Raw genomic sequence first — 60948 nt, forward strand, 5'->3', positions numbered from 1 at the left:
TGTTCTAGTGCATCAGCTCGGGGCATTGCACCACACACCACACAGCGAGAGAGGTCAGCGTTACAAGAGGTACTTCTAATTGCAAGTCATGCCACTCTTCAACCTTCATCTGGGGCTCAGGTGGAGAGCAACAGCTTCCACCCATCTGACCTTCTGAAAGCCAAACTGAGAGTGGAACTAAGTCAGAAAGTAACAGAAAGTGGAAAAACGTATCTATTGATAGGAAGGCTTCTTACTACTAGGTTTTATGTCTGTAGTTAAATGTGCTGAGAGGAAGGACCAATTACTCATTGGTAATAATGCATTGACCCACTGAGACAACGCTCCACAGACAGCAGAGAAGGTCTGGTGGTGGTGATACTCCTTGTGTTGACTACATTGGGTTTGGATTAGGATCTAAATTCACACAAAATTGCCATCAAATAAATATCATTAAAACTTTTGAGCTTAACCCTTGGATTCTACAGACTTTTTTATAATAGAGTTGTTTCTGAAAGATCAACGAACAAAATAATAGATATGTTGTTTAGTAACCCATGTTTTACACGTTTGTAAAAAGTTTGTAAGATTACAAACTTTTGGATAACTTTTCAAAAAAAGAAAAAAGAGGATGCCTGTCAACTTAAATGAGTAAACTGGAATTTCTGTCATAAAAGCTAACTGAAAGCAGTTCTGTGGAAAGCCATAGAGGAAAAATTTTAAATATATATATATACATATATATATGACTGGTCTGATCAGATAAGTGTCAGTGTGGTTGGAAAATGGGAAATCAATCACTCCTCTTGGCTGTCTGTACACATTTCTCCCTGAGCTGAATTGCCCAAAGCTATTTCTCAGAATTGCAGTCTCAAGTCTCTGCAACCACCACGTTCCCTTTCACATAATAATTATTAGTTGCTTTTTTACTAGAGAATTCTGAGTATTCTGCTTCAGTAAGAAGTGAATGCAATGATACGTATTACTTTGAAAGTACAAAAAAAAAAAAAAAGGCACATTCTTCCCAGTAAATACTTTCCAAGTGCTTTAGGTAACCGGCTCTTCAAATGTTTTTACTGAAGTAGCTTCATATATCTGGAGCGAGCTGCACGTGATATTCTCCCCACAATATAAATCTCACCACTCCCAGGGAAATCTCCTACCAGTCATTGTTCTCAGTAAAGGAGACATCTTCAGAAACCTTTACACAATATTTAAGTTTTGTCTGAGCTATTTCCTGGGAATTAAATGTACATAAAATGTACATAAAAACAAAATAATAAGCATCTGGACAAAAGTGTCGAGGCAGGAATATCCTACAGTGGTGGGGTAACACTAAAAGAGCTCCTACACAGCCCTCTTATCACCACCAACATATTTAGCTTGTAAATATTTTCACTGGGAAATGGTACTAAAATGAAAAGAAGCAAGAGCTGGATACCACAGTGTCATTTCTCAGTTTGAAGTTTCAGAAGGGCTTTCTCAGGGCACATCAGGGCACCTCTGCTCTCCCTGTGCCTCAGGAGCCGCTCTCAGTGAATTCAAAGAGGGCATAAAAGTGGGTCCAGTCCCCTGTCCCCCATGCCCTGTCCCACCACCATTCCTGAGGAGCTTGGAGCCTCCATCTACTGCCCTGGGGAGCACACGTGTCACCACCCTGCACATGGAGACCAGCCACCCTCTTGATCCTTTTTTTGATAAAAGAGGGGAAGAGTGAAACCTCAAGGACCACCCATGTCATGGGGTGTCTCCAGCAGCCAATTTCACAGGGTTGCAAAGCTCGGTTCTGGCCTCACACTGTGAAAATCAGAGCCAGGAACAGCCTGGATACTGGTTATAGAACTAGGCAAATCTTGAGGCAAATAGCATGCTTTTTATTTTTATGTATTATTTTATAAAAAAACTCTTTCAATGATTAGCAACAGATTTTGTGTTAAAGTCAGTGTCTTCAAGCTCCCACTACAGTGCTGGAAGAATCAGGATTGTCTATACGGAGTTGTTTAAAGCGTTGGAAATAGTCTTTCACTAGTTTGTGATATTTATTGCTTTACATTGTCCACCTCATGTTAATTTTTTATTTTGGACATTTGATACCTACTACTAGGTATGCAGTTGGTGTAACTCAATGTAAAGAGTCCAGTCAGTCTTTTTCTTCCAATCAACAACAATAAAGATTCTTTCAAGAGGAACCTCCTCAGCAGTGACTTCACCTACAGTAAATAGCCCTCCTGTAAAAAGTAACTGAAGTGAAGATAGTAACTTACAACTTAATTTTACTCCGGACTTTACAAACATTGCATCCTTCCTCGGGGCGCTCCTGTGAAGGAGCCACCGTGCACCAGCTGAGCCAGAAAGGTTAACTGCCAATGAGTCCAAACACTGCAAGACCAGTTTTTACATTCATTTCCCATTCATCATCCATGCCTTTGCTGTCAAACCAGTTGGGTCTTACATACATAATGAAAACTGCTCCGTTCACACACACACACACCCCCCAAAGCCATTCTGTTGTTCTCTGCGACATTGGTTCTTCTGTTAGCAAGCCAGAAGCGACAAGTTACATGTTGTAATTTAACGTTATTTGTCCAGAACATCAGGGCATCAACAACAGCTCAGATATATAGCTCCTGGAAGACATATTTGCACACACATACCCCCATATGAACATAAAATAAGTTCATGCATAAGCTCAAAATGGAAGCCCATTTTCTTGCTAACGCTGTCATCAAAAGGCAAGCAAACAGCCTTGAGATGAGGATTTGGAACTATCAAGGAGTAAAAACAAAAATTCAACCTCCCAAAATATAACAAAACCCTACTACAATCTGACATGCTTCGGCTGCAATGCTCTTGTGTTTAAGGTAGCAGCGAGAACCAGTAAGTGCAGCAGAGAGTCGAGTGCCCTTGGCCCACAACAAAAAGGCACAGGCAAGGCACGCTCAGGTGGAGGATGTCTGAGCTGCTGCTTGGTGAAGGGAAACAGGAAAAAACAGCAGAGTAGGAGCCTAGAGAAACCGAAGTCAAAACAGGAACTGGAACGTGACCCCGATAAGAGGAAATAAAGAAATGTTTCAGCCGCACCCGGGCAGGGAAAGAAGCTGGGAACCCTGCGCACAGGGGCTGCTGTTTGCTCCGTAATTCCTGCTGGTAGCAGGAAAACAGCCACATCAAAAAGCCACCTGATTCACCATCAATTTCTCCACCTATGTATTAAAAAGATCTTTCAGGATATAGATCTTCTTGAGTTAGCTAGTACAAGGAAGAGATGATACCACTGGCAGGGCCCCCTGTAGAGTATGGTCTGTTATGCCGTAGCACTTAACTCCTGGAGGAAAAGTGTTTTCAACAGGTCTGGAAGAAGAAGGTAAAAAGGCAATGTTGAGGGAAAAAAAAAAAAAAAAAAGAGGAAAAAAAAAAAAAGAAAAACAAACAACAAAACCAATAAGATAAAAACAAGAGAAAACTTGAACGCGAACAATAATGTGGTTGCAGCTGAGGTGTTGGAAGGTTCAGGAGGAAGGAGAAGAAGGATGAAAACAAGAACTGTGTATAGTTATGCCACTGATCATGATTACAGCCCTTGGAGCCTGAGACTAAAGACAAAGAATTCTCCTGCTGCCTCCAGACCTTCAGCCAGAGCACCAGCTGCTCCAGCACACACCTCTTGGGGTTCACCTCAGCCAAACCTCTGCCCACCACATGTATGACAGCCCAGAGAGGAAAGGGTCTGGCTTAGCAGGAGAGGCAGAAGTACAGTGATGTGCCAGCACAAGGACATGATTACAGAACAAATCATAGAATGTTTTAAGTTGTAAGGGACCTCAAAGATCACCTAGTTCCAACCCCCTGCCATGGGCAGGGACACCTCCCACCAGATCAGGTTGCTCAAAGCCCCATCCAGCCTGGCCTTGAGCACCTCCAGGGATGGGGCATCCACAGCTTCTCTGGGCAACCTGTGCCAGTGCCTCACCAGCCTCAGAGTAAAGAATTTCTTCTTTATATCTAATCTAAATCCACCCTTCTTTAGTTTAAAGCCATTACCCCTTGCCCTATCACTACACCCCCCAACAAAGAGTCCCCCCCCAGCTTTCCTGTAGGCCCCCTCTAGGTACTGGAAGGCCGCTATAAGGTTTCCCTGGAGCCTTCTCTTCTCCAGGCTGAACAACCCCAACTCCCTCAGCCTGTCTTTGTAGAAGAGGTGCTCCAGCTCCTTGGTCATCTCCTAGCCCTCCTTTGGACTTGTTCCCATACTTCCATGTCCTCCTTGTGCTGGGGGCCCCAGAGCTGAATGCAGCGCTCCAGGTGGGGTCTCGGGAGAGCAGAATAGGAAAATCGTCTCCCTTGACCTTCTGGTGATGGTTCCTTTTTTTTTGCAGGCTAGAATACAGTTGACTTTCTGGGCTGCAAGCACACATTGCTGGCTCATGTTAAGCTTCTCATCAAATATGGGGAGTATTCTATTACTGAGCAGAGAAGGGGAACAAGGGAGCAGAAAAGAAGGGGGATTGGGAAAAGTAGGACCTACTTCTAATATTCCTTATCCAGAAAAAGACTCTGGAAAATTTCCCTTTTCTTACTGCGAGACTTCAAAGCTGGGACTTCTTGAGGAGAAGCACACCTCTTCCTGCAAGTCAGCTAGAGGGTGAGAGGCTCCCCACCTTCTGCTCCCCAGTCATGACCCCTCCATTAGCTGCCTGTCCCCTGTCCCTCACAGTCCAAGGGACAGGTCACCAAAGAGCTGTTATTTAAAGTGTTCTGGCTGACCCTGTTCTCTCTGATGAACATAGCAATCCCAGGAGGAAGACATCCAACATCTCCCAGGCCATGGGGCAAGTTTACAATGGAAGAAGGATAGTTAGCAGGAAAGAATATGCTGGAGAAAATAACCTCCTCATCTGACACAGCTGCACATTTTTTCTAAATATAAATATGAATGTTAGCTTAATTATCCTGATTATTTAGCATAAGATTATTAGTTGTTTATTTCCCTTGTTCCACTCTGATTGGAATCCTAATTAAATTCAACTGTTGAGTAACCCGTTCCTATTGTTTCACCAGGCCTTTGGGCATGATGCTGCTCTCAGGATTATGGACCTGTAAGCATGCTGTCCTGTAAATTTACTATGTGTTAGCTATGGCACAACAACTGCTAATCTGAACAATTTTACTCCATGGCAAACACGATGTTGTTCAATTCTCAGTGGAAAGCAAGCAACCTATCTGGAATTAGGCTGTATTTCCCATTGGGTCAGAGAATTGTATTTGGGCTATTACTATTAAGCTATTATGCAAGTAGCCTGCTAATCCCTGGTGTGTTGATGTCTTCAGTTACACTGGTATAAATCAGAGCTTGTTCTCTTGGGGATGACAGGTGAAATCTATCTTTCAGTAGTGTAGTTTGATTTGAAAGGAAGCACTTGTATCTTGCTGCCTTAAAGAAAGCTGTTGTTATTGCCTTGGGCTGACGTATTCAGGCAGGCCTTGCTGTTGCTGTGGTGTGAATCAGGAACACCTTTTGTGCTGTCCCTTGTGTTTCCAATGACGTACACAAGTGGAAGTACATGTATGATCCACAAGGGGTCCTTGCCCTTGACTTTTGCACTCATGAAGGATAAAGTGACTTAAAACAAGAATATAAGCCAAATGAAGTGCTGTGACTATTACAAACTCTTATTTTTTCTGATTACAGTTGGACTGTAATTATTAAATTATTTCCAAATACATTTCTTCTCTTCCTTGATGCTACCCCTTGAGGCCGTGCTCTTTGTGCTCTCCCAGCCTCCTTGATGTTTTTTGCTTCTGGCACATTGACATGAACAGCTGTGCTACAACTAAATAACCAAGCTCCTGCACTTGGGATTCGGTCCAAATACTGTTCTACCTAGATTAATTCCTGCTTAAACCTTCCTGTGTGGACTGGTGCTTTGGCCTGCACTCTGGTATTTCAGTTGTGGCACTCAGTAAAGAAGTTTCACACTGGAGGGTAATTTGCTAAAGTACCTGTATAAAACCCAAGAAAACTGTAAGATCAGAACATAACACAGGGTATTTGGCATATGAAAACTCTCCATGTCAAATTTGGGTTGAATGGCCAAGGCTGAAATTCTCTCCCAGTTAGAGGAAGAAGTCTTAATTTTCACCTTGCAATAGGACTCTTTTCTGGGGAAGATTTTTGTCGGTGCAGTCCCCAGAGTCAACACTGGGCTGTCTCCTGGAAGACGACCAGCTCTGCATGGAGACCCTGACCCCTCTGTGGCGCAGCTCCTGGAGAGTGCAAAAGCAATGTGCAAGTTAGATTAGACACCTAGAAGAACTGTGTTAATGGGTGTCACCTCCACTAACAGGGAGCTATTAGGATGAGATTGGCTACATACTCCTGATTGCCTCTGAGGAGAATGAAGGTCAGCAGAAAAGCATAGGCTTGAGCTACTGACCCAATGCAATGGGAAAGCTGCTCTAAGGATCTGTGCTGGGACCACTTTTTGAACAAAAGGCTTGACATTGTAAAGTGTCCCTGAATAGCCTCTGGATATTTCATACTACCAATGAAATAGGTATGCTGAAGCAGTGAAATATTGGTTTGAGGGTGGAGTACTTAAGGGAATACTTGAATTGTCTGTCAGTGGGCCTGTCACTGCTGCTGACTTGTGGTGATAGGAAAACAAACTATATCTATATTTCTGTCCATAACGCAATGGCCTTTTGAACCAGTATCAGGAGACTATGATAAATAGGCATTGCCTTCCCTGGCTGCATGGTAGACTGAAGATGTTTTGATTTGAATACATATAAATTCCTCCTATTATGGAATTCTGTATAAATGCCTAAATTGCTTTGCAATCTAATGTGACAAGTAACAAATTAAACTTGTTGCTCAGGGCTCAAGAACTTGGAATAGATGCTCATATCCTCTTGAGACCAATTTCTTACAGCTGGAAGTGATTGAGGCGTGTTTACTTATTCCAGAAATTCTGATCGTGGTATGAACTGGTAAAGGCACAGGAAAGTCTGATGACCCGCATGGAACTGATAAAATGCACATGTTCTTTCTACGTGTTTAACTGACAACACATCACAGCACGCATAGATCCAGGCTGGCTCATAGCAGGGCCAGCTCAGAAAGGGTGTGTAGGGTATGATCTGGGGCAAGATCTACCTTTAAACTACAAATTATCTGGGAAAAGTAGAATTCTCGTCCCTGTGGTACTGCTGGCTTGGCAGTCTCTGAAGATTTATTGTGTTGTGTAGAGACACAAAAGTACTGTGAGCTTGCCACGACAGATACTTCTCTTGGCCATCTAGTTGGTAATATGGAAGTGGAAAAAACTGTGACAAAAAAGTGACTGTGAAAAAAAAGTGACAAACTAATATCCGGGTCTTCTGCATCCCATCTTTGCTTGGGTAAGAGGAAAAAGAATCCTATTTTTTAATCGAAGAAAGAAAGTATCAGGTAGAGAATTTTCTTCTTCCTTATGTTGCATCTTCCTTACAGATCCTGTGCCTTGCTGGGGGCAGTAGGAAAGCTCTTCTTCACTGTCATTTCACACTTAATACTGTTTGCTGCTTTGATAATTTTTTCTCAAATGACACTGCTATTTTTTTTTAAAGTGAATAACTTTATACTTTTTTTTTTTTTGAGAAATCGAGTGATTGCATGATTGAATCACTTGAGTGATTGCTACTGCTGGGTATCGCATGCAACAATTAGTAATTGAGGGAGAACGTATTCGTTGGACACAGCCTCATACAATTTTTGATCAGAAATATTGTTTCAACTTGCAGAAAAAAACTGCTCATTGAGACTTACGTTATTGCTTTTTTTTCTTTCCTGACATCAGGAACACAGACATATGTTAACACTGGGATCTTCTCCACAGATAATTTGTCTTCTGTTTTGTCACTTCTTTCAATTTTGTTGTCAGTAGGGCATTATGAATGCAAGGAATAATCTCTGAAGTTGATTACAGGATCCAGGTTTTAGCAAAGTAATAAACAGCAACTTGTAAACCTCTGTCGTTTCACAGCAGAGTTCTCTCCTTTATTATTTGTATTAATTAGAGTGTGTGTAAATCAAAGAGAAAGATAAATGTCAGACATTCAGTAATGTGAACACAGAGTAACCCTGGAAATCAGCACAGAGAGAACTTCAGACGTGCAGTAAGTTAGCAGAAATTGAAGTGGGTCTCCTTATTTCCTTCTCTTCTGTATTTTATCTTGATTCCACTATGAAGGGCCACTAAAATGAAGGACCACAGCACTTCCTTCCTATTTATTGCAAATAAATGTGCAAGGAAGCAGAAAGTTTAAAGTGGGAATGAGGAGAATGATAGAGAGAAAAGAGAGTAGGAATGGGGAAAAAGAGGAGAGGAAAAAAAAAATATGATTAGATTTGGGAATATGAGAGAGAAAATGAAAGCTTCTGCATGGCAATACTTGTTCCAGGATTACTTTAGGATTACTGTATATATGCTACTCTTGAAAACACATCCTCTGTTGTTCATTGCATTTCAGCAATAACAACTCAGCCATCATTATTACTTAATGTTGAAGTTATATATTCGTAATAATGAGTGGCCACTTGTTCTGTGGTGTGCTCAGGCAGCCGTTCCACATCGAAGCTGAGGGACAGTAACTACCAGTAGCTATTTAACCCACTGAAACCTGTTTTTTACTCAGTATACTTAAAGCTAGTGATTAACCTCAGCCTAGCCCTGCAGAAAAGCAATTGTTGCAAGGGGAGTTGTGATTTTATGAGGTCAAGATGGCTGGGGATGATAGAGGCCAGGGCACTTGAAGTCTGTGCTAATGAGCACACTTTGCATACAAATATGGCAAAATATAGTAACCTGCTAGTGGTTTGATATCTTGCCTCAGTGACTAACACATCTACTGAATCAAACAAGCCATGGGCTGGTTGCTGCTCTTCTTGGTGAGGAGGCAGGATCTCAATGGAGGGTTCTTCGCTGATCCTTCAGGAGCTGGGGTTGGCTCCTGTCTCTTACAGCCGGCACACTTTAATTCCCATTAGCTGCTATATGCACAGGACTGAAGTGATACAGGTGTTGGCAGGACATCTGGTCCTATTTTCCAGTTACCTCATCTCAGTTTCGTCTGAAAGCTTTTTGTATCAGCAGCAGTTTCATTTCAACAAGCAAGCAACGCAGCTAAAAATCCCACTTATCAGCAAAAGACTCTTCACTGCTGCGGCTATCAGCAAAAGAAGTGTTTAGAAGTTCCTGCAGTGCCTGGCTGAGTGATTAATAAATCTGTGCATTGAGCTGTGCCAAAGCCAGGGCTGTGCCGGTGCTGTGAGGCTTCAGCAATGCTTACAGCTGGGGTAGCAAGGTCAGTGTACAAGTTCCTGATTTCAAATTAACGGGAAACTTTTAATTACCCAAGGTGGATAACAGTAGAGATCAGATATCATACTTTTACTCTTTTTGTCATGAGTGCTCAACTCATTTACAGTTACTTTTACATTCTTGTCAACAGGAGAAAATGACGATGGTCAGCTATTTTTTGGATACGGTCATGTTTATTGGCAAATGGTGTTCTCATAAGCTCAAAGATCATACAGAGCCAATTTCCATTTTCATATTTCCAAACCTGCCCTTCAACTAGCATTCTGTCCAAAAAGTGGCCCTCTGTTTTTTATTCCTGACTTACAAATGTGACTTTTCCTGTCTGCGCGGCTTTCTGCTGAAATTCTGCCTGTTCTTGCTTCCTATAACACAGACGCACGCACAGACAATCCCTGAGCTAATTAATTCCCAGTGTTAGTGTTTACATTCAGTCTAGCCTTTGGCAGCTACTACCATTGTTTTAGGTCTGACTGAACAGCGGGATATTTAATTGTTTGCTCATTTAGTCTGAATAGAAAGCAGCCGGCATAACCATAAAACCCAGGGAGGATTGTATGTGACCAGCTTGAAAAACAAAGATAGATGTGCTGGATTGCACCCAACCTCCTGCAAAACAATGCTGCAGCAGCGTGTTTGGAGAAGGGACACTTCACTACTGGGAGGACCCGAGGAGTCCCTCATGCAAAGGACCACCCTGCGGTGCTCTGCACCACAGGGCCCAAGCAGTGGGAGGGCATAAACTGTCCCTAATTGTGTAATTAAAAAAAAAAAAAAAAAAGCCATGCCGTGCATTGCTGCTAGCAGTAAAACTGGGACATGAAATTTAAGGAAAGGGAAACCCTGAATCCTACACTTCCCTTGCCAGTTCTCTGCCTCCAATTGTCCATCCATATATTTGGGACCAGGTGACCTCCAGAGGTCCCTTCCAACCTCAACCATCCTGTGATATTTCTGAGGACTACCTTAAGGAGTTATTTAATGGCTTTGAGGTTCCTGAAAGGAAGACCATGCCATTTATAACAGACGTTTGTTTACTTCCAACGCTTGCAGGTTATACATCAATGGGACAGTTTCCGCCACCACAGTCCCTCTGCAAAGATACTGCGTATGTGTTTCCACTAAATAAATGGTCGGATGAAGGAATATAATTTGTATAATTATTTTATGTCTATAATTTATCCATTTTCATCACCCATTAACTCATAATTCATAATAGCAATTTATTCCTCAGTACTCATGCAGTATTTAACTCTTCGCAGCAAATAGCAGAGGCCTATTTCTGGCCAGCATTAGTAAAGGAATTAACAAAGTGCCTTGGTGTTTATCTGCTGTGCTTTGGTCTTGTAGCAGCAACTATGAGAGACACAACGGCCTGACATCCACCTTAGCATCTTCTGGGTCTTGAACACGGAGAAATTTCAGTCTTCCTGTTTTTGCAGTGATAGGATTTATTACAGCCCTGGAAGTCTGCAGGGCTTTTAATAACTGTAAGGCTGTCTGAGAGCCATGTAATCCTCCCTTACAGGTGGTGGAGTGAGGGCCTCCTACCGAGGCCTTCAGAGCACCTCAGCTTGGTGGCAGCTCTTGGTGGTGACTTGTCCTCTGAAGGACCACCAGTTAGAGAGGAGCTGCCACTGCCAAGTGCCATAAGCTCAAGGCACCGATGCCTTTCCTCCCATGCTTTCTGACCCCTATCTTTACATTTTATTACTAGGAATAGTATTCAATTGGTAGTGCTCCTTACTGCAACACCTATAGCAAACACCTGGCTGGCTCCCTCCATCCAGTGTCACTTCTGCTTTCTCTGGCACCTTCCCTGGGGCTGGGGACCGCGGAGAGCACAAGCCATGAGTGTGTCCCTGGGCAAAGTCCTTCAGGCCCCAAGGCACAGAGCCAACCCTGTCCGCTCTGCACCACCTGGGGACCAGCCCAGATGTTCAGCAGGCTCTCCCCAAGCCTTGGCAGCGTAGTTCGGTCGGGTGGTAGCCACCCGGCCTTGCTGGCGAGCCCGGGTTTGAGCCAATCCCGACCTGCTGCCTTGTTTTCCCCACCTGACAAGAAAGCTGGCTTGCACCGGGGTGCCTGCCGACTGGGACAGTTTGAAGCATTTTTGGTTTAAATGAGATCTTGAGATCCCAGCTACAAGGACCTAGCTTGAGGTTACCTCTTGAGCACCTGTTGCCAATACCTGTAAAGCCCGGTCCAAAAAAACATGTCAAATAAATAAACTTCTGTATCACTGCAGCATCTGAAATGGCATTTCTCTTCCTTGCCATTAATTGCCCATGAATCATCTTTATTTAAGTTTAAAGCAGTGAGTAACTCAATGACGCAACAGAAGCTACAGCTCAGAATTCATCTCTTCAAGCACCAAAAATAATGTGTGATACCTTTGATTGATCTATTGTCAAAACAACTGCAGTCTAGAGAAGCATTTTTTTTCCAAGGTTTTTATTTTATTTCCCAGGACTTCGGGAAAAGGATTTTTCTTCACCTGATTGAGAAAACAACAGGTGGCAGGACACTCGGGGCTCACACACTGGAAGAGGTATTCCTGAATAACTGTATTAGATGCAGAAACAGGAGTTGTAATTATTATTCCAGAACAATTATTTTTGAGTAGCTATTTTGGTTTGAGTCTCTGTGCTGCCACGCTGTTACAGAATTAGCTCTGAATATGGATCACAGCCAGTCCAAAAAAGCACTCCTATTCTGAAACAGGAGCATCCAGAGCGGACGTGTGCCCAGATAATGTTCTGCAATTGCTATTTCAGAGACTTCCCAAGTGCTGAGAAGCCCCGAGGGCAGGCAATCTGAGGTCTTCCAGCAGCTTCAGGGTGGCCAAGTTTTGTATTGTGGTGCTGTCAAGTCCAGGGATGAGAAGAGGAACCCCGAAAGTGTCTCAGCCCCCTGCCCGGTTCCCAGTGTGAATGGTGGGGAGGGCGAGCAGGAGCATCCCAGCCCTGCCAGAGGAAGAGTGGAAGGCGAAAGCTGCCTGAACCAGCACTGTCTGCACAAGAATCTTTTAATAATTTAGGTATTTCTTCTGAAAGACCAGCAAGGGGGGGATGTCCCAGACAGATCTGTGAGTCTGGAAAAAGAAGTCAGTTCTCAGAGAAAACGTTTTCCTTTTCCCATCCCCATTCTCTTTCCTCACCTGCCACAGAAATGTGAGGAAAACTTGAAATAAAACTTTCCTGAGAAATATTTTGCTTGGACTGAAGAGTGAGATAATTATTTGAGCATTAATTACAGCATAATAAATTTATACATGAAGTTATCAAACATTTGCATGTTTATTCTCCTGGATTCTTCTTAGAGAAATGCAATTTTTCATTCTATAGCAATGCAATCTATTTACATATATGATTATAACTTTTGTTTTTACTAAACAGCAATAGCCATGCCTTGTTTTAGGTGTTTCTATTGTTTTTCTACTGCAGACATATGTTAACAAGTACAGTATATACGTAAGTAATTTTACATACCTCATAGCCATAAATGCAATACAAACTGTATTTGTCACAATCCAGAATAAAAATATACTTATTTCCTAAAGATGAGTAGAAGTCTTTCGATCTATTAATGCAGTTATGCTCAACATACAATGTATCTATCATTTTTTGAAGAAATTAATAAAGTGAGGGTTTGCGTGTAGCTACTTCTATCCCTGCCCTTGACATAGGGGTTGGAACTGGATGGTCTTTAAGGTCCCTCCCAACCCAAACCATGCTGTGATACTTCAGATATTTCCCAGGAGCTCCAAGGACACCACCAGCATCCTATGGGGCTGACTGTGGATACCTGCAAACAAGGTAAGCAAGGTTAAACAAGGCTAAACAAGGTTAGAGGAATAATTCGGATAACAAGATACTAATACAGGTTGTTGTTCTGTTGTTCTTGGTCTGGATTAGTTCCTTGACGCTCTTCTCAGCACAGACATGCACAAGGTTTTGCCACCAGAGTTAAAAGGAGGTAATGGAGCCACAGGAGTCAGCATGGAGAGCAGCAACAAAGCATCAGCCAGGAATGCAGAATTAGGGAAAATCAGGGCTATCATGGAAATTCATGGTGTAGCTGCATCTTGAATATCAAATATTATTTTTGTTTCCACCTTAGAGAAACAGAACCTGGTACAGGAGATGATGCCTCTATTATAACAACATCTGCCCATGGCCATGATGATGTCACAGAAAACCAGAATGGAAGGCAAATCATGAGGAAACACCATGACTTTTATTTATAGCACAGACGCAAGAGTTAGGGATCATCCAATGAAATAATCTGTCAAAGTTTGGAAAATAAAAAATAAAAAAAAAAAGAAGAAAACACTTTTTCATGCACTGGAAAAGCAAAATGTTAGCATGCATTGCTACTGGATGTGAAAGTCAGGTGAGTAACTGCTTCAAGAAACTACTGGACAAATTTTTAGGAAGATATTTTGTCAAAGGTGGCTACTTTCCCTAAGCAGGAGAGTGATGAAAGCTAAAGAAAAGTGCGTCTGGAGAAACACTGCTCTGTACTGTAATCCCGTTTCCCTGAGGAACGGCTACCGGAGGCTGTCAGACAGCAGGAGGACAGACCTTTGGTCTGACTCACTGCAGCTGCTCTTATCTTTGTGACGAAAGCTGCTTCTTGTAGGCATCTGCACGATCTCTGGGAGAAATGCTTTTAACGGTTTTGTCGTATTCTGTAGTATAGGATCACTGAAGGGGAAATATATGCTTCAGAGTAATTTCAAACAATAATACCTTCTCATTTGAGGCACCCACAGAAAGCTGAAATATATTAGAACGGAACAGAACAGAACAGAATAGTTCAGTTGGAAGGGACCTACAAGACCACCTAGTCCAACTGCCTGACCTCTTCAAGGCTAACAAAAAGCTAAACATTTTTCTGATTTTGAAAGTGGCCCCAGGTGATTCTGTGGGACACCGTGTGCCCTGGTGTTGTTATTGCATGAATTACAACATTATGGGTAAAAAGGGAATCTCAGTGCCTATGGTAGGCCCATACAAGTCTCATTAAAAATTTCATACATTTCAAGTTTAACTAAAGAAGCATTTAATACAAAAAGCGTTAGGGTTCTTTTTCAAAGTCTATGCTCACATGCCCTCTCTCGTGCTGGATATACTGGCTAACAAAAAGATGTACACCCGCAAGCACCCAATGATCTCATATCTTTCTGCTTTCTCCTCCACGGTCCATTGCTCTTGCAAATATCCGTCTTTTCACAGGGATTTCACAGCACATCTCATGTGAAGCATAACCAACAGCTAATTTTGAAAAACACGAGATGATAACACAGTCATAGGGGTGGGGTTTCCCTTGCTCTAAATGCACCTACCAAAGCAATAGAGGGATAGTGCAGAGACAAAGCTGTACAGAAATAATAAGAACCTTGATAAAGCACTTTAAGTGTGCGTTTACATGCCAAAATTACTGCCTGTAACTGTGAAAAGAGCCAGCCACCGTGTTTCATGCAGTCTGCCTTGGAGATGATGGATATGGATGATTGCATGCATGTTTGCTTCTGAAACCTCTGTTTTCAGAAGAGTAGAAGGTATCTGCCTGGTCACGACAGCACGCTTTTTATATACGGTAGGGGAGCGAGAGAGAAAAGAGTCCTGTGAAGTGTCTGGGGTGGTTACTGCTTCCTTTCAGAGCTGGCTGAGGCCTCCAGTCGCTGGCGTTTGGAGTCCAGCTCAGACACCTTGGTTATTCAACTGCACGGAGATAACGCACTGTGATGAGATGGCCGCCCTCTTCCCGGTGGGCAGAGCCTGGCCTTGGGCGTGGGAGGAATTGTACCCTTGGCTTTGTCTGCTCAGAGCTCTCGTCTGGACTCCAACAGCTTGTGCCACTTGGTGGGTGCCCCTCTCCCCTGGGAGAGGTCCTCTGGGGACAGGGACAGGTTTGGTGCTGGAGGGAGGCTCCTTGAGCTCTGCTACAACAGGAATGCAAATACAGGTTGCTTTTTTTTTTTTTTTTGCTTTAAAATAAACAAACAAACAAACAAAATCTGTTCTTTCCTGTCTAGCACTAATGATCAACATGCTCTGAACATATCTTTTCATTTCTCCCTTCCTGCTGTAAAACCACACACACTTCTCTGCACACTCTTGTAGCTCTGGTTTTGATTTTCCCTGGAGGATATCCGGTGGACCTTTACCAAAACAAAACAAAACAAAACAAGAAAAACATTTTATCTTATTATATGTATATATATATTTTTTTCTTTTGTTCCTAGATGCAACCAAACCCTTTGTACTGAAATAGGATGCTCTTTCAGGCTTTAATGCAATTCAGATACAAAGTGCTTGCATACCTCCCCCGAAGCTTTTACTCAGTTCACGCCCTGAAGCAATGGCTACACCTGGTTGGTGTGTGTCACCAAACGTGTTCACTTTGGAATTTTTATCTCCCTTTTGCATGCCTTGAAATACACCAGAACGGCTCCTCTGTTTGGTACTGTGATGGGAAAGATGTCCTATTCCTGTGGGAACGCAGCTGAAATGCCAGCATGCTTAAAGCTGCTGTTGTTTCCCGGTTGCCTACAGAAGGCTAAACCTGAGCCTAGAAAAGGTTGTGCTATGGCAATGTCAGTCAGGAATACTATCTCTAAGAGTTAAATAATTATACCAACACATTATACTGACAAAAACATAGGTTTTTTTTTTTATTATTATTATTCTTTTCACTTTCTTGCAGCTATGGAAAATGATACAAGTTCTATCAACAAAACCCCAAAAAACAGGGCCAGGCTAAAACCAAGGGGATTTGATGTCACAGGGATACATTTTAGTGGTGTTCCTGTGATTTTGGTGATCCATTTGGCTTGGGTTACCTCTCGCTGTTGTATTTCAATCTACAACAAATGCGTATCATTTCCTCATCGAGCAGACAGGAAACGAGTGCCTGTGATGTCTTACAACCGCTGTTAATTCAGCGGTCTGTGAGCGGAGATGCAACCCGCTCATTTGGGTGGCATTATCTTCCTCAGCCACCAGCTGCCAGGCACTGAAAACATCTCACTGGCTCTTTTGTTCTCCGCAGAGCATTACGCCTCGAAAGGAAGGGCTGAATCCCAGACATTCGCGTGAGGCAGAAGGGTATTTCTACGTGTCGGCGTGTAAATCTTTGCGAACCTGCACGTAAGATTTGCTGCCAGGCAGCACGAGCGCCGCTGCCCAACCCAGCACAGATGAGTCCCCGAGCCATCGCTGTCCCTGCAGTGGTTAAATGGGCAGCGTGGGATTTCTTTAGAGCAGACAAATCTCCACCTCTCCGTAGTCACTGAGCTTCCCTGCTCAGCTGCGGGCAGCACGAGCACGGATCTCATTTAACCCCCCCTCCACGCACTGCGGCTGAGGGCACCTTGGGGGCGATTTGGCAGCCAAGTGAATGGGGGCACAAGCTGTGCTCCCCCTCCAGCATGGCTCCGCAGCCTCTGACAGCTCTTTGCTTCATGTTCAAGCACTTGTAACTGTGCAAAAGGGCATGAAGTGCCTAGAAGTATGCAGAAGGGAGGAAAAGGTTACTCCCACGCCGCACTTCTTTCCACGAGCTTCAATATTTACAGCGTGCTACGGCTGCTGACTCAGCCCCAACATTTTTACGCTGGCAGTCAGTAGTTCTGAAAGAGCATTGCCAACTGTAGATCCAAAAGAATGAGATTTAGGCTGTAATTCCATCAAACAGAAAAGAAACTGGTTTCCTCATGCTTTTGCTAGCATTTACAGAAAGCTGTCCCATAGATCTCCCAAAGTCTGGGGAAGGCTAACTGCTGCTAATAGAGGATTTATTTTTTTCTTCTATTGTTGTTGCTTTTTCAAATATCCAGAGGTTTCAGAGAGCATCTTCCAAACTGAATGTCTGAGGTTACTCGAATGCATAGTTAAATATCAGGCTGGTGCTCTGCGGTGCTGAGGGGGCTGCTGCATTCCCAGCATCCTTTGAAGACTGGGACATCTGGAATTGTTCAGCAGCTTTAAATTCCATCTTTAGGTGTCTGAACATAGATTCTAAATAAATATTTAAGTATCTAGATCTTAAGATATTTATTATGCTTTTTTTTTTCCCCCTTGAATATGCTAACACATTCCTCCCTTATGCTCATATTTATGGCAAAGCCCTGCAAGGTCTCCATCAAAACTCTTCCTATGTGAGAAATACAGAATGAGGCTGAAGTGTGGCACCATAATTATTTCATAGAATCATAGAATGACAGAATGGTTTGGGTTGGAAGGGACCTTTAAGGCCATGGGCAGGGACTCCTCCCACCAGAGCAGGTTGCCCAAAGCCCCATCCAACCTGGCCTTGAGCACCTCCAGGGATGGGGCATCCACAGCTTCTCTGGGCAGCCTGTGCCAGTGCCTCACCGCCCTCAGAGTAAAGAATTTCTTCCTTATATCTAATCTAAATCCACCCTCTTTTATTTTAAAGCCATTAATCACTGTCCTATCACTACACTCCCTGACAAAGAGTCCCTCCCCACAAAATGTCCATTATGTCAGGTCCATTATGACCTCAATAAAGCTCAGGGTAATAATAACAATATTTTATAGTTCTCCCATGCCTTTTACTCAGGAATCTTGAAAACAAACAAACAAACAAAACCAAAACCAAAGCAAAACCCTCCCAAAACATTAAACCAAGAAGAAACAGAGGTGAACCTAACCCACTGACGCTCAGAGGGCTCCTGCCAGGTAAGTGGTACACCATCTGGCAAGAGAACGAACCAACACTCGGCAAGAGGACAGAACAGAAACAAAATTTAACTGGGAGATAAATGGCTGCAGTAATAACAAGCAAGTAAACGTTTTCTCTTCTGTTTTTGTCATCCGAACTTTTCATTCTCTCGTGTGTGTTTATTTGATCTGCTTCCTTCTGTCTTCCCAGGACTAAGGCAAGGACTCTTTCAGACTGGGTTAGATTTAGGCTGTTCCCTTGCTCTGGCTTTGTCAGGTGGATTTGTGGAGACCAGAATGAGGTGCTTTATAATATCGAGGATTTCATCATGATGCTTTTCCCTGACTTTGATTTCCATTGAACAGTTTTTACAGCATTTTTTTTTTTTTTAACCAATCCAGTCCATGCCCAGACCCACATTCAAGTAAAAACTGGGCCACACAAAGCTCTAGGATTTACCAATCTGACATTTCTACTTTGCTCTGTTGCATTAAATTGAGATGTAACAAAATCTTCACCTCAGTGAGTTACGCTAGCCACTTTGTACATCACATTGTACATCACACACAGCAATTTTGGACTGAATATAAAATTGCCCTTTCCACTTCTTTCCTTTTTTGCAGCTTATGCCATAACCTTAATTACATTTGCATATATTTTTGTGTTAATATACCACATGTTAAATTATTATCATCCAACATCCAACATCAGCAATGCCAGCTCCATCAGAATGCACAAAGCTTTGCTGCAGCTTTCATTCACAACTTTAATAGCTTCAAGACACAACTTGTCCCTGAAGGACTCGCATGTTATGTTGCAGCAGCCTGGCAACGTCCCCACAGGCACTGGCAGTGCTAAGTCGCATGCTTTAGATTTCTATACAATAGCTTCAAATGAAATAGCTACTGACCACTGTAAAAGGCAAGAGAAATAAACCTTACTATAGGCTCATGGAACACCTCCAACCACACAAGATATTCATTAGCTGAAGAGCAAATGGTACAGAAGAGTTTGTTTTCTGCTTGAATTAAATAATTATAAAGGATTCTGCTATTTCTGATGGTGTAGCATATGCGCTCTACTCTCAGTCTTTTAGTTGAGACATAAGTGTAGTGTTATATTAGTGTTCTCTTTTCACATTTCAACTAACACAGAAGCATCACTGAGCACATAAAAATCAAAATATCAGCAAGAAAGTTTTGAATGCCAGTGTCTACCCCTGATGAAGAGCATCCTCGTTTTGTAAAAAATCACATTTTTTACAGTGCTGCAATTCATTCTTCCATGCCAAAGTTAAAAACACTTACTTCCATTTTATGGGAGACAAATATTACAGTGAGCCACAGTACAAAAGTATTTTCTTGCAATATTTCTGCGTTTTATAACATTACTTACTCATAGATGTCTTAATCATTCACAGATGGGAACGATAAGATAGCAGATAACAAGGGTGATAGATAATAATAAGCATGACAGATTTTGTACAGATTATCTTAAACTTAACAACATACAGATTTATAGCACAATAGCACACTAACAATCATTTTGACACATGCATAAAAAATGAATAAGAGTTCCATCAAATATAAAATGTGCCTTCTTTATTTTACTGTGGACAGGAGTTTTGTTCATTCTGAGACTGAAATTTCAGATAGTTGCAACAACAGCTCTCCTTCACTATTCTGTAGTCGCAGAATTGGACGAGGAAGTGAAACTGGAGTGTCTCATCCTGGTACTACACCTTGGCACTATGGATATTCTATCCCACTAGCCAATGCACGTGACTAAGGTGCTGTTTATCACTTTATCGATATCACTTTGCCACATTTAGTGGCAAAGCAACTGTTTTTTTGTTTGTTTGTTTTTCCCTAGTAAAACTGGTAAAAATGGACACTTACCCTGTAATAAAAATATTTTCCATTGCTGACTGAACAAATGCTGCTTCAAGAGCAATGCCTACATGCCAAGAAACTCATTGTGCCTGGAGTGATAAAATTCTACTGGAATAAAGAGGAACAACCCCATATAGACAACACATGAGATTTGGGACCATGAGAAGCCAATGTTCATTTAGACCGTACTGCCTTTCTAGAATAATCAGATAATTTCCATCTCTAGTAGGCATATCTAGCAATAAACCCGTTAGAAACGCCACTACCCAGCCAATACGGGTGGGTAAGGAGTGGTCACTAAGTCATCCTCCAGATGGGTTTGCAAAATTTAGACATGGTGCTTCTCATCTAAGAATTGTGGAACATTATTAACATCTCCTGCCTTCATAAAGCAAAATGAATCAATAAAACAAAACAAAACAAAACAAAAAATATACAACCAACCAACCAAAAAGCCCAACTATCTTTCGATCTTCGTCATCTATTCTCTGACTCATGTCGTCATGCACTACAACCCCTGCTTGGGACTGCACCGAAAGACAAAAGCTGGGCTTTGCTAATGCTATATTAATTTTTCTGAAGACCCGCAGGAGAAACACCAGTGACTTTTTTCATAGAAGGGGGTCAGCACTGGGATGGCTATTTTTATTGACTAGATCTATTGATTTATATGCTAGTGTAATTCAATTGTTTACTCAGGCATTTCCCCGTGGGCTTGCTTAATGGAGAAAATCTCTGCATATATGTATGACTAGCTGAGTTTCTTTGCACTTTTTTGTCATTAGGTATAGAGCTTTTGTTTTGTTTGCCTAGTTATTTTTATACTTATTGTCAAAGATAATGTCATGGTGAAGTTCTCAAAATTCAACAGTAAAATTATGCATCCAGATCTTTCCAGAACACAAGGCTCAATTAATTAAAGAAAAATATGCAACAATATATGTTCAGGTACATGCCCTCTATAAATTTCTCTTTCTTTCCTACAGTTGTGGTTAAGACAGAGGCTGCATTACCTCTGCTAGGCAGCAGAGGTTTATAAAAGAGTCACGGAAGGATGTCCTCATTTTGGTTGGCTCAGATCCTGCCTGCTGGGGATCTTTCTTCAGCAGCATGAGGATTACTGGCAGTGGGTTAAGATGGGGGCACTGATCGTTGAACAAAATGGGAATCAATGCACCACCATTGGGTCTCCACACTGAGTAACTCAATCCATGTCTGCACGTGCTGCAGCAGATTTGTTGGAGGAGTATTTTGGTAAACAATCTGAGCAAATCCCTTTTTTATTATTTATTAGCAATGGAGATTTTTTTTTTTACATGGTAAAACAATCTCTCCATTGCTATCTGTGTGGATAGTTCTCTCTATATCTCATCGCATTGTACCACAGTCATTGAAAGGATGCTTATGGAGAAAACACGAAGAGTGTTCTCTGTGTATCTGCTGTGAGGGACAAGGTCAGCTGCCATCTGTGTGTCTGTAGAAATGCAGGGAGCAGGTCCCCTTTGCATTTCTGCAGGAAAAATAATAATAATAATAATGGGAATGGAGAGAATTAGAGTTCCAGACCCTGCTTTCTGGAATATAGCTGCTCTTTGCATGAAACTGAGTAGCTGCAACAGTCACAAAGGAGTGTCCCTTAGGGATAATTCGTTCCAGCTTTAAGAAAACCTCCTGCTTCACCAGGCTCTTCTTTTCTGTCCTTCTGTCCTTCACCTGCCCTCTTTCCAGCTAGGCAATGGCTTGCTTCAGCAAGAGGGCAAGGCTAGGGCTGCTGCCACGCCCAGGATCCTAGCAGCAGAGACACCTCTTTTGTGGACCACCTTGTAAACAAGAGATGGTGTCACCCTTGCTGAGACCTTCAAAGACCTACTGTGGGCCAGAAAACCAAAGCTTTTTTTGAGGAAGCTTAGCAGAAATAAGATGTTTTCCTCTTTAGCGCCAGGCTGCAGTGGAGGCCGGACCTCCTCCCCTCAAATGGGTGCTGGTAAACCCAGGGGAAGCTGGATTCCTGCAGTACAGCAAACGTCCTGGCCCCGTGTTTGGGGAGTTTGGTGTTTAAAGCAGGCTTTAGTTGGACAACAGGTACTCAGCTTGCTATCTAGGTCAGTGGGATGTGCTCGGTTCCTGCTGAAATGGCCTCACAGCTGGGCTTTCAACAGCTTACACCAGAAGGATGTGGCGCAGTATTATACTGAAATGCCAAACCTCTATTCGAGAAGAAAACAAAAGAGGAGCGTTAAGATCCATCATGTATAGATTGGTTAATTTGGTGGCTTGATAGCTGAGCTATCCTACTCCATCTGAAACAGTTCCATATTTGCCTTTAAAGGCTGTGGCAGGACTGATCAAGTGCAGGCTCCTGTGCTGCTGAACTCATCCAGAAACCCTGCACAGGATGACTAAACCAGATGTTATTTGCTTTGAAATTCAAAGGAAACTTTACTTACTGGGTATTTCTTAAGAGCAAAATGCAGGATGACTGACTGTGCACACACACATAATGGTGTGTGCTTACCTTCAAGATCAACAGGCTAATTGCCAAATCTAGCATGAAGGTTTAAAAACATGTTTGCAGAAGCAGGATTATGAGATTACAGCACTGTGCAACAGCACCACAGACAATGGGGAATTATTTTCAATGGCATTTGTACATCTAAACATTTGTCCTCATAGGAAATGCAAGCTTACTGGTTTTGCTATTGATCTACACCTTTCTGAAGCACACGGATTTCTCTGTCCCAAGTAACTGATAGGCTTTTTGATTTTTCTGCTAACAATAAATGTAAGTTGATGACCAAATGAAAAACTGCTCTAGACAGTAAATTATCACGATTTTAAAAGCAAAAGGATGTATGCCAAGTACCTACTGAGACTACTAAAGACAGGAGAAAAGTACAGTGGGATTTCAAAGAAGCTGGTGATTTTAGACTATTACTGTAACATGAATATGTAGGTTCATCAGCAGTGGATGAAATAAAGGAATGGAAAATCTATGAAAAAAATAAATAACATTGTTTTAAATTTAATGAAAAGTATGCAAATTTAAGCTACAAAATTCTTATGAGAAATAAGTGTTGGTATGCAAATTTCCCCCATGGAAGATAAACTCTTCTAATTGAAGCCTTTGCTAAAATCTCTGAACTTTCCAAATCAAAATAAGCTTCTTAAGCATAAGCAAATTCTCAGCCAGCACAAATCTCTCCAGCTTTAGCCTAAACTGAATTCCTAGATTGGACTAAACCCCTTGTGGCTGAAGCAAGCTTTATATTCCCTTATTCCCAAACATAAGGGACGTAGTCTCTTTTACCTGACCTACATTAAGACACACATACAAACCACTGTAAGTGTTCAGAGAGTAACTAGCTCATCCGTACCTACCTCACAGTAGACCTTTCTTGTAAGTATGACTGAACATTTTATTATTGAACACCTGGGGAAAAATTATTTGGAACTAAAGTTTTAAGTGGCATAAAAAAAGTGAAAAATCTACATTATTGTAGATCTATGTCTTGCTGGAGATAAGAAACCTTTTCCCTAAGAAAGCTGTAAGGTATCAAACTTCCAGTTTCCTCGGTGATCTGCACTGGATTTAGATGCTAGTTGCATTGAGAACAGTGGTGGACAGAAAATGACTGTTGAAAACTTTATGGTTTTGGAAGCACTTTGCATGAGCTCTGGCTTTGGAATGATTAAATGATAAGAAAAACATTTTCAATGAAGGTGAAGTTAGAGACTGGCAAGTCTGCAAAGACTCAGCCTTGTCAAATATTAGCCAGATTTCCTAAGTGTAGATCATGAAAATGTCGTGATTTGAATATTCTGCTTCAGACTCAGAGCCTGACTGCTTTTTGTGTCTGCAGCACTATACATAAAACCCAAATCTGCCAGGACTGGACCAGAGTTTTCAGAGGGTTGGAGCCCCAGCTTGTGATCAAGTGAAAGGTGCCTCAGTGTTTGGACAGGCTTTTTTTTTTTTTTTTTTTTTTTTCCCAGTTGTGTTCCTCACCCCCCCATTGGAGAGTCTTTAGAACTGTTCAGGTGGAAATAACTTCAAAGAATCTGAATTTTAGCAAAACAGAATTTAGGGACCTGGCCCAACATCCGCTGAAATCTATATCCCTCACTTCAAGCATTCATTCAGAAAAATTTTAGGTAAGACTCTGCCAGAAGAAATGGGGCAAATGCTAGACTTCCTTTCATATTGTGTATCTGATAGTACTGCCACCATCAAGAGGGAACAGAGAAGAAAAAGCAATTCTCTTTTAACTAGTTCTTGAAGCAGCTGAAGCGAATCTTTCTCTTGTGAACTCTAACTGGATAACAAGATCTCATTTTTAATATTGATCTCAAAGGCATAAGGGACAATAAAACTCCATGGATGTATTACTAGCATTTTCATTAACATGATTAGGAAATTTCAAATTAAAAACAACTTGATCTATCCATAGAGAAAAGTCTTACCAAGTCTTACCAAGAGTTAATCTGCTGTTAGATTAAATTGATCTTCCTACGCTGTACATACACATGTAGGTTTTTTCTCTCCCTTTCATATAATGTTATTTTGAATTAAAATACATCTCTGCTAAAGTTGTTGAAAACTTTTATCAAAAAATTTCAGTGAGGCCACGATTTCAGTAAATTGGTTGAAGCACAGAAATAAAAAGAAACTCTGTCTTGCATCATTAGCCTGTGCATGGGAACATATTTTTTCATGCTAATTCATTAGAATGAGAAGAAAATTAATAGGAATGGCACTTTCTTTAGGCAAATTTAGGAAAATGCCACTGGCTCCTGCATACTTTATTAGAAAAGTAATTAATAATCAAAACTGAGTAATGACTTCTATGGAAATATTTATAGCGCTCTTCCTTACTCTGTCATTATCCAAGGCTACAGCAGAGTTTCCCACATTTGTGTGTCACACTACTCTTGATTATGTAGGAGCATTCAGGAAAGTGATCTGAATTAACTACAGGTGTGACTTTGAAGTGGATTAATAAGACTTCCTTTAATCCTGTGTGGACACTGGTTCAGAATTAAAGGGCACCTTAATTTAATTTTGCACACTTTACTTTGGAAGCAAAGTGAAATAAATAAAATCAAGGTCAAATTAATAGCAAGTCTCTATATATGAGGAGTAAATATAATTTAGTCTACTTTTCAAAGACTTTCAAAGTATAGTAAGCAAAATTAATTTAACTGATTAATTCTGAATAGGAGATTCACATGTGGTTTTACTGAGGTCATAATAACTTGCTTTAAGATAATTTTGAACTTTGAGTGGTCATGACTGACAAGTCTTACATTGCAGATCTCTATGAAAACTATATGCATATAATTTTACAAGCCATATCTCTAACATCTTCTATCACACCGTTGGCTCAGTGTAGTTGCTTAGCTAGTATTTTGTACCATTTCCCAACTCTCTTCAAACTTAATTTCTCAATGAATTTGATTGCATTTTCTTTTTTTAAGTAAAATTCTATACCTCCATAAGTGCACTTCTATACCGCATGTAATTCTATACTCCCGTAAATTAGAAACTGAGCATATATTTCTGCATCTGAGCTCAGCATTCTACTGGCATCCTCATACTCATAGACTATGGAGTGTTTGAAGGATAAAGTAGTTATGTGTCCGTATCTTAGGATGACAGTAAGATGTGAAATGCTTAGTAGACTTTGGGCTAGACTTTTATCCTCTGCCAGCAATAGGAAGTTAAATGATGGTAAGGTCTCTCCTCCTCTGAAAATCTTCACTATGCTGCTAGAGTAAAGACATACCTGAGTGCTGGGCACTCTGGCTGTGTGCAGATCAACACAATGGACAAATGGACTTGGAGGGCAAATGGACTTTTGATTCAGTCCTCCTAATGCAAGTATCCCTTTGCTGTTCCAGCAGGATGTTGGTCTTTCAGCAATATTGCTTCTCATTCCTTGGGTTTGCATCTGCTCTGTTTTGTTCGTAAACGTGGTTATTCCTACATCTGCACCATAAATAGCCTTACACATTCCCTTCTCTCCAGGGTGAGGAGATTCATGCTCTTTCTTTGTTTCCAGACAGAAGCATGGTATTTAAGTGTCTTACCAATTTATGTGAGGCACTGCCTGCAATGTCTTCCTGCCCTCAATCTGGGCTAGCAGCAGAGAAAATAAAAAGTATTTCTCAAATATGAACGTTTCATATCACATTGATCCTACAGCAATAGAAATCAAAACTCCAATGGGACAATTGCTTTGAGGGGACAGGACATTGTGGAACTGGAAGACTCAGGAAAAACATAAATGAGGCAATGTCTATGATCCTGTTCTGCTGCAGGCTGGATAAAAGCTTCTGTGACTTTGAGGAGGTTGTATTGCTCAGATGAGAATAAGTTGAGTTTTTGGTCACTGAAATAAATTTATTTATAGATTGGTTATACAATCCATGACTACTTATTGACATTTCTGCAACAATACTTGCAAGCGTACATGTGGTATTGGAAAAGAAAACAGGTTAGTAAGTAAACAGCGAGTAAGTAAACATGCAAAGTCAGGAAATTGCCGCTTGCTTTGTAACTGATTTGACAAAGCTTGCTAGAAAAATATGTGTACGTTGGCTTCCAGCATATATAGCACTTTATTATTAATCATGATTTGTTGTTTGATTCCGGTAATAGCAAACTTTGCAAAAGAGGCAACAAAGATAAGCTGCAGTTTCCAGCTATGAAGATATTATTTGAGAAATACATTGTCAGGATTAATTCACTAATATATAAGTGAGTACTTTCAGATCATTGTACTGAAGCTGCACTATAAAGGAAGCATGTAATTTGCTTTCTCACATCAGAAGCCCATTATTACTATGGCAAATAAGGAACATTTTAAATGTCAGGAAAGAATAGAAGTTACAAGTAAACAAAATTCTGCATTAAATCACACATGACATACAAAAAGCAGGCTTTCTTGATGCACAACAGCATTTCAGTCCCTCCTAGATTAAAGAATGCTTACTCTTCAAGCACATTTTCGTTAATGATTACCTGAGATGTTTGTAACACAAGGGATGGTAAACACAGGACCTATTCATCAGCCTCCTCCTGATCATGGCCAAAGCAGCCATTCAAGCCACCAGGAGAAGCAAGCACAGTCAGGAGGGACCCTGCCAACTGACCAGGTGCTTCCAGTCTTCCTTCTCTTATCAGCCAAGTGCTTCAGTGCTTCCTTCTCCTGTCAGCCAAGAAGTGAGCAGCATCCATTGGTTCCCTGGGCACAATCCAGGAGCGATGGATGATGTTGAGGAGTGCTCTGCTCCACTGCCCTCTCAGTCTATTTTTGATTCACACACCTTCCTTTTCACTTCTTTTTTTTTTTTTTTTTTTTTTTTTGTCCCCTGGAATTGTTTTTTGTTCACCTCATCTTTTTTTTTTTTATTATTTTATTTTATTTTTTTCCCTAGCCCTTTCTCTGCTCTGAAGGCTTGAAGGTTTGGTTACGGTTGGGCTAGCACCTGGCTCTAAGAGGCAGAATGACAGCTAACAGAGTTTAAACAGGACTTAATTAAAAAATCTGAGCTCCTTCCTGCATGGTCTAGTGAAAGCTTATGTGCTCGCTGCATCACTGAGAAATACTTGCAGAATAATTGGCCCCAGGAGAGTCATATGCAGGTGCCTTGAGATTCTCCCTCCACACTGAGTAGTTCCTTTGTTATCTTTCCACTGCTGATGTCAATTGGCACAAGAAATGTTGAACTGCAATGTTTCTGGAGTGTTATTCTTTGTCAATCGCTTTGTTCTGTCTATGGTATTTTCTTCAGATTTTTTTTTTCGAGGACTCCCCTCACAATGCTCTGAACAAGGAGAGAACTTGGAGGCGAGCTCTGCAGCCTTGTGCTGTAGATTTGGACCAAAGCTTTAGGGAAAAGTTTGCTCTCCAAAGAAAACAGGTCACCTCTGCCATGTGGGTCATAACAACCCCAGGCTGTGTTATGGACTTGGGGAAGAGTGTCTGGAAAGCTGCCTACAGAAAAGGACCTGAGGGTGCTGTTTGAGAGCCGGCTGAACGTGAGCCAGAAGTGTGCCCAGGGGGCCAAGAAGGCCAAGGGCATCCTGGCCTGCATCAGAAATGGCGTGGCCAGCAGGTCCGGGGAAATGACTGTCCCCTTCTAGGCAGTGCATGTGAGACTGCACCTTGAATATTGTGTTTAATTCTGGGCTCCTCACTACAAGAAAGATACTGAGTTGCTGGAATGTGTTCAGAGAAGAACAAACAAGACGAGAAAACAAGACACATGAGGAGCAGCTGAGGGATCTGGGGTTGGTTCGTCTGGAGAAAGGAGGCTCAGGGGAGGCCTCATTGCTCTCTACAGCTACCTGAAAGGAAGGTGTGGGGAGCTGGGGGTCAGCCTCTTCTCACAGATAACCAGTGATAGGACTAGAGGGAATGGCCTCAAGTTGTGCCAGGGGAGATTCAGGTTGGAAATGAGGAGACATTTCTTCTCAGAAAGAGCAGTCAGGCATTGAAACGGGTTGCCCAGGTGGAGTCCTGTCCTTGGAGTTATTTTAAAGACATGTGGATGTGGTGCTTAGGGATGTGGTTTAGTGCTTGATTTGGTAGTGTTAGGTGGATGGTTGGACTTGATGACCTCAAGGGTCTTTTCCCACCAAAATGATCCTATGATTTTATATCTTGGCACATCCCCATAGTACAGAGCCTGACCAGCTGCATTGATAGACATCAGTGTGTAGGCAAATCAGACCCATTTTTAACCCCAACATGCTTTGTTTTGTTCAGATAATGGTAGAACAAAAAGCCCTATCTGTCAGAAAATGCCTTGCTGTTGGGTTTCCTGGTATATCATATTTCAGGCAAAATAGGCCTGAATCTGGAACCAAAGTTTTACTGTCAACTAAATAAAGTGCCGAGGAGGTTTCTTTAGGCTTAACGCTAGTACTTCCACTGCCCACTCGATATCTGAATAGAATAGAGGATTTTATTATTTTGATATTGATTATTTTTGCTGTTCTTGTATAAGACTGGGTAATATATCTCATGAGTACCATACCCTGTGGCTTCAATATTCAAGAGTTATTCTGGTAATTTTTCATTCCCATTAGTTTTTGATAATTCAAAATCATAAATGCACTAGATTTCTTGAAAATCTCTTTCTGACCACGGTAATACAAAAACCACCATACCGCAGAAAAATGAACTGCACCCACTTAAGATTCTGACATTTGTTTCCCGCAGACAACGAAATCTTAGCACTTGCAATCTTCTGAGCGCAGTTTCTATCCAGTGCAGGTACTGCAGAGAACAGTACTAATTCAGGTCACTGCATCTTAACCCTTTTATGCCCAGAAAGGTTTGTTTAAAAGGATGTGTAGAAAGGAAAAGGTACGTAACAACAGAGAGGTCAGGTAGTCATCTGCTTTATCAGTCTAATTTCCTATTTCCAGTAGAGGTTACTGCCAATTTGATGTACATTACAGCAAGAAATCCTGCAGTAGAAAATAGTGGAATACATTCTTATAACATTCGTATTAACATCTAGCTTCTGAAAACTAGCATATTCCCTGAAATCTGAGGCTTTTTTGGTTTCTACTTGTGTTACCTGATGTTCTTGTTATCCTCATAAACTTCCTGTTTCTGGAATCCTACTTCAATGACATTCTTTGGAAATGAGTTCACACAGCGTGCAAATTACACGGTTGAAAAATATGTTTCCTTTTGTCAGTTATAAATTTATTATCTTTTGATTAAATGGATGTTTCCTCATATATGTCTGGTGAGAAAAGGCAATTCTATTTCAGTAGTTTGTCAGTATTTGTCTCTTTGCATTTATTCCATTTCCTCTTATTTATTTCTGTTTTAAAATATAGTATTTATCTATCTTCATAAGAATGTTTTTCCATGTCTAACAATCTTTGTCATCAGTTCTGGTCTTCTTCTATTTTTGCTATGTCATCCCTGGGGACATAAAATCTCTATAATAAATTGCAATGACAGAGTATAAATTAATTTAGTATGCATTTCCATGCACTAAACTTGCTTCCTCTAAAACTTCTGGTATTTCTTGAACTGACTTCCAGTCAATTCAGCCAGCTGTCAATTTTTTTAATAAGTGGATCTTTCAGAAGCATTTGCTTTTATTCCTCACACATTTTCTTTGGACAAAGGGACACACTGAATAAGTAATATGCCAAGCCACAAAAAGCTTTCTGATACATTTCACTATTTTAAATCAGATCATTTTAGTTTCAAAGCCTTATTTCTATCAATAAGAACTGAGTTTGGTTAGAGACAGAAGATTTCTTTTGCCTTAAAGGGTTGGACCTCACTTTCATGTTGGAAAGGCTTAAAATAGTTATTTAAGAGTGTAGAAAATAAGCTTAGACTTTTTTTTTTCCTTTTCTTTCTTTTTTTTTTTTTCTGGCCTATATTTTACAACTTGTTTTAATCAGGAATTATATAATTAAGTTCCGAAAAAGTTAAAATGCAACCTTCTTCGCACTGCTCTAGAACAGCTTTTCTGCCATAAATGTGACAAATATCTGTGTATAGGAGGGTGAAACATAAATATTTTATTTGCACACTCTGATGACTTGCAGAACTCATGTACTGTAGTCATTCAGAATTCACAGTCATAAAAACTGCGTATCATATCACACAATATGTATTCTCTCATACATATTACATATGTTTCAGTTTAAAATATTGCTAGGGAACCACTAGAAAGTGTATGGGGGGAAAACATGAAGAAGAAAAACCTTACCATCCCTGAACTCCTTTACTGCTAGTCACTGAAGTCGCCTCCCCTTCTACAGCTTTGAGCAGGTAACACAGGCATTGCTTATTTTTATGAGCTTTGCTATGATTATAGTTAGGTGCCTACAGTAAGCAGTTGGGTAAGGTATGATGAAAAAGGCAAAACCACAGAGTATTTCTCTACATTGATTGGAAAGAGAGAATGAGTGCGAATACACATCTAGTTGTTCAAAATTTCATGAGATTAATTCCACCCTAGGGCTCTGGCACTACCACCTTCCAGAAAGTGAAAACCCCTTGTTTCTAACCTGGGGTAGGAATCCAGGAAAGGTTATGTGGCTACTCTAGAGCCTGTGCTACGTCCTGGCAGGGAGCCATGAAGACGGCTCTCACCACAAAATGGCCAAGTACAGGCCGCTGCTGGAGGAAGAGGATGTTCCTAATGCGTGCCCAACATTGCTGGGAAGTGGTGAGCCTTATCTCGGTGGCAAATGCACGTCTCCAACAGTTTGCTTAAACCCTCTGAGTGTCAAAGTTGCTGGTGGTGGCACCAGCGGGGGATTTGTCGTCTCTGATGCAACATGGCTCGCCATCCCTGGGCTTCTTTCTGCTTCTTCTCTAGAGCAGCAGAACTGCAGCTATGTTCACTTTCTCTCGGCTTGCACGCTTTTCAGGACTGGGAGCCACAGTCTGGATTAGCTTGCCAAATGAAGAGTGATAGACCCTGCACGTGGGTCTCATAGATGAATGAGATGTGCTATGAGTAGTAGCAGGGATTTAAAAGGCAAGCCCTGGGAGATCTTGAGGTAGAAGGAGCTCCTGAAACCATGGATGGAGCACAGGCAGCCTGCAGCCTGGAGTCACTGAAGTACACTGAAGTTGCCAAGTGTCATGCAGTTGCTTGCCATGGTATGGCACAGCAGGTCACCTCTCTATTGCTCTTTCTTACCTTTCCCATTTTGGTTTCTGTCTCCTTAAAGTCTGGTTCAGTCTGCCAAAGCAACCCTGTCCTCTGCTGGGTGGGAGCCTGGATGAAAAGAGCACAGGAGAAACAACTATTCTGGTAGCAAAATGTTTTGCCAGGTGATGAAGTGGTTGCTAAAGACATGTTGTCTGGCTTTGCTTTCAAAACAGCTCAGTCTTCAATGAGAGTCAGAGACAAAGGTTGTATTTTCTATTACGTCCCTCCTTATTTTTTTTCCTGTTTTGTTTGTGTGTTTCCCTTAAGGAAGATGGGATGAGAGCTCAGAGGCAAAATCATCCATTTTTCCTCATAATGATATTTACAAAGATGTTCGTAACATTTTAAATACCATCCAATAAGATTCTCAAAGAGGATTTCAGAGACTTCCCCTCCACAGCACTTACAAAAACATCACAGTCTAGATGCTTAGAGGAAGAAACTTCATATTTAAGTGTTTTGTTTTCCTTTTCATCTCGGGCAGTTCTGTGGATGTCATCTTCATACTCTGGAAAATTTGGTTAGATGTGCGTAATTAGTTTTCAAAGGAAATAATAAATTTGTAAGCACAAAGTCTGTAGAACAAATCAGCAGAAAAAAATATTCTGTTTAGAAGAACATTTTAGTGCTCAGCCATGCCTTGGGGTCTCACAGAAACAGAAAATCTGGACTGATGCTCGCTCTCTGAAGTCAGTTGGACCTATTTTCAGTGACTCAGTTAAAGCCAGGATTTCATACCAATGTCCAAAAGCTTAAGAGAAAACATAAGAATTACACAAACAAACAAACACAAAACCTTAAGAAAACTAAAAAAAGACCCCCCAAAAGGCATGCAGTTAATTTTATTTGTGTGCATAGTTGTATTGGGAAAGCTGAGTGGATTTCTTCATGAGACCAAAACTGAGCACAGCCATAAGTATTTGTGGGATTTAAGCTTAATGGTAGAGCTGATGATTCAGATAAGGGTAAGAAAAATAGCATAAGGAAGGCAATGGATTAAAATATTAGGGTCACGTGGTGACTGATAACTTATTCGATTTTTTTAAGAGTATAAATACAGAATTGAAATGAAAGGAAATACTTCACTACTTAAAGTTACCCCAATATGAGTCAATGTAAATTAGAAACACGGAGCCCTGCCTACTTGACATTTTTGTTTATAAATTTATAAAACAAGGAGTTAGAAGATAAAGAACTAGTTATAAATTGACCTGGCCTTCTAGAGGAAACTCATGCTAAGCCTGATCTGTCTTTAATAACTGAGAATGTGTTTCGTCTCCTACCCTCTTGTGATTTGGTTAATATTAATGCAAGATGGAAAATGGAAATCTGGGCTTCATTTTTAATAGCTTTTAGTCTTGCAAGAGAAGGGACTGAAAATGAGATAAAGATTTTTAGAAAACTATTGTAAAACTAAAGGCTTTTCCCATCCTTCCAACATTGGTATGTTTGCTTTCTGCATGCAAATATAATTTTGCTAAGTTTATTTTCAGGCAGGAGGGCTAGAGCTGTGCTGGTATAAATTCTGTGACTTCAGGTTCAAGGGAAGCACATGCCTTTTGTGTGGTTAGGTAATAGAGTTACCTATATGGCATTCCTCAGTCATTACAGAAATCTTTAATCAGTACTACGATCTCATTTTTGCAATGATCGAGGATGATGCCTCTGAAGTTACAGTGCCAGTTGTACAGGATAAGGAAGTTCTATGAGAGTGTTATTTTATTGATTTGCAAACTTTGACTTTGTGGGTCTTTGTATAGCACCGGCATGAAGCTGAAGCAATGTCCCTTATGCACGCCGAGCATGCAGAGCTGGCATTCCACCTGAGGTCAGCCCTTTTCCAGCTGAGCAGGTAGGAGCACATTGCAGCCAAAAATGCGCTAGGTGAAGCACTGCTGTTGCCTAATTGCTGCCGTTTTGCCCCCAGAAAGCTCAGGCAGTCAAGGAAAGACCTGCACGTCTTTCCGTGATGCATGAGGAGTGCATGAGGGTTACGGCCTTTCGCTGGAAAACTTGGGAGTAACATCAAGCAAGCAGAAAAAAAGGAATGGCCTGACCCTAACTCGGAGTTCGGAATAATGGAAAAACGAGTGCCTGGGCGGGGATTTTTACAGAGTAATGCCACCTTGTCTGTTTAAAAACAAAACAAGAACCGTCAGAAGTAGCAGCTGGTGCCTAGGGCGCTACATCCACACTGGGCCATCCGGACACCAAACTGGGAGCTACTGGGCCTGGGGCCGGGTGCACCAGCCTCGCCTGCTCTGAGGGGAGCAGCAGTTGTGGGGCAGCGAGGTGGGGTGGGTGGGTGTGTAGGGTCACTGGTGAGGCAGCAAGATTGGACAGGTAGGGGTATAGGGTCACTGCGGTAGGGCAGCGAGATGGGGCAGGTAGGGGTATAGGGTCACTGCGGTAGGGCAGCGAGATGGGGCAGGTAGGGGTATAGGGTTGGTGCTGTGGGGCAGCAAGATGGGGCAGGTAGGTGTAGGGTCAGTGCTGTGGGGTAGTGAGATGGGGCAGGTAGGGGTACAGGGTCAGTGCTGTGGGGTAGGCAGGTGTAGGGTAACTGCTGTGGGGCAGTGAGATGGGGCAGGTGGGTGCAGGGTGACTGCCGTGGGAGGAAGACGGGAGCATCCGGGCCCGGCCCCGCCACCTCGGCGTGTTCCCGTCCCCCGTCCCCCCCCGGGTCCCTCTCCGGCCCGGTGCGGGGGGCCAGGAGCCGGCCGTGCCCCCTCGGCCGCGCTCTCCCGGCGCTGTCCGGGCCCGGTTACCGCGGCGACGGCAGAGCCCCGCTCGGCTCCCTCCTTCGCCGTCCGCCATCCTCCCTCCGCCAACATGGCAGCGGCGGCGGGGAGAGGCGGCAGGTGAGGAGGGGCGGCGGGGCACGGCGGGGCACGGCGGGGCGCTCCCGTCCCCTCCCCTCCCTCCGGCCGCCGGGAGGGGCCGGGGCCAGGCCGGGGCTGGGGGCGGGCTCCGGGCTCCGGGCCCCGGCAGGCAGCGCTCCTCCTCCGGCCCCGGGGCTGACAGCGCGGCCGGGCCCGGAGCCACCTCCCGGCTCACCCCTTCCCCTCCTCGGCCGGCCGCCTCCCCTCCCTCGCCCGCCATGTGGAAGCTGAACAAGAGCAGCAAAGTTCTCCTGGACGACTCCCCCGAGGAGGACGAGGCGCGGCCCCGCGGACCCCCGCCGCCGCCCCCGCCCGCCGCCGCCTTCGCGGCCCCGCAGGTAGGGGACCGGGACCGGGACGGGGACGGGGACGGGGACGGGTTTGGGGTCTCGGAGCCCCGCGCTGCCCGGCCCTCCGGCCACATGAGTAATCAGTTTTCCCCCGCCGGGCCCTGGGCTGGCACCGCCCCGGCCGGGTCCCGGCTTTGCAGGTGCGTGCGGCGAAGTTTGGGGCAGGGGCGGCGTTTTTTGGGGGTGTAGCTGCGGGTGGGAGCCGCCGGGTGCCCTTCGCTGGCCGTGAGCTTACGTGGAAGCATCCAGCCAGCACCCAGCGTTAAGCCGGCGGGTTCAGCCCTCTGGCAGGACCGGCTGTATGTCGGCACCGGGCTGGCCCCGGGCACGTCCCAGGGCTGGGGTCTGTGGAAACCCACCCTGGGCCCTGCCTTGCTGGGAGAGCTGGAGGGAACCTGCACAGCCATCCTCTGCCCGAGTTTCGGGGTGCTGGCTGCCAGTGAGGAGCAGCCTCCCCCATTTCCAGCAGTTACTCCCTCAGAAGCCCCCATCAGCTGTGTGAGCCCCGCTGCTGCCCAGCCTCGGCCTCTCTCCTGCGCTGTGGCCACAGGAGCCCTGTCCCTTGCTGCCTGTTTGACAGCAGCTGTGAAAATGCACGTAGACAAACAGGATCTCCTGTAGCAGGAGGAGTTTCATTTCAGAGACTCATTTCAGAGATCCCTTCAAGGGGTGAAGGGGGCTGTGGGGTTGGAGGTGGCCCCATTTGTCTCCTGCAGCCTCTCATCGCACATTTCCCCTCACTCCTTCCGTGGTTCCTATCCTCAGATATTTGCAAACTTCCCCTGCTTTCACTAAGCTGCTGGTTTGCTGTCCACAGCCCTCCTGGGCTTGCTTACCTCCTGCCTCCTTGTCTCCTCCACCAAAGCCAACCAAATGCTTCCAGGGAATCCCCTGGACTACTCGCTGCTTCTCTTCTGCACGCACAAATACCCCCAAACCCCTCTGAGGCTGCTGACCTTAGCTCCCCCAAATCAGCAGGTGATTCTTCAGCCTTTCATCCTGACAATTCTGCCATTATTTTGTCCTCAGCTTTAGCAACAGAGGCTTGTTTGGGGTTTGTTTGATTTTGCCCTGTCCTGTTGTCTTCACCAGCATGGACTTCTCCTTCATTAGCAGGAGGTCTCAAACTATAATGGCAATCATTTCTCGTCCAAAAGGTTTGAGTTTTCATCAATTTTCATAAAACTCCATTCCTCCTCCCAGCAGTGTCTGCTCCCAATGGCTCTGAAATAAAAGATGCTTTTTTTGGTGTAGGAGGTGGCAGTGGAAAATAAATCATTCCCAGGCACTAAATGAAATATTCTTGAAGACAAATGATTCAGGAAAGTTAGCAAGGCTGTAGCCTAGATTAGCCCAGAAGCTGTCATGAAGACCATAAGCTATTAGTTGTTTTGTCTGAGTCAAGTCTGCTTCATTTTTAAATTCAGAATTAAATTTTTTTTTTTAAGTAGTTATTGTAGAGTTTAAATAAACTTTAAGGCATGTTGGACTATATGGAAAACCAGGATCACCTGATTAACATTTTAATTCTTGTTGATCTACCAAAGGCAACATCTAGGTCGGATGTAGGTACAGTATTTCTAAAACACGGCTTGGGTCTCAAGGGGAAAGTAAGGTAACGTACTTGCTCAGCTTGTAGCTGGTTCATGGGTCTTTGCAGTTTTTGACATTTCATCAGGACCTGGTTTTGCTCCCAGATCCCACAAGGGAGTGGGACGCAGCAGAGTGCAGGGAGATTCAGCCATGGGCTGTGCATTGCTTAGGGCTGTGCCCTGGGGGACAGTCGTGATGCCACGGTCTGCTGCCGTAGCCCTGCAGGAGAAACTCTCAGCCCCCTCTGCCCTGCTGAAGTTGTGGTGGCACAGCCTGCCCGAGCTATGAATGAAGGATTTCCTCATCAAGGAGGAAAGCAACCAGGGCTTCCCCGGTTTTCTGTCTCTAGGGCAAGCTCTAAATAATTCGCTGGAGTGCTTTTTAGTGAATTAAGAAGGCCCAGCATTAGATTTTGGGCAGAAGTTTACTGCTTGATTTCATTTCCTCTAGGTTCTGTTCTGATCTGTCATTTGGTAAAGCAGAAGACTAATTGTCATCATCACGTTGTGACTGATTTATGCTGCTGTATGCTGTTTGCTCAAAGCTGAGGAAGAGTGAAGGAGTTCTCTCTGTACAACCTCATAATTAGGACATTGCAGTGGCAGACATCAACAGAGATTTAGGCTACAGAAACTGAAAAAACAACAAACTTTGTTGCTGCACAGAAATTTTAGTAATCGTATTTAGATATGGAAGGCTGGTCTGGGCTTACTCAAGCAGACATTTGAACTTGTAGAAGTTTGTAAGCTCACTTTCTTAAATAGGAAAGCTTAGTATTTATCTAAAACCAGAAGTTTTGATGGTTCTGGGTTTTTGGAGTACAGAGCGGTTTGATTTTGTTCCAGGGGAGAACAAAAACAAATTTCAGAAGATGAAAATTGCAGTGGGAGGGAACTGTCAGCCTTTAGCCACTTTTCAGCAGGAGTTTCTGCATACATTGAAGTGTATTGAATTGTTAACGCTTCTTTAAAATAGTAAGCTGCTTCCTGAGATAAGAAAGACAAGTGAGTTCTGAAACTGTACTTGTGCACATGAGTGTGTGAATTGTATATTTTTTCTTAGATCAAACAGTTTTAGACTGAATCATAGAAGTTAAATTTAATTTATGCTCCCGAGCATAAATATTTTACGTTTATGCGGTGAAGGTTCTTTATTGGCTAGAGTTACAATTAATGCAAGAAGGCAACTTAATACATGTAAATAGTACACGTGTATAAAATGAAATTAATGTGGCTCTTGTGTTTCTCTCCCAAAATACGCTTGGAACTTGCGGTGATGCATGCCAAACTTGCATCCAGTTTGGAGTATGCTCATTATGTTTCGAACTGTAGCTGTATTTCTGGAATGGGAAAAATGTTTGGTTGTGACTTCTGCAAGGCGATGTTTTGGCAGTCCTGCTGAGTTCTCCTTGATTAAAGCCTGCTGTAATCTAATCAGCCCTCGGAGATGTCAATGATGTGTCGATACCCCATGCAACTCTTACGTAAAATGGTGCCCAGCTGTAGAAAATATCTGTGTGTGAGGGTGGCAGGTGGGTATCAGGCTAAACTGCCTGTGGTTTTTGGCAGTGTTGCCTTTCCTGTGAAATGTTTCGGATCCTTAGCCTTGACCCCCTCTCCTCCGATTGTATTTTTGGTCATATTCAAAGGGAATATGTGCGAAGACGCGTTTGATGCTGAGTTTTGTTTAGACTTGCTCGGGGGATGTCTCAAAGCTGGGTATGCAGATCTTTAGTTATCTGTTTTAATTAAGGCGTTTGAGGCTCCGTACGGTTTTAGTACCAGCTTTCATCTCGGGCTGAGGCGAACTCAGACGGGCCCCGGAGGAATGGGTGGGAGCTGCGCAGCGTTTCGTGGGGTCTGCTAGAGCACTGAATAAGGGGTGGTGGTGGTGGTGGTGATGGCAGTGTTTGTTTTTTAATTAAAAAAGTAGTAAATGTTAATCCAGCCAATGTCTTCCCTTCGCTTCCTAACCTTTTAAATGCATCTCAGGCTTTGCCTGCAGTACTCTTTTAATTCCTTTATACGTTCTCTTCTATGCTAGCCTGCTTTTTCTTTTCATCAGAGTTGTTCTTGTGACATTTCGGTGACATTTTCCTGGCTGACATCCATCACCTGTATTCTGTCATCATTCTTGAACATTAGAATGTGGGCCCGGCAGCGAAGGCTCTCCCTTGGCCAGCCTTTCTTGCTTTTCCTCCTCCTGGTCGCATTCATCCTTCAGCAGCTTCTTGACTGGATCCTTCATCTTTCTCATGGCCGTCATGGAGCCCTGCGGAGCTGGCAGTGTCCTGTGGGGCTTTGGGTTCTCTTTTCTATTTATTTTTTTCCAGTTCTGAGGTACCTCACTTTCTGATTTCTCCCATCAGCCTCACACCACTGACCCTGCTCAGGGCTGCTGCTTCTCGCCTCCTGCCCCGTGTCTATTCATGCTGCCAGAAGTCCTCCAAGGCACCCATTTTCTGGTGGCCTCCTGCTGCAGGCAACGTCAGTGTCCCTCCTTTTCTCTCAGCGAAGCCTGTAAGCTGAAGGCTGTCTGTGGTTTACATCCATTGCTCAAAAGAGAATTCGTGCCCAATACTTTACCGCTGCTTCCTCTGTATAGTCCAGGTCAGCTTTTTTTTTTTTTAATTGCTATTATTTTTCTTTCTGTCTAGACAGCTGAAATTCTTGCACAGACCCCCACTTCCCATCCTGATGGTGATTACTTCCCCTTCAGCCCCTAATACCTCTGCTGCATTTCCCCTGTCCCCCAGTTCATGTAAGTCCCATCGCTGATACTCATGCTGCCGCTCACGGCATCAAGCTGCCATCATCCTCATCCTCCTGCTTCAGTTTCTTCAGCTGGCCTCCCTTCGTCTCAGGACATTCACGTTCAGATTTCTGGCCGTGCTTTCAAGGGTTTTCTTAGCGCGTCCCCTTCCTCTCGCCCATTTGGCACTTTTACCACTTGCTGTATCTTTCCTCGTGCCGGTTCTGCCTTACCAGCCGTGACAGCCTCAGTTTGTCGTCACCCGGTCTGTCTGCGCCCCTGCGAGCCTGGCGCAGAATTATCTATCCCCTTCGGCCACGGTCTGCTCCTCCACGTTGTTTCTGGAGATCCACCATCCCGAAGCTGTTTGCTGTATCTTCACATGGCTTTGCAAGGTTGCTAAAGCCATGCTTTCCTGGAGGTGCGGGGGTCGTGTGCCATTAACGTACAAACAAACTAAAGTACCGTTCTTCCTGAGAAAGAATTGATGCACTTCAATCTTTACCAGTAAAACAAGGCTACAGTTTCTTCCCTTGCCTTACTAGAAGTGTTTTGTCAGGCTGCACAGGGCCGGGGCTGTGGCGTTGCCAGCAGAGGTGATGGAGATTTTCCATTTCTCCAAGCGGAGAGGAAGGCAGCATCTCAGAGGGAAGCAGTGTCTTTGCGGTATAACCAAAAATAAAGCCTTCAACCTGTTTTGCAGAAGCTATACTATGGAAATACTGCCATTACTCATGCAAGAGCTTTTTCTGGGGGGATGTGTAATTTAATTGCAAATGCCATGCGTGACTGAATAAAAAAAATTGTATGTCAGATAATGTCTTTTGAGCTACCACCGGTTGGTCCGTTTTCTGGATCAGAAAACAGCAAATACGAAATCCTGGTATGGACAAACTGTTAAAAAAATGACTGTCAGAGAAATTTCCAGTCAGAAACATCATTAAAATGGAAAACTTCATTGGAATATTCAAATCGTTGCGGCAATTCGAGTCAAATTGATTATCTGACCTTCTTCATTTCGGCTTTGACACTCACGTCATTTCTGTCTTAATACAGTTGTTTGCAGTTCTTGAAGCACATTTTTAATATTTAAAGTGGGGCAAAAGTAAATTCTTAATGAGCTCAGTTTTTTGAATTACTTTTAAGGTGTTTAATGACATCCTTCCAAAACTGTTATGAGAAGCAAAGTCTGAGTAAGATGTATTATAATGACTTATTACGGAGATACACGATAATGTGAACAGCTAATGGAATAACCTCCTGCATTGATGTAAAAACACCGAGCACAGGCATCTGCTGCTCTAATATTTCTTTTTGTAATGCTGATAAAATGCACAACTACAAAAGTATTCTTATGTAAATACTTACATTTGGAAATCAATCTTCTCCAGTAACTCTTGCCATTTGTATCAATTGACAGGAAAAAATATGGAAATAATCTAGATATTCTGTTTTAAAATGTGAAGGAATGCAAAGCAATAACTGAGGAATAAATGGTTGAATGAAACGGTTTGTGAAAATGCTAAACAAGCTTTTGACAGCTGTGGATGCTGAAGGAGAAGACATCATCTTTGTTTGGATTCTTGCGGTTTTAATAGTAATTTAAAAGGTGAAAAGATAGGAAATCTGTTTTTCATCTCCCAGTCAATGTGGAGGATAATAGTTCATTACAGCAGGCTGGGACCAGGGGGAAGAAAGCATCTTAGGACACGTTGGATGGGATGTCTGCCGTATCCGAAATAGTCACCCGGACCTCTTAAAGTCAGTGGCGTGGAACAAGGAGCAGTGAATTAACAGCTGAAGGTATACTTCTTTAACAGGCTTAGTTTTGATGTTTTCTTTGTGGACGAATTACTTTCCATTTTGCCCCCGAGTGGTGGAGGAGGCTCGCGGGGTGGGAGTCACTGTCGCCATCAGCCACAGTGGCGTTGAGGCTGGTGGCTGTTGTAATGGGGGAGCTTTTCTAAGTTTGGTGAGCTGTTGGGAGCACCAACGTGTTCTGCAGAGAGGAGATAAAACAGTTTAAAATATCAAGGAGTTCTTGAGAAATGCCTGGTTTAAGATTTTTCTTTGGTGATATTAATTTTCAGTTTGCACCAGCTGCCCAGATGGTTGGTTTGGTTCATTCGCTTGCTTTGGGGACACAGAAATGGAAGAGTGAGATGTAGCAGCAGATGAAATACGGACAGCACTAATGAAGCGGTCTCGATCTTAATCTAGACTTGCTCTGCTAGAAAGGAGCAGAGGAAATGCACGGTTCGGCATGGGAGTTGGGAACACGCTGCCTTGTGTGAAAGAAAGCTGTGCGTGACCGAGGAGTGCATCCTCCAGCTGCCCAGCCTGCAAACCTCGCTTCCTCGGAGGGCACGTTTGGTGTTGGGTGAGCGTTTGGGTTCAGTTCTATCGGATTCAGTTTTAAAACAGTGCAGTTTTATCCCTCAGCTGTGTTAAGAGTACATAGAAAATAGCATAGCTGCTTTTCCGTCCGTCTAAACATGATCACGGTTGCTTCAGTTTCATTACTGGGTGGAAAGCGGGTATCCACACACTGAATTTTCCAGGTGTGTTTATGCACAGCAGAGAAAACGCGTCCCAACACCACAGTTATCTGCTGATAACTTCCTCCTTACCTACGCCGGAGAGCAATTTGCATTGGTTTTGATTCAGATCCCACATTAGATAAGCGGAGCAACTTTGGCATTAATAACCTGCTTTAGTCTCTGTTTCATTTGATGTTGCAGCAAAGTGGTGCCCCAGCCCAAGGAAACTGGTGCTTTTGTTAGCTGCAGTTTGAGATAGCGATCTGGTGCTGTGATCCGCTTCTCTCAGCATGAGCCCGCCGTCTCTGGCTGGGCACGTCTACAAAGCTGTTCTCCTCTTGGTTTGTAGTCAGTGCTTTGGGAATCTTTCCAGCTTCAGAGGTTAACTTTCAGGTGTGTGATCTCCTGGGTGATTTTTTGTTTTTTGCTTCTTCGCCGTCTCCTATTGCTGAACTGCTTTGGGGGTTGTGGAATACTGGGAGTTGGGTTAAATTCTGCTCCGGCACGTATCTCTTCAGGTGGTGCTTGCGTTTTGTTTTGTTTTGTTTTTCCACTTAAGCTGTACATTTGTGGTTCATACTCTAATTTGCACTTATGGGCACGATAACCTGGCCTTTAAATTACACTTGGTACTTGATGAGATGTGGTGGTAGGCGTGGGGATGTAGCAGGTCAGTAGGAGGGCAATAATTTGCACCAAAAAGACCGACTTTTAAAATAATGGCTTGTTTATCCTTACGTGCCTTCAGCTTTGACGACTAGTATGTGTATGGTAGGGAGGCTCCACAACTGGGTAAAGAAAATCGATAATGTGCCTTTTCATGTGCTAGAGCAAGAGAAGGGCATGCAGGGTGAGGTGATGCTATTATTTGCCTTAACTATTCGATGTCCAGCGTTTCTCATCTCGGACTGAGTTATTAAAGCGAACGATCTAAAGAGACTAATTAATTACTTTACCACAAAGGAAGCTGAGGGAAGTAGATTACGATTTTGATCTCTGTACAAAAAGGTTTGTGTGCTAGTTGAATTAATCCCTTGAGTACCTTATGGTTTGCAGCATGTCCAACAAAAGGGCGCTTGTTTCCTTAGGAAAACACGCTGTGCATACCAGCCTTCCCGTGCCAGAACTGGAAGGCTGTTCAAGTTGATCAGCATTTCCCACTCGCCTTAGCATTAAGTTGCCTGTTTCATTACCACACGCTATAATGTAGTCCACGTCTTTCTTTTAAGTTAAGGTAGAAAATGAATGGTCATAATTGTAAACCACTTAGACTAAAACACGCTGGGGTAGCTTGTAAATGTTCACAGGGTCAGTGTTCATTATGCAGTGCCATAAAGCAAGCTGATCTTCACTCTTTACAAATACCTGTACATTCAGTCCTCCCCTTAGGGGAGGGGGGGGAAAAAAAAGAAAAAAGGAAAATTAAATGAAGCCACACAAGTCAGCATGTGCTGTGGCTGTCTCCCAACGTGCTGGTGCTCCCACCACGCTTTCTTCTTGCCATGCTTCCCTCTGCTCTCCCTAGCCAGAGGTCTTCCAGAAAACGTGTAGAAGTCACGTCTCTCTGAGATGGTTAAATTCAAACCTACTGGCGCTGGTTGATTGAAACTCGATTGGTTTCAGTTGCGAGTTACTGCGAGCACGTGGGACGTACGGATGGACGTCAGATGCGCACCAGTTGGCCAACTCTTCCCCTAGGCAAGGGGTCTGAAAAGATCCCAACCTTCTGCAGGGGTCCCTGGCCTCTTGATAGGTCTTCCGCCCCTGAGACATGTATTTTAGGCAGTTGATCCTCGCCAGTTGTTTTCTTGAGGTTTTCATATCTTTTTGTCTCTTTCATATCGTTTAACTTGGTGTTGTCCTCCGACACACAGCTCTGCCGTGCGTGCGTGCCGCTGCTGTCAGCTCCTGCCTCAGCCCACAGAAGAGGCGCGTTGCGTGCCCACGAGCAGTAACACACAGATGTATTAACAGACACACACAGCCCTAGCTCTCACACTTGCACAAAAAGGTTGCTACTTTTTTATTTTCAACTGTTTATTGTGAATTACAACTTTTCTCAGAGGTGACGTTCCAGTTTTACGGTGCCTTCCTAGCCCCACGAGGTGCTTGCTGTGGAAGCTGCTTCACACTTGTGTTTCCTCATGCTCTGGCTTGCTGGAGGCTGTGTACCTTCACACTTCCATCTTTTCTCCATGCTCATGTCATGTTTTGAAAATCATTCCTAAGGTGTTGGCAGAGCTGGACGAGTGGAAGTGAGGTGTCCTTCCTCTGGAAGGTGCGAACGTGTCTGTTCTGGAGATGGGGTTTGTGCTTGTTGCAGCTGGCAGCTCTGCCAGCTCTGGATGTCTGAAATCATTTTTCCTCTTACCATTTCATGGAGGCTTTTCTATTCTTTTTGGTAAAAATTTGGACAAATGAGATGAAATATTCTCTAGCTCTTAACCCTGTGCCGGAGCAGAGATACCGTCACGTTAAGGACGTGTTTGTGACCTTATCCAAAAGAATGGGAGGTGACAGTGTTAAGGAGAACCGAGAAAACTTTTGCATTTTTTTGGCGGCATTTCCTGTTAAAACATTGCCAATGACCCAGTGATTTGCTTTTTAAATTAAAAAAAAAAAAAAAAAAGTAGTTTAATTTTAGAGTTGTGCACAGATGTGAACTTTGTCATGTTTGGTATCCCGTCTACAATAATACCTTCCTGTGTCAAAGACAGCTGGCTGAAATCCAGAAGTTAAATAACTTGGTGAGGTCTCCGGGAAGCAATATTCTCATTTTGGATGATTATAGGAGTTCCTGACTTTGTGTTCTGCCCCAACAAGTCAAGCTATCTGTCTGCAGATCGTGATTTCCAGTGTAGAGTTACTGCTGAGCTGTAGTGTGACAGTCTTTGTGCTGCTTCTAGAAATGCTCCCGACGCCATCCTTGTCCCTTGGATAATATGAACTATTGCCTAATATCATAAAAAAAATCACGTGGGATCTGAAAGTGGTCCCTCAGAGAGGAAGCTGATGGATCTGGGCATGACAAGAAATAGCTGCTGCTTCTCCTGCAGGCTGCCTCACCTCTGCCCAATGCTGAAGATGCAAAGTGACCGCGGTCATGGAGCTGGGCGTTTTGTGTGTCTTGGCATGTGTGCGTGCAGAGGTCTGTGCTTTTGTTTATACGGAGTTACCTTAAAAACACTGAGCATATCAACTCCTTAGCATTCGCTTAGTTGAAAAGAAGGGAGTTGCTCAGATTTGGTTTTTGAAGCAGTATTAGGCTGATGTAAGAAAAAAAATGGACAGAAGTAACTGCAGGGGATTCTGGGGAACTGTCACTTCAAAGATGCTTTCCACAAACTGTTCTGTTGTAATTTTTGTCAGTTTTCTTTGGAATTGCAGTTAAATAATTTAAGTTATAGATTGCTGTTCTTATTCTGTACTTGGGGACTATTTGCATATATATATATATGTAGAAAAAAACTTCTCATTAAAACACAAACTGAAAATATTGAAAATCATGTAATTCCTGTATACTGTGCCCCACATATCTTTCTTTGGCCCATAAAGTATTCCTGGTACTGATCTTGTCCTGTCTTGAGGAAGCTGTTGATAGTATGATGGCTTCAGTGTGCTGAGATACCAATGCAATTCAGAAATGGACAGAAGCGTTGCCTAATTGAATTGCCTTCAGTGCCATCTTCAGTACTCTGGTTTTGTTCAGAAATCTTGAGTTAAAAATTGAGGAGAAAGGAATGTGGGCAAAGGTTTGCCTGTTAGTTAAGGAAATGTAATGCTTTTTAATGTGAAATGTCTTAGAACATGCCCCACTCCAGCCTATAGGCACTGCATAGACCACCACCTATGACAGTGTTCATAGCTGAATGTAGATCCAAAATATATAGACACAACTCGTAATGTAAGATTCAAATTAAAATTTTAAATGTTAATTGTGTGGAAATCATTATTGTATGAGGGTATATTTGAGCTCTCCTTTGGGCATTTTATTTTTATTTTTCTTTGGTTTTGTAGGGGTTTGATTCTGCGTTTTTACTTCTGGTACAGCATTTTTCATCATTCTAGATGGAGGTTTGATAACGTTTTGTATGTTAGTAGTGGTCTTTGCTTTGTTCTGCATTGCAATCATATTTTGTCAATTTTCTATTACAATGGGTTGAATAGAATAAAAGCATTCACGAATACTATAAAATATGTTACTGCTGATTGTCCAGCTGAAACTAACTGTGGGCCTTTCTTTTTTTTATCTTTTTTCCCCCCCCTTTTCTTTTTTTTTTTGAGAATAAAGACCAGTTTCTTCATGATGAAGTTCCGTCTTCAGTATCACAACTTGCAACAAAGGTAAATAAATACCTGTAATACTTTTTGGAAGTGTAACATGCTTTATGTCATACATAGTTCACTCTGTGTGTGTTAGGAACTCACCTGTTTATCGTGTACATCTTGAATTAAGGGGGATATTTATGTACTTTATTGATGATTTTATAATTATGTTTGATCCTTCCTCATCCTGTTGTGGATTTTTCATTCAAGTGATAATAGCAATATAGTAGTTAATTAGAAAGCTGCTTTATTTCCTTTTGTTATTAGGGAAAGAAAAAAAAAAGTACCTTAACCATTTTTGTTCTGTCACATATATTAAAAAGCAAAGCGAAAATAAGAATCCACGGGAATAACTAAAGTGAAATCTAAGGAAGTACTAAATATTAGCTGTAACAGGTGTTGAAAACACAAGTAGTAGGTGAAATTTTGGTATGTATTCAGTTATACTTGTAAATGAACTGTCTCTCTGACCACAAGAGATTAAAGACTTTATCTTCTATCTCTTTCAGAAAAGTAGGCATTTGAGTTAATTTTTTATTTTATTTTTTTCCCTTGATGTGTGTCCAAGACTTTTTTTTTATGTTCTTAAAATACATTGGTAGAAGATGAAAGAACTGGAAGTTGTTATGATATGCTAGAGCTTGTTTTGAAATTCCATAGGTATAGAGAAAAGCATTTAAAAATAGTTTCATTAGAGTAACAGAAGACTTCACATTAATATGTATAAAGTGAACATCTGCCTCTGTTACTTCTTTCTTGTTCTACTTCAGATGCAGCATGATTTTTCACTGAAAATGGAAGTGTAATTGTACTATATCTTTTTCTGCTTTTTAGAAAAAAAAATTTAGTCTTTTTTATGGAAACATAAACTACTGTTTATTTTATTATAGGTGATGATGTATGTTAAGGAGAAGAATCTTAACATTAATCTAATTTTTCTTGGAACTTTTTTGTCCATTTCTTAGTTATTCAGGAAGTCTTGCTAAGAGTGTGTTTTGATTTCCAAAAAAAAAAAAAAAAGTCCTCAGGCAAACCACTGAGCTGCAGTGTTTTTCTGTTGTAAAGCAAAATCCCCTTGTCTTAAAAATGTATTCACAAAAAAAGCTCCTTATCCTTCACATCTTCTGTTTCTTTATTGTTGTTTCTGAAAGCACTTCTGTATTTCATTTGGTTGTTCTGTCTTCTTAGAAGCTGTCGGTACAGTGGTGTCCCACAACTTCTGAAATCTTTAATATGTTAATAAAAGGCTGGTGAATTATATGTGTGGCCTTTTCAGTATGTGTGTTTCATGAATAAAGCAGTCTCCATGTTGAAACAGCACAGTGAAGAACAATGAAGCTCTTGAGGAAAAGAGAAGCGAGCTTGGTATGTCTGCCCCTTTGGGAGATAACCTTTATGGGATCTTAAAGCCTGACTTTTAGACCAGTTCCCATTCCCAGAGAAAAGCCTCTGACCTAGGTTTGAAGGTGCGCAAGTGGGAGCTGGTCCTCGTGGATGGAGATGTGGGTTGCAAAATGGCCTTGGTTTTGCTCGTGCAGGAAGCTGCCTGCCTGGTAGCAAGCACACGCTGTCTCTAACACTAAAGTTGTCTCCTTCCCTCTTCACAGCTCACCTGAAGGGTGGGCATAGCTAGTTAGAAAGCCTCGTGGCCTCTCATCTGAGGAGCTGTGAACCCTCAGGTGGTGTGCTGGGAAATGCTGAAGCTGGAACCCGTGTCCACGTCGCTGCTGCCCCTTGGGCCTTGGCTAAGCTCATCTTGGGGCCAACCTAAGTGCTGAGGTCTGGAGTTACAAGCATGGGGGCATCGCTTACCATTGTTATTAGGACAGCTGTTGAAAAGAGGCAAATTGTGTTCTTGAGAAACAAATTCAATCGCTAATAACAGAACTGGAGATGCTGGGAAATCCAGTGGGGCCAAATTCCAGCCTTTCAACTTGTGCACCCCAGAAGAGAGTAATTGTTGGCCTGTACTCCAGCAGAGTTGAGAAATTTTCCCTCTCTAATTGCTTTGATGTCTGGGAGACAAATTTTGAGGGGTGGGGGGTGTTTTTTTCCATTTTGAATTCTTTGTTATTTGAATTCTTGCATGTTATGAATAGGCTTCCTATAATGTGGGAACAACACTTCTTTAATTAAAGCTGATTGACATTTTTTATTATTGATTGACATTTTTTATTATAAAACACTTAGTTGTAACTTTATTGAACTGTAAAGTACTTATATGGAAAATTCCAGCTCTGGCTTTTAATTTTCGCCTCATTTTGCCAGGGGGAGGAGGGAGGGAAGCTGCAGAACAAACAGTTGTTTCTTCTCAGTCAAGGTTGGGAGAAAAATCCATTCTTCTTGTTTACATAAAAAAAAATAAAAAAAATCTGCAAGTATTTTGTGGAGTGTCTCTACTTTGCTGAAGGATTTTGCACCAGTTGTCAATCCTGTGTGAAAATATTTGTGAAGGTCTGCTAAAACTTGGCCAAAATATAAATTTCTGGAAATCTCATTTCGTACATGCTGAGCAGAGACTTTTTAGGGATTAGCTGCTTAACTACACAATGGCATTGAACATGCTGATTCTCACTGCAGGTATACAGAGCTCAAAATTGCTCTTTTTGGTTGCTAAGGCTCTTGACATGCGGCTTGTTGTAGCCCACGGAGAGTGACTTCTGTGCCTTGTTGGTCAGCAGTCAAGAAACCAAGAAGTCTAACCAGAACTGCAAGTGCTAGTACCCTTTCATAAAGCACTACCATTTTAGAGTCATATTCAAACATACTCTAATCACTTGCTATGAAATGTTAACCATTTATCATACACCTCTAACAGAATATCCCGGATCCTTCCTACTGTTCTTTGACTTGATTGAATTCTACACTTCTCCCCCCACTCCTCAGCAGCGTGTTCTTGTACATTTAGCTGCTTTCAGTTAAATTTACAGTTGTCTTCTTCAGTATGTGTTCATCTGTATGTAAAGATACATTTTTTGAAACATACTTTTTCAGTTTGCTTTTAGGACTCTTCAACTTCTCTGAATGACCAACTATTAGTATTCCATATTTGTCACCTTTTAGCTTAATTTTTCATGAACCTTCTTGCCATCTAGCGGAGCTTTAATTATGAATTATGTGCTTTTGACAGGAAAATTAACTGAAAAGTCATCTTAGTGGTGCTTTGCTGTTTCCCAGTGGATTCTTTGATTGTTCATGTAATACTCATTGCCTGTCTACCTCGTATGGGAGGCTGAGAGTTGTGTCAATCTTCTGAATTTGTTGGCATGGTTAAAAGTGGTATACTTAAAGTCATTAATTTGTAGTAATGTCTCTCAAGTTTACAGGAGACTTCCATCTTAAGAGACCTATCCCTTTCTGATGTACTTGATATATTAAGTTTGTAGGTAGACATTTGTTTATACATATTTGATTCGCTTGTGTCAATAGGGGCAGCAAAGCAGGAAAACCTTACTGTAAGGGTTGAGTCAGTAGAATGAACCGACGGGGGTGAGTCTGGGGAAGCCACGCTGTACGTACAAGGCTGTGTGGAAGAAAGATGACCGCAATTTTCAAAGGGTGCTTGAATTGATAGAGTAGTTGCTGCTACAAAAAGAAATTTCTGTTGCCCCTAATCTCCATGTTCGCTGGTGATCCGACATCTTTTAATGAGCTGATTCTTACCATTAACCCAGAAGAATGCAAAAGCTGAATGACCTGGGTTTCTGCTGGCTTGGTGAGTCGAACTGGTTCCCACAGTACCAAACCATGGCATAAGGAAGGCAGTACAAATGTGAGCAGGTAATGGACTGGGTCTACCCTTTCCAGCAGCAGTGTCTGGTAGACCAGATCTGCCATCTTGTGAAACTTCTCTCCAGGAGTCTGACAGATGGGCAGTGATACTGAAGCGTCAGCAAAGCGGAGGGAATGGGAGTGAGGGGGAGAAACAGCAGACAGTTGGACCAGGGATAGACAGACTGCATCCTTTACACGATGTTCTAGAAGTGACTACTTGTACTCCAGTTTCAAAAGACACACTAATTAAATGGCAGCTTTTTCATGGTAAAGAAAGTACTTCATAAGCTGGAACTTACTCTGCTGAAGGGGAAGAATCTGTGCTCTGGGCTTGAGACCTGTAGATGCCTATTTGGACAGAAGATAATGATGGTTTTGCAGTAGTCTGCCAATTGATGGTTTAATTTACATCTGTATTTCACTTCTACTGATCCTTTTAGGTGATTGCACAGGGTATTGTGCTGCAGATTTTCACAACCTAAAATGGAAGATAAGGGAGAAAGCTTATTAGTGGCTGTTCTGATTGGGGTACTCCGTGCTCTCATAGTCAAATAAGCATGAGACCAGTCTGTAATCATGCTTCATATAATACTGAAATGACATCTTGAGAAGTTTCTCATTGGCATTTTTGAAAAATGCTAGGCTGCAGCATCCAACCTGGTCCTCTAAAGGCTTAGACTTTTTAACATCTGGTGTTAGCATTGTAGTCCTTAGTTGTGCTCTGTTTTCTCTGCAGTCTCTTACGGACCTTTCACTTGTCTACTTGTTTTGTTTATAAATTTTTACTTGGAGTTTTGACTGTACACTCAGTGCTATTCTAATGTTGTCAGTCAGCTTAGATTTTCAAAGATCACCTCCTCCAAGCTCAAGAGTAGTCTATCCTGTCAACCAGGGAAAGAAGCAAAGGTGACAGACAGAAGGCCTGTGTGGATGAACGGGATGCTCCTGAAAAGAAGCATAAAAAGGAAGTGTTCAGGACCTGGCAGAAGGTTCAAGTGTTGGGGGTGAAATAAAGACATTGTCTGAGCATGCAGGGATGGGGTTAGGAATGCCAAAGCCTGCTTAAAGTTACATCTGATGAGGGAAAGAAAGGGCAACAAGAGAGGTTTCTGCAGGTACCTTCTGCAGCAGGAAGAGTGTGAAGATTATGGAACCAGACTCTTCTCAGTGGTGTCCAGTGAATGTGCAAGAGGCAGTGAGCACAAATTAAAATGGAAGAAATTCCATTTAAACAAAATAGGCTCTCACCCTGAGTGCGGTCAAGCTCTGTAACAGGCTGCCCAGAGGTTGTGATGTCTCCACCTGTGGAGATGTTTGAAATCCTGGGCAACCAGCTCAAGCTGACCCTGCTTTGAGCAGTGTAGTTGGATGGACGATCTCCAGAGATCAGCCTTAAGGACTCTGTGATCCTGTGAACTTCAGAGCAGTGGACACGTGTCCACTGACTCATGGAAAAAGTACTTCTAAAGTTTGAGAATATGAGCTAGTCAGCTATGTTTAGAGACTGAAAATTGTAGGAGTACTACTTTTGAGTTTTGTGTAGACAGTTACATCATAAAAATAAAAGAACTTCTACAAGTGGTTTGATACTTTAAGGCTATATCTGTGGTGTATTTTCATATTTTGCATAACTTTGCAAAGCTGTTGAAGCTGCTGCATGTCAAACTAATGATTTCAGCAAATGGTGGCTTCAAGATCTCTTTCCTGAGTTGTACCTACCAGCAGGTACAGTAGGAACTATTCCAGCTGTAAGGATTGCAGCAGGCTGTTTTGCAGATTTTTTTTTTAGTAGGTGACAGTTGCATGACAGTCATGGTCAAAAAGAAAGATCACGGTCTTCAGTAGTTTAGCAGCTAGAAGAAGGCTTCTTATACTAGGAGATAAGTATTTCACCCCTGCCTTTGCTTAGGTTTGCATTCTGTAGTATGGTACCACTGGGAAGACTACCGGGAGTGAGCTGTACACTCCTCTTCAGTTGAGTGGAAAGATGCTTCCGAGTGCCAGCACCAGTGGGGGCAGATCTAGAACAGGAGGCTTAAATGTGGTAGGCAGTTTTACTGTTGCACATCTCGGGGTTCTTTCAGCATAGTCCATTTTATGTCCGCTAGGCTTTGCACAGTGAGTTTTTAGAGAATCACAGAATGGCTGAGGTTGGCAGGACCTCTGGAGGCATCTGGTCCAACCCCTGCTCAAGCAGGGCCACCCAGAGCAGGGTGCCCAGGGCCATGCCCAGGTGGCTTTTGAAGATCTCCAAGGAGGGGTACTCCAAAAATATGTTTTCACTCCAGACTCTGTGGTACCACGTATTAGCAAAATATGTTCTGCTTGGACATTGATGCTGTTATATGGATTATTCTGGCAGTGTTTTCTTTGGAAATCACAAATAAATAAGTGGTGGAAGTACGTCTTAAAGGTTTAGTGGATCCACTGTAGGAACCATGAAGTTGTAAATTGGTAGATGTTGAAGGAATATCACAGTGCTGTGTACGTATTTACTGATAGACACAGAGGTAGGAAGTGTCTACGGCTCTTTCCGCAGACACCCAACTACTCTTGTGCAAAATGAGAGAGCTTCCATGCTCCCAGCTGCACAGCACAAGAGAGGGAGGACTGGTGCTGCCTCTCTGCCACCCAAGCAGTCCCGCTCTCTGCCTGAAGTCTGTAACACACACTGATGGATGTGTCTGCTTCCCTGCATAGGTTCAAGGCGCGAGTTTCCGGGGCTGGAAGGAAGTGACGTCTATGTTCAATAAAGATGATGAACAGCAATTGCTAGCAGGATGCAAGTCGCCAAAATCCAAAGGGTGAGTTAAATTGATTGTTCTGTCTGCTCTAAAAAATACACAAACTGGAACAGAAAATAGCTCTGCAAAGCAGTGAAGGTAGAGGCTGAAAATCAGTAGTGTTTGACTCCTGAAACTTAAATCATGGAGAAAGGTTTATGTGCATTTCAAAATTATTCATTGCAAGTTTAACGTGCGTGCTATACTAGGAAAGGATGGATATTGTTGTTAACCTTTTTAGGTATGTCAGAAAGAAGAGGGAATTTAGCTGTGTAATCCATCTTTTTTTTTTTTTTTTTTACTGTAGAACAGTAAAGGTTTATGAGTAAAAGGGTCATCCACGTTTCCCTTTCCTCTTAAGTATTAATTACAGTTGAACTTAGGAATTCCTTTTTTTTGAATGCTTTGCTTCCTCTTTGAAGTCATGTCTGCACCTGAAGAGGTTAAGTGGTATAGCTGTACCAGGTTCTGCAAACCTTCCCTGTTGGAGCTGTGTGCTGGGTCGGGCTGGGATGTTAACTTTCCCTGCAGCAGCCCATACAGTGCTGTGCTCTGCACTCGTAGCTAAAACAGCAGTGGTATCACACCAGCGTTGTGTCTGCTGCTGAGCGGTGCTGGCACAGCATCGGGACTCTCTCTAACCCCCCTAGGGGTGGGCAAAGATGTGAGAAAAGAAACATCACCAGGGCAGCTGACCTAAACCAACCAAAGGGATATTCCATACCATATGGTGTCACACTCAGCAATAAAAGGTGGAAAAAGAAGGAAGAGAGGAGGGGTGGGCTCTCGTTGTGAAAACGTCTGTCCTCCTCCCGAACACCGGCTACGTGCGTTGAGGCCCTGCTTCAACAACGTGGTCAAGCATCGCTCATTTGTGGGAAGCAGAGAGTAATTTCTTTCCTCTGCACTTCCACATAGCCTTTACTTGTTTTTTGTGTTTTTTTTTCCCCTCCCTTTTCCTCTTTCCCTTTTTTCTCTTTAGTTAAATTGTTTAATTAATAATAATCTTTCCGTAATATTTTTTTTTTCCCTTTAATTAAATTATCCTTATTTCAACCCATGACTTGTTCTTTCCTTTACTTCTTCCCCTCCTCTTCTAAGGAGGGGGAGTGAGAGAGCGGTTGTGGTGTTCAGCTGCCTAGCACCCTAAAACCACCACAAGCTGAAGTGTTCGCTTGGCAGTGCTGCTGCTGCTGTGGCTAGGGCACGTTCCTGACGAGGCAGACCTCTTCCCAGGATCGACTATTTCGCTGTTACAGCCAGCACATGTCGGCTTTACCCACCTACCTAATTACCTTGGTTACAAACAGGAAGAAACATGCTACCCAGCAGTGCAGGTGTTCCAGCAAAATAAAAGCTTTGCCGTAGTATGTTTTGTTTCCATTTTACATCGAAATACGTGTACTTCAGTATGTTTGTGTATATATGTAGATACATGCATGTAGATATAAAAACATTTAGAATACAAATACATGCATTTCCTTTTGAGCCTGTTTGATTAAATTACCCAAAAGCTCCCTGTACAATTTTATGGGTGTTAAGATGCTAAATTCCTTTAAGGATCCTTTGCAATTTATGCTGAGGATAAGAATGAAATAACCCAGTGAAGAAAGCAGATGCATTATGAAAACCGACTTCCCATAAATGTGGAAAGAGATTTTTAGTATTCCTATGAAAATTGGCTGTATTTTAAGTTTATAACCATATGCCCTGATGTTTAGTTTATTTTTAAAGAAAAATGCAACTTTTCAAGTGCTCTAGCCACAAAATGTAAGAAGAGTGGTTGGAGTCTGTGACTGGTTTTAGCAATATAAGAATTCTGAAAATGCTAAATTCACTGAAGAACTCATTTTAAAGGTATTTTAAAGGTATTGCTTCTACTTAAATATGATAGTATCGAAATCGTTATGTTATGCTTTTGTTAATTGGAAAAAGCTCTTTTAATAGAAATATTCATAAAATTTCAGTGGTTGTTTTATTTGAGGCTAAAGAATTTGTATGCTAATCGTAGATAATTCTTTCAATTTGTTGTTTAGCTTGTTGAACCCTGAAGGTTGTGTGTTTCAGCCTTTTGTGTTCTGTTGTTGGTTACATACATAACCTGGTACATAAACGTATGCATAAATATTTGACATTTTGTACTTTAAATGCTCCTCACTGCAAATATGAAATAACTCAGGTTGAAAGTTCTTAATGAGATAAGAAACATTATCATGAATGAACACCCTTTCAAATGTCTCTGGGAGAGAAATTAGTGTGGATTGGGAAACAGTATGAATTGTTATGTTGGGAAACAACCACACAAAGGTTGTTTTTTCTTATTTTGGGGAGGGGAATTTGGGGATTTCTTTTCAAAGTACTGTGCATAACTTTATAGATACCAGGAATTTTTTTTTCTTTAAGTCCTAATACTGTAAATCAAATATTTTAGGACATAAGGTATAACTGGAAAGGTTGTAACAGGTATATGAAATAGAGGAAAACAGTGAGTTAGTATTCAAAGCTGGTGGTTGACAGAATATTTACATAGCGCTTCTATCGTACTTCTGGTTTTGGTGCTTGCTTTGTTTTGGCTGAAGTCCTAAATAGTTCTAATGCATACTAAAATACTTCATACATTTCCAAAGGCAGTTCCAAAGGTAATTCATTATGGGGTAGGTGAGGTTTATTATAATAGGAAATGGTCGTACTCAGCCTAGTTCTGATTTATCACTGCCAGACTCTGCTGGGCTTAGCCTTACGTGTATAGGAAGGTGTTTTTCCTGAAGACAGCAGTTATGGATGCGCTGTCATAGAGTGGTGGCTGACTACTTTAGTGAACATGCAGAGCTAGCTTTGGATAAAATTCAAGATGCTTCTTTTTGGTTAAACAATATTTTAGCATTTATTACTATAAAACATTAATTGAATGTTATAAATAACTGTTGAATGCATTGTTAAATGAAGAAATTAATCACCTCATCATTATTATTTTCTAGAACAAACCTAAAGTTAAAGGAAGAGATGAAGTCAGAAAAGAAGACAGGTTTTTGGGACAGTTTGGTGATAAAGCAGAATGTCCAATCTAGGAAACCAGATGAGATTGAGGGATGGGAACCACCACAGATTACTGCTGCTGACTCTGCCAGTGACGCAGCAACTACTTTAAGTGACTATACAGCCTGGTCAGGCTGGGAAGATGAAACCAAAGGCTCCACAAAATACACAAACCTGGCCAGTTCAGGAAACAGTTCCAGGTGGAGTATCAAATCAGCTGGAAAGCTGGTTAGTATTAGACGTCAGAGCAAAGGTAACCTTACTGACAACTGGGAAGAACTAGAATGATACCGGTAATGTGAATTACTTTATAGATAAGAAGAGAAAGGTTCCATGATTTACTTGTATGTTTAAACCAAAATCAAATCTGCTCAATATTGCACCTTTATACAGTACTTTGTTTTATTCAGATTGTTACAAATTTTTGCTCGCCTAATAGTAAATTTTCTTATTACATTGTTAAATAGCAATGTTTTCCACACTGAAAAAAGTAGAGAATCTATTTTGTGCCTATATTTCACATTCAGACTGCAGTACGTTGGATTGTGGGTTTTACCAAAAAAAAAAAGAAGTAATTCCTTAGTGAATGTATACACTGGTTGTAAATTTGACTGCCTTATGTAGGAACTTCCACTAGCTCGAGGTCCTGATTTTTCCTGGTATTTGAGGGTCACTCAAAATGTTAGTTTTGATGCTGTCCCTTTTTAAATAAGAATACTGATCTGTAGCTTGCAGGAAGAATGCTTATACTTGGTGGACTGTTTTCCAAATCTTCAGCCTCAGCATATGCTTCAGCTTGTGCACACAAGATGCTCAACTGTCACACTGTGCTGTACCGTGTAAGAAATGGGAAAATACTACTCTAAGGTAATTCCTTCCATTACAGGAACTTCACCAGTAGTCAGGTCAAATGGGTCTTCCAGAGTTTTTTTTATAGTGAATGTTGTTTGACAAATCTTACCAGTTTTTAAGATGCATGTCATACCAAAAATAAAAAAATATTGAAAATTTGGAAAGCAGTAGTGGGTAGACAAGATCTCGGTATTCAGTATCTGTAGTCCTGAATCTAGGGATGAATTGCTTCTTATGGAAGGGCAAACGTGTTCATTTTTACAGTAGCTTTTTTCGTTTCCTACTGGCTGTTGCCCTTTCCCCATCCCTCCCACCATAAGCAGTGACTGAACTGTACCCTGACATTTTGGGATAACTGAGCCATTACAGGTATGTGCATGCACACAACTTGTGAAGCGTTTTTGTTATAAAGCTCTGTCTTATTAGCTACTGATGCTTTCGGTTTTGGTAAAAGGGGGCGAAGTGTTGACCTTGGGATTTGACGTGTATATAGAATACTAAAAGTGCCTCTTTCTAGCATATTCTCACTCATTATTAGTGCAGCCAATGTCAGATCCAAAGTTGGTTTCCGTTTTATTTATATGACTGATAGAAACGCTACTTTAGCATTCATGGAAGAAAATAAAACCAAAAGTCCCACAGCAAACACAAACAGTAAGCCTTTTCTCTCCGGATTGTTAATCTGGTGTAACTGAACTGAAAACTTGTTGACTGCCTAGCAGTACGGCCAGTACAATAGGAAGACCAAGTTACCATTGGAGAGAAAATCAGCATTTTGAGAAGGAAACACATACCTTTATGTTTAATGGAAATCCTGCAAATGTATTTTTGCAAGAAGCTTATGAAAAGGGATGCATGCAATTTTCTTCTAAGCTTGTACCTCATTTCTGTTACTGCCACGTTATTCTTTTCTTAGCGCTCTTTCTCCTCTCTCCTCCAATTCATGTGTAGTTTTCTGGCTTATGGCTCCTGCATAGCTATTCTTTGGAAATTCCTGTTGAGATGTGCCTGGAGGGAAACAAGCAAAATGGCTTTTCGTTTGTTTGTTTGTTTTCTGTTTAATAGGATGTTAAAAGATATAGTCCTTAATTTTGTATAGAAAAACTTTGGTGTTTTCGCTACAAAACAGGATCTTGTAAATGTATTTATAAAATTGGCATTATATATTAAAAAAAAAAAAACTAACAGAGGAGAAAGGGTTAGCATTTATACTGCATCATTTAGTCTGTGAGTAAACTTCATATTTGCCTTTGGCAAGTACATATGCTGAGGTTAATTATAGGAAAGAATTAGGATTCTTGGGTAAAGTATGCTGCATTTTATAGTTTACGGAATACCCAGTAAGGCATGAGCTAGTATTTAGTTTGGATGTTGGTGCTGACATAAAAGAACAGAAAAAGATCTGCTGGCAGCCCTCGATATTTTGCTCTCAAAGGTGGGCTGAGAACTTTTAATTTCCCTCCTGAAGAAACTGTTTCTACTGTGACCAGTAAAGGTTTGCCTTGCACATTATACTGTCAAGTGCCTGTTTCTCACCTTGATGATGTGTTTGATGCACAGCTTAGCTGCAAATTTTTTCAGTTTGTTTTGAAACTTATGACAAAGTACATGCTCACAAAGCTGAAGTCTAGTATAAAACAAAATTGCATCTAAGTGGGAAATTGAGATATGTAAACTTAAGGTATGACTCTTAGCGATGGAAGTTTTGGTGTGCTTTTTAAGTGATACTTCCTCAGAAATAATCGTTCTAAGGATGGACATTATTAAATTTAATATAATTTATTGTTATGCTTTGATAATGTATTTGTCTTGAGAACTCACTGGCGTGAGCTTTTCTTCTCTTATGTTATAAACTAGTCTGAATTTTCAGAATGGGGTCCCCTTTTCTTTTACCTTCTTTAAATGCTTAACTACATTATACATTTATGGGCTTAAACTATACACGGCTCCATATGTGGAATAAGTGTAGAATATGTCCCTTACTATTTGTTTTGAAATTGCATTTCAATCTATGTGAAATGGTTTAGAAGAAGATAGCATTAAGATTGTATAATAAGATTGCACAAAATAAAATATAGTTTATATTGCTTTCTCGTAGCCAATCTGCATGATTGTTGGCGTGGTTTTAACGGGAATTAAAAGCTTTGTGTGGCTGTAACGAGTCACTTAACTCTCAGCAAAGTTTTCTGAGTATTTTTATTTATTAGCATCATTTGCAAAAAGAAAAATAGTATTTTCCATATGAATAAAGATTTAGTTTGAACTGAAATGCCTTACTCTTTGATTTTTTTTGTTCTTTATTTATCGTATGAATTTGTTTCCATCTGTGTGGATGTTACTTACATGATTGTAGAACATGGCCAAGGGAGTAATTGCTGCATTTGTCCAAACGCAGTGAATGATGCCATTTCAGAAGCTGCAACACCCTAGATTTAAAGCTTCACCCATTGCTTTCGTACTGGGAAGAATTTGTTAGCTTTGACAAACTGAAAATATTTTGCTTAATTGGTATTTATTGATTTAAACAGGTTTTATTTTTATTTTTTTAGTTTATTGGCTGTTACAAAAGCTTGGGCAGAGCAGGATTTTTTCCTAAAGATTTCACTAGCGGTGTGTAAACCGGAGGACCTGGAATCCTTTTGCGTAACGAGGTGAGACCCGCACGTCCTGGAACGTCCTCGCTGCATCTAACAAAAGTTAGGTGCAGCCTCTCGTACCCGTAGATCAGAGATAGAAAGAGTATTGTCAGCTTCTTGTTCTTCCTCTTGAGTTTACAGGCTTTGTTGCTGTCTAAACAGACTTAGGAGGGATTGTTGAGGCAAAACACTTCTTACCAGAGCGGGTGAATTAGCTGGAAGAGAAGATTTTATTCATACAGGTTGCGTTCTTGGGGGGAAAAATCCCAATTTAGAGACAGCTCTGACTGTAGCCAGATGGGCCAGCTGCACATCTGGGCAGGTGAGGGGGAACGGGGGGATGGACGTCTGCGGACCCTGGTGGGACAAGGAGCCTGCCAAATTCTGAGTGCATCCATCTCAGTTTCCAAAACTTTCTGAAATGCTTGTTCACATACATGAATGTCAGATGACAGAACTATTGTATGTCTCATCTCTGTAAAGAATATGAACGCACATGCTATTTAGCTGTTTTTGTACATCTAAACTGTTCTGATTTTTTTTAATTATTATTTTTATTTTTTCTCTGAATGCCTGCTAGTTGGGTTCTAATGTGCGAGTGTCTGGGGAAACAAAACAGGCTTTTATCAAGAATGTAAATAATTTCATAAAAGGCTTAGTCACTGGTGATAATTTGCAAAGGCTTATATGATTAGCCTGTCTCTCTCAAAAAAAACGTCTTGCAGCATGACTGCTTGGCACCGTACAAGACATGGAATTGGACAGGTAGGCCAGTGATTCAAAGTTTAGGAATGGAAAGGACAGAACTGCATTTATTGTAAGGGCAACCAGCTTAGTAGCAGAAAAAAAAAATGCTACTTCTATGGTTGCAAAGTAAGAAAGAGTAGGGAGAAAAGTCATAAAGTAAGGATAGGAGTAATATTAATAGAAAATGATATGAAATATACAATATACATAAATATACAATACCAAGTGAAGTATAAGGGAAAGTTTTCCGTAAGATATTTATAAAACCTTACTGCTCAAACAGAATAAAGGAATACTTGTTCTGTATTTGGGAAGAAAATTCTCCTATTCTGTCTGGTATACCAGTGGATGCAAGAAAGCTACTGTATTCTTTACAAGTCCATAATAATCTAGTAAAAGCTTGGCTGGCATGTAAATTTTTATGTTTTAGAGACCTAAATAACAGTAGTGAAAGCTTAATAATGCATTTTGAAATAGGAGCCTGTAATTGGAAAAAAAAAAATCACTCTTTTTAGCGAAACATGCATGATGTCTATGTTTTGTAAGCCTAGTTTGTCCACTACTGAAAATAATCGTGATATCTTCCTTTCTAGTAGCTCTAGCACATGGTATTGAGAAGACTGAGCGAGCAGTTGAGTTTAAAACCTTTTCAGAGAATTGGCTGTTTTAATTGTTTGGGGTTGTATAGGAAAATAACTCAGATTTGAAGCAGCACCATTCCTTTAAGTTAGCAATGTTTTTCAGCTTTTCTCATCTTTCCTTGAAAACCTCACTTGCTATTACTTTGAACATCTTGTTTGTCTGGGAGACTTGCAATTCTCCATGAGATTACACTGCTAATTGCTTCTGGCGTTGGAAAGACAGAGAAAAATGTGTTTGCTGGAGAAAGGAAGGGAGGCTCGTTTATCCAGAGTCCAAATATTGTCCTTGGTATACTAATTTTATTTTATTGCTACTAAGTCTTTATGTGCAAGAGAGTTGATACGAAGCATTACTTGCTTTCTTTTTGTGCTTGTCCCTTGTTAGCGACTTAGGCTAATTTTTTTGT

General features: G+C 41.9%; 1 protein-coding gene across 2 annotated transcripts; it reads left to right on the plus strand.

The window, feature by feature from the left end:
• Positions 1-34108: 34108 nt before the first annotated feature.
• Positions 34109-58781, plus strand: TDRP (testis development related protein). 2 transcript variants are annotated; one of them, XM_080586022.1, is made up of 4 exons: positions 34115-34850; positions 46031-46090; positions 52547-52650; positions 55608-58781. In XM_080586022.1, exons 1-4 carry the CDS (start codon positions 34731-34733, stop codon positions 55951-55953), a joined length of 630 nt encoding a protein of 209 aa, XP_080442148.1. In that variant the 5' UTR covers positions 34115-34730; the 3' UTR covers positions 55954-58781. The 2 variants fall into 2 exon arrangements, with proteins under 2 accessions (XP_080442149.1, XP_080442148.1); XM_080586023.1 differs by lacking the exon at positions 46031-46090 and having other exon boundaries at positions 34109-34850.
• Positions 58782-60948: the final 2167 nt, after the last annotated feature.

The sequence above is a fragment of the Anser brachyrhynchus genome (genome assembly GCF_964034855.1).
Source record: "Anser brachyrhynchus genome assembly, chromosome: 3".
NCBI lineage: Eukaryota > Metazoa > Chordata > Aves > Anseriformes > Anatidae > Anser > Anser brachyrhynchus.

Excerpts from the sequence above, each read along its gene's own strand:
- TDRP (XM_080586022.1), top strand. The coding sequence starts at position 34,731 with ATGTGGAAGCTGAACAAGAGCAGCAAAGTTCTCCTGGACGACTCCCCC. Across the intron at positions 46,091-52,546 it reads TATCACAACTTGCAACAAAG|GTTCAAGGCGCGAGTTTCCG; the intron begins GTAAATAAATAC and ends TTCCCTGCATAG. Across the intron at positions 52,651-55,607 it reads AAGTCGCCAAAATCCAAAGG|AACAAACCTAAAGTTAAAGG; the intron begins GTGAGTTAAATT and ends ATTATTTTCTAG.